The 62667-nt window shown below is 40.9% G+C and overlaps 2 protein-coding genes across 2 annotated transcripts in view; one reads left to right on the forward strand and one right to left on the reverse strand.

The window, feature by feature from the left end:
• The window catches only part of LOC116524009 (rho GTPase-activating protein 44-like), a 114192-nt gene extending 88732 nt beyond the window's left edge, over positions 1 to 25460 (forward strand). The window contains exons 14-21 of the mRNA XM_032239106.1: positions 3528 to 3641; positions 4035 to 4126; positions 5021 to 5201; positions 11042 to 11263; positions 15261 to 15704; positions 16762 to 16913; positions 18146 to 18523; positions 23734 to 25460. Of these exons, the coding sequence (XP_032094997.1) occupies positions 3528 to 3641; positions 4035 to 4126; positions 5021 to 5201; positions 11042 to 11263; positions 15261 to 15704; positions 16762 to 16913; positions 18146 to 18523; positions 23734 to 23873 (1723 nt within the window). The 3' untranslated portion in view covers positions 23874 to 25460. The remainder of the gene's footprint in view (positions 1 to 3527; positions 3642 to 4034; positions 4127 to 5020; positions 5202 to 11041; positions 11264 to 15260; positions 15705 to 16761; positions 16914 to 18145; positions 18524 to 23733) is intronic.
• A 4070-nt stretch (positions 25461 to 29530) lies between these two features.
• Positions 29531 to 58446, reverse strand: LOC116503229 (testis-expressed protein 47-like). The gene is made up of 7 exons (XM_032209488.1): positions 58291 to 58446; positions 50168 to 50240; positions 49362 to 49468; positions 38133 to 38194; positions 37032 to 37236; positions 34986 to 35142; positions 29531 to 29619 (listed from the first exon to the last, which is right to left on the reverse strand). The coding sequence occupies exons 1-7, from the start codon at positions 58444 to 58446 to the stop codon at positions 29531 to 29533; spliced, it is 849 nt and encodes a 282-aa protein (XP_032065379.1).
• Between the last annotated feature and the right edge of the window lie 4221 nt (positions 58447 to 62667).

A 62667-nucleotide genomic window follows, 5' to 3' on the forward strand; every position in this document is an offset into this window, starting at 1 on the left:
TTTGTGCTTTGGAGACTTTAGGGAAGCCTCTGGAGGTTGAAAAATGGCCTCAAAAGAAGCTGACAGGGCAACACCTCATATGCAAATGGCTCTGTGTGCCACCTGTGGCACACGTGCCATAGGTTCGCCATCACGGGTATAGGTAGTCCTCGCCTCACTGTAGGAATTTCTGTCCTAAATCATGCTACTTGTAAGTTGAGTTACCTTCATGACCAACCCAATTTTATGAACATTTTTGCAGCAGTTGTTAAGTGAATGCCACAATTGTAAAGTCAATGCATTCCTATGGACATTTTTTGCCAAAAGTTAGGCAAAAAAGCCACTTTCTGGGGGAGCGGGGGGAAAGGCATCATAAGTCATAGATTGCTGCAACCAGCCAGTTATCAAGCACCCAAAATGTGGTCATGTAACCACGGGAAAATGCTACTGTTTAACTTTTGGAACCAAGTCGTAAGTACCCTTACAGAGTTCCACTGTAACTTTGAATGGTCACTAAGCAAGGACTATCTGTATCACATCTCATCTCTATACAGCAGATAACCAGAATACAAACTTTAGCAGCAAAGGACAAAATGAAATATATGTGAAGGCGAAACAGTTAAAAAAATAATGCTGTATTTTGCCATGATTCATATTAATAATCAATGAAACACAAAATACGCTATAGTGAAATCTCTCTCCCAGCTTGTCAGATACAAAATAAGTCCAAATGAAATAACAGATATAACATAGTCACCTGATCATAAGAAATTTGTGCCAGCTTTTGAACAATCGGTTCTGCTTCAACTGTTTTTAAAGTTTAGCAAGAACTTTGGTAAGTTGCCACAAGACTATTTCAAGATAGTTGTCCATATCCTGTGCTAAGCTTTGGGAAGAGTGCCAACCAGAAGCAAGAGAGAAAGATAAGGCCCTCATATGGTAATACTGTCCTATGTAACAAACCTTCACATGATTCCTCAAGACTACACGAAAAAAAAAGTGAGCCACTCAGAGGTGGAATTCAGCAGGTTCTGAGCAGTTCTGGAGAACCGGTAGCGGAAATTTTGAGTAGTTCAGAGAACCGGTAAATACTACCTCTGACTTGTCTCGCCCCCATCTATTCTCTGCCTCCTGAGTCCCAGCTGATCAGGAGGAAATGGAGATTTTACGGTATCCTTCCCCTGCCATGCCCACCAAGCCACGCCCACAGAACCAGTAGCAAAAATTTTTGAATCCCACCACTGGAGCCACTCCAATACCCTAAATTGCTTTTCTAGGAAGAGCAGGAGCATATAGTAGAAAATTTGAGGACATTAGATCAAATTAGATCAAGGTTGTGAACAGCATTTTCAGCTGCTAATTCATTTACAATTATTTTACTTCTATATGAAGGGGATAATTCCCTCAGCTAAACAAGCCAGCCTCTGCACCTGAATCATCATCAAGAATAGCTTTAATACATAAGATGCTCCCACTCAATAAGAGGAAGTGCTCTAGTATTAACCCAGTTGCTGAAGAATTCACATTGCTGCCAGAGGCCATGACCCTGCAGTCTGGAGAAATAGGAGAACTGTCCTCATGGCCTAGCCTTCAAGAAAGCCCAACTACCAGCATTAAGGAGAAAAAGTAAACTTCAGTTTACAAGATTGCTTTAGCATCTCAAAATAACCCACTCCTAGTGGAAACACAACCCATTCTTCACTTATTAGCATGATCCTTCCCTTGAGATATCATCTAGATGATGGCGAACCTACGGCACGTGTGCCACAGATGGCACACAGAGCCATTTGTTAGGGCACATGAGGCATTGCCCTGTCAGCTCCAGCGCACATCCTCCAGAGGCTTCCTGTTCCCAAACTTCCAGGTTGCACGTAGGGCCATTTTTCACCCGGAGGTCCTCCGAGGGTGCAGGGAGGGCTGTTTTCTCCCTCCCAGGCTTTTAGTAAGCCTCTGGAGCTTGGGGAGGTTGAAAAATGATCCATCGTATGCCAAAGCGGGGGGGAGGGGAGGGGTCATGCGCATAGCATTATGGGTGTGGGCACGCCCATGCACGACCCCCTGCGCTTCCCCCACTTTTGGCACACAATGGGGAAAAGGTTACCCTTAACTGACCCAGAGCCTCATTTTAATTAAATAGCTGTTAGGTAGGAGTCTGAACCGGTGTAGGAACAACGTGCATGCTATCAGAAAATGTTAACCTTTTTATTCAAAAGCAGGGATAAACAGGATCTGAATTAGGTCTGGGCCACCTTTTGATTTGAGTTCTCCCTTTTTTTTCAAGAAGACACAAGATAGAAGGATAACAAATGTATCAATTCCTTCTTGTTGATCCAATGGTCAGCAGCCATTTTATTCTGCTGCAATCTGAAGAATCTTGTGGAGTTCATTTTGCATTTAACCCAACTACAATAGGAAACATTGTGAATGTGGAAAGTTGATATGATGTGTTATAGAGAAGGACATTATTGAACCCAAATAAGTAGGCTTCCAGGTGGATAGATCAACAATTTGATCACTGCCTGGGATTATAAATCTTTGCTGAAAAATACATCCAACAATCACATTTAAAGTTATAGTCAACGTTTGTTGATTTTCAAACAGTATTTGACTCAGTAAGAAGCACACAAAGGCAGTTTTGTGTAACTTAATAGATGCCTCCTTCTTTTGGTACATAAGAATGTGAGAAGATGGGGTAAAATCTGGTAAAATCTATTTACTCCCTCAACATCCCTGCCCTAAAATTAGCAGAAAGAAAAATCCAATTATGTGGATGATGCAGTCATAACTGAAAATTTTGACATCCTTTTGTAAAAGTGAATATCTGATCATAAATTGTGGAGGGGGGGGAAAGCATTTTAAAGTTTCCTCACAATAAATGAAGCCACAAATGTACATTTAATAATTATGCAATCTAACAAGTTAATCAATATAAGTACTAGGGGTTGTTTTCCAAAGCAATAGAAAAGTAAAAGGTTCAAATCCATGCTGCTTTGAATCCCTGGGAGAGTGCCATTATTTGGTTCACCTTTACTACATGAACAGATTCTGTCACCTTTCCTTAGAGCCATAATGGGTGCTCCCAAGTGCCTCTTCAACATAATTGCCAAGGGTTGAAACTCGGAACTGATCCAGAATACTAACAATTTGGATCAAGGTTATTTGAAATCCCGATAGGCTACTTCAAATATTGTTGATGGATAAAGATATAAATTTCTAGGAATTTTACTTTTCCTAAGGATGGAAGGTTCAGACCCATGTCAGATTTTCATCATTTCCGCTTTTAAATGGTTCTCAGTTCAAGATGGTGTCATTTGCTTCATTGTTCCCTCTTGCAGAAGGGGGTATTCCAGGATAGAGAAGCATCTTGGCCCCTTTTCTGAAAATGGATGTGATATTTGAGTTCCCCAGTCCTTTTTTATCTCATGTACTTAGCTAAAGCATTTGGTTGATGGCATTTTAGCAGATTAACCAGACTGAGTCAATGGGTTTGTACCCTGGCACCTATATTTTTTCACTTTAATTTTTAACTTGATTTCCTCTCACTACAGGTACCTGATCAAATTCCTCGCAAACTTAACCGAGTACCAAGAGGCAAACAAAATGACACCAAGCAACATAGCCATTGTGCTTGGGCCAAATCTCCTCTGGCCTCAGACAGAAGGGTAAGAGGTTGAAGTCTAGGGCTTTGCTGTTTTAAAATTCTATGTATTATAAAACTTAAGCATGTAAACTCTGAGACAACATTTTATTTGCTATACTTTGCAGATGTTGGTTTTAACAGGAATACTTTGATCAAATTGTTGCGTCTTATTGATTTCATATGTCTAAAATTGTTTTTAGAGAATGGGACATGGCACAAGGCAAAGAGCACTGTAGAAGCAGGATACAAAGCAAGCTAATTTGAAATTAGAAGCAGCAGATCTTCAAGTTTTTCTAGTCTTTTTAGTTCTGTCATTTAGTTCAGTCACTGTGCTGCTCAAAAGAAAAGAGATCTCACTCAAAAGATCTCACTATTCTCATGACTTTGTCCTTGTGGATCTCTTCTTTCATTTCAGAAACATCACAGAGATGATGGCAACAGTCTCTCTACAGATAGTTGCAATTATTGAACCCCTTATCCAGCATGCTGATTGGTTCTTTCCTGGAGGTAGGAAACTTTTCTTCCATCTACTCATTTTGGATGCCTCTGTCAAGCAGAGCCAGACCATACCGGGGATAGTAGTGAGAGTTAGATATCACTTCTATTACTTGTGCAGCTCTTTCTCAATTACTACCTATTGTTCTTTCCTAGATGACTAGTACTTCTCTAACAATTAGTCAGGTCATGGTGTCTAAGGCGGTAACTTGAAAATAAGAATTGTGATACCAGTTGCTGGATCTCCAAGATAACGTTTTATGCCTTTTCTTTATGTTTACTTTTTGAAAAGTACTATCACCTGATAAGTGCCATAAGAATTTGCTAGTTTGCCTTCTTGTATGTGGTGATGTGTGTGTATGTGTGTGTGTGTGAGGGGGTCTATGACAATTCACCACAACCTACTTGCCATGGCCAACTCACCAAAACCAACTCACTGCAGGACAACTTGCCACAGCCATCTCGCCACAGAACAATTCACTGCAGGACAAGAGTTACATTAATAACAAAGAAACAGTGGAATAGAGTCGTTAAAGAAAGGATGCAAAAAAAAAAAGGCACAGAATGAAATGTGAATGGCAAAAATTAAAATAACTACTATTTATTTAAAATAATTAAATAGAATTGCTAAATTGTCCTGCAACAAGTTGATCTCTGGTGAGATGGCCGTGGTGAGTTATCCTGCGCCAAGTTGGCCATGGTGAGTTGGCTGCGGCAAGTTGACTGGTGAGTTGGCCACAGTGAATTTGCCGCAACGAGTTAGCTATGGCAAGTTATCCCACTCCCATTGTGTGAGACTCTTTCCTACTGGGATGAGGTTCTACTCTGAGATGGAAGCTAGTCCATGCTAGGCCTTTGTTTGCAACACATGCAGTGCATGACTATTTTACTGTCTCTCCAAATTAGACATTGAATTCAACTTGACCGGGAACTATGGAAGCCCTGTGCATGTGAACCACAATGCAAACTACAATTCTATGCCGTCACCTGATATGGACCATGCCGACCACAAGCACTCTGATCAGACCCGACGACCACTCAGTGTGGCCACGGACAACATGATGCTTGAGTTCTACAAGAAGGATGGGTAGGGACCCTTTTGCTTTGTTGTGAAAGGAGTATGGGGGCAATCTGGGGTGCAAGCTAGAAGAAGTTATGTTGGCTTGGAGTGCTACTTCCTAGGTGAAATAATGGCTATGTTTTCAAGGAGAATAGGTGCCTCATCACATTGTCATAACATTTCCTCCTGCTCTTAAGTGCCTCTTCCATCCCCAGGCATGAGACTTGTGGACTGTTGAAAGGAAATATACTATTTTGCCTGCCTGGCTGCCTAACTGCCTGCCTGGCCTCTGCTACTGGTATTTGTTCTATTGGACAAGTGAGGGGAGAAAGATTAGTTTTGGTAAGTTGGCAGAAGCCAGGGCAGTGATCTATGAGGCCAAGGATTATGTGCCAATTATGCTTACTTTAACATATTAGAAAGTCATCCTGAGTTGGCCAACTCTTATCTCTATCCTAGTAGGGGATTGCGGGAAGTTGTGCTAGGACACAGATGTCAAACTTGATGCATCATGTGACATATCATGATGTATTATTACCTTTTTTTGCCTTGGCAGAGCCAGGGTGGGCATGGCCTGTGCATGATGCATCCAGCCTCTGGGACACCAGTTTGACACCTCTGCTAGGAAATTCCCAAAGCAATCTCCTCCATGATTGATAGTTTACCATCATCTACTCCCCTTCTTCTGTTACCATCAAGATTAATTAGGAATAAAAAAAACTAGCACAGGCATTGAGGAAGAAAAAAACCTGGTCGCTGTGATCCTTATAAGATCCTGTTTTCATCATTTCCTTGTACTATGACAATTTAGCCAAGGATGCTTAATTCTTATCATGTGTTTCCTACTGCCATAAGAAATGCAACAGTAGATCAAATGTCTTTGGCCTGAGCTTCTATACTCTGGGTTCAGAAATTATGATATGGTTTGGTTCTATTAGATCATGATAGCATTAACTTAATGTAATCATGTTTTAGCTTGGCATGTGAACGCACCATAGTGCTGGGAGGCAGCAATAGTTCTGGAGTCTTGTGCTAGCCAAGCTTGTTAGCAAGAGTGGAAAGGTTTTTTGCTTCCCTGTGCATCAACTATCCAGTTTAACCTATGGCTATTGTTGAATCTTCATTGTCCAACAGTGACATGCATTTGTCTCTTATTTGCACAAAGATCAACGAATACCCTGTTTCCCTGAAAATAAGATCTCCCTGGATAATAAGCCCAATTGGGCTTTTGAGCGCATGGGTTAAAATATGCCATCCCGCAAAAATAAGCCCTCCCAAAAAATATTGCAACACAGCAGCAGCCATGCTCGTCACTTCCTGCACCTCAAAAATAATAAATAATAATAAGACCTCCCTGAAAATAAGGCCAGGTGTTTATTTCAGGAGTCAAAAGAAAATAAGACCCTGTCCTATTTTCAAGGAAAGATGGTACTAGCAAACATTTCCACATTCTAGGACATTGGTGACTGGCTTCACTCTTAAAACAAAACAATTTATTATTTTTATTTGTTGCCTTAGAATGTGGCAGCACCTGGATGATTTTGTCTGGACTCAGAAACTAAGCAAGATGGCCTTTGTTACTACTGTTACTGCTACTACTGATAGTGAACAATTACATTAAGTAATATCCAGCAAATGCCAAGACTATAGGCAAAGCTAAGATTAAAAAAAAAATCTCAGAAGGCAGTAATGGCAAACCACATTAATCCTACTACAGGAGTAGAACAGCTTGAATAATGTAGTCATATTATATACCATACCATACCATAATAGATATACAATATCACTCATTCTTTCTAAAGAATCTCAGAACTGTGCACAAATGGTCACATATATCTATTTACAAAGGAATGATCACTACTGAGTAGTATTTATCTAAGATCTCAGGGTCCAGGAAGGTCATCTTCAAAAAAATTTGTACCAGCCTCTTTTGGTGAGCATCTCTCCATTGCATAATCATTAACTATTCCTATTCAGTTAACCCTTACTTGCTTGCCCTTATTAAGAAAGATGGCATAATTCTTATATCCATCTTGTCTACTTCTCAAATCACATTCATTCATTCATTCATTCATTCATTCATTCATTCATTCATTCATTCTTTTTATCAGTGACTCTTGTGACTCTCAGTCTTGTGACTCTCAGTGGCCACAATAAAAACAACAGGATCAAAACAATGCACAGTCCAATAACAAAACTTTTTAATAACTTAAGTAACAAAATAACAAAAAACAAAATCAAAGTAGAAGAAACACACAGAGGCAAAGGTGATCTTAACGTGTAAAGGCTTTCTGAAAAAGTTTTGAATTTTTAAAATAATTTTCTAAAACTGCCATGCCACCGATATCTCTAAAATATGGAATAACAAAGAGCCCCTTCCTATATAATCTAACTGAGCTGAGCTGAATCTGATAGCAGGAAGTAATTGTAAGTAATTGAAATTGATCTCCCAACTCTGTGGATCTCCAGAATGATCTCCGTTTGGATAAACTAGACCAGCATGCGCATGCACACCAGCCACCTGGTCTTCCGGTTTCTGGGTTGCATGTGAAGACCAGCTGGCATGCGTACCGGAAACCAGAAGATCATCTTCCTGGCATGCATAGGTGCACCTGGCAGCTGCTCTTCCAGTTTCAGGCCCGTGTGCATGAAGACCAGCTGGCCAGCGCACATGCACATGCCAGAACCCAGAAGAGCAACTGGTGACGGCTTCTGTGCCCAGAGAGATGGCTCTGCTATAGGTTCACCATCACAGAACTAGACTCTCTAATTTGAAGTAAATCTGTGTTGCTTAGCCCTCAAAATGCTTTGCCAACTCAGTAAGTAGGCCATTGAACATGATGTTTAGTTTGACTCCAGATATTTCTTAATAACTAACCAAGAATCATGTTAAGTGATTCACTGAGGTTGTGGAAAATAAGCACAACATTAACCCTCTTCACTGCCATCATCTCTTTCACTTAATAGTGGAAACTGTGCTTCATCTAGATAGCATCGCATTCACTGAGCCGAGGTGGCGCAGTGGTTAAATGCAGCACTGCAGGCTACTTCAGCTGACTGCAGTTCTGCAGTTCGGCTGTTCAAATCTCACTGGCTCAGGGTTGACTCAGCCTTCCATCCTTCCGAGGTGGGTAAAATGAGGACCCGGATTGTTGTTGGGGGCAATATGCTGACTCTGTAAACTGCTTAGAGAGGGCTGAAAGCCCTATGAAGCGGTATATAAGTTTAACTGCTATTGCTATTGCACTGCCAGATTTGAGCCACTAGCGCACCAGCTATGTATTAGCTCACATTACCATGTGAAACATTGTCAGACAGTGACTCTGTGAGCAGTCTTCCACATCTCTTGCCCTTTGAAAGCTAGGCCTGAGCCTTAATAACTTCTTCTGTGACATAAGTTGTTTTCAAGGAATCATCAAGAGAAGAATGTGTTATCTGTATGTTATCAATTACATTTACACATCACATTGAATAATAAAATAGTCAAATAGCAAGCATGGATAGCTAATGTCCCACATATGAGCTCTTTCCATCATTAGCCAAAAATGTCCAGGCCAGTTTATCATCAACAAACTAACCTATCCCAAGTCTTGGACACATTATTTGGCCTGCAGTGACTAAAAGGTTTGGATAATACATAATCTGTTTCGTAATAGGGATTCCCTAAAGCAGAGATGGGGGACTTTCCTTTTTAAATGAAGAGTCACAAATCTCTGAGAGAAATCCTTTGAGAACCAGAGACAAAGTTAGGAGGAATTTATATCCTTTGAAGCACATGGAACTCTCTTTCTGTGCTCTCCTCCTTTTCGGGCCAGTTCATCTGATGAGAGGCTGTACGCAGACGCTCCAGGTCAAAATTTGTCAACCTCGGAGCCATATAAGATTATATTTGGGGCATCTGTGAAATTTGCATCAAACAGTTGAGGTTTGTCATGCATTGTTCTTATCCTGCTTCTAGCTATCGGATGTTGTTTTTATATATTAAGCCAAAGTTTCAGTACATAAAACTAGTCAAGCATTGGCAAAAATACAAATATATGTTTTTAACTTTTTCATGACCTAATTCCCTGTCACAGAGCTATATTCTATCCTTGGCTATACAAATATGGGAGAAATTATATTCAAAGCATTTCCCAGATGCCCCAAGAGGATTGTGATGGGGAGGAGCCCAAACAAGCAGCAATGAAGAGAGTACAAATTAGCTTGAGAGAGAGAGAGAGATGATGGGCTGATTCTTAAAGCTTTCCATGTGCGCTAATAGCTTTCAGTTCCCAGTATTGTCCTTACATCAGACATGAAACATTAGCTGCCAAGAACAAAACTTAACTCCTTTGATCCAGAGAGAAGAACCACAGAGGAATTGCGACACATCCCCATTTCATTCATGTATTCATCCACCCTATATATCCTTTGGCTCCCTAACCCCACAAGATCCGTAGCAATCCTTGTAATTTGCTTCATTCTGCTTCTCCTAATCATCTCGTCACATTCTGAGGGGGATTGGTAGGTGGGAGCTCATTGTTTTCCCAGAATCCTTCCATTTTCTCTGGTTCTTCTTTTCATTAAACACCCTGCTTCCTCTGTAGTAAGATGCCACAGCTGGAGGGACTTGATTCCCAGGTTTTTCTCAAACTGTCCTCTTACCCTCGCTGGCTTCTCCCCTTCCCCCCCCCCCCCAATAGATAGCCACTGCTGGTGCAGGAGGAGAGCCATTTGGCCTTAGTTTGTGTTACACTAATGTCTGTGTGTTTTTGTCCATGCAGCCTTAGGAAAATCCAAAGGTACAGTATTTTCTGGGTAGCTCTTGGACCATTCCTTTTTTCCAGTATTCAAACCCAGCCTGTTCAGAGCACCCACGGCCTTGGCAGACAGAGCCCTCTTTTGCCCAACTGAGGGTCATGGCAAGGCAGCAAAAAAGCCAGCATCTCTTTCCCTGCAGTCGGAATGGAGCAAGTGTTTGGACATACAGAGCTACTTTACTTAGAGGCAAAGGCTCCATAAGATCATACAATAGAGGCCTTTCACATCCCTGCTGTCTAGGATATGTAAAGTGTTGATGGGGACTGCACCCAGGGCCTTCATGCCGCAAAGCATGTGCTCCAGTCACTGAGCCTTGGCCCATTCAGTTTCCTTCAATGCCATTAATTTCCACTGCAAAGGACCTCTTCCTTTCTCCTTGGAATGTACAGGCAGCTGCACATTATAAAAATAAAAATGTTTCTCCAAAGTTTACTTTTGGGTCAGAATTTCATTCTCAGGGTTGCGGCTTTTCTTCATTCACAGGGTCCTTGCTGTTACTCTGGAAAACCCTCTGTAGCTGTAAAATGTTGTTATCCTTAAAAGATCATTGCTTTTGAAGTTTCTCTTGCAAGCGATTGCAAGGGTTTCCCTGCATTTTAACCTAACCAAACAATGCCCTGAAAACAAAAACAAATTTTAAAAAAGTGGCATCACGTTTTTTTGGCGTAAAGAATATTTATGTATAGTGCATGGCCAAACTGCTCCTTTCTCTCTAATCAAGAGATTGGGGGTAGCCAACACCAGGACATTTTGAGGCCTCAGAAGGGAGTTTCGTAGAAAGACATGCCTTTAAAAAAAAACATTTTCTTTAACACTGAGGGATCACTTAGTGGAATTTCAAAACAATGGGTTTCTCCCTGGCTAAATGATGTCTGCGTTCCATGTTTTCAGCTCCCTCTCATCCTGTCTGTACACCACACTGCACAGAAAGGGAGTCTGTTCAGGATTACAGGCCTAGATGCACCCAGATGGATTCCTCTTCTTTCTACTGGTGTGTGTGTCTGTGTGTGTGTTATACTTTACTGCTTTCAAGATGGTAAGGGTGTATCTCTGTGTTCCCCCACTAGCATGGGCGTCCGGGTGATGGACACCTCTTGGGTGGCTCGCAGAGGCCCCTCCATAGTTCGTAAGGCATCCTCCACCCCTCCTGCCATGCAGCCCCCTGCTCCGCCTTGTGAACTTGCTGCTACTCCTCAGTCACCAATTCCTGAGCAATCTCTTGACATTTCAGCTACTCCCTCCCCTACTCCAACTAGCTTCGGGTTCCCACCAGGGGTTGAGCGAGCAAGGTAAGTACTGGAAGCAACACCCATTGCTACCACCATGGTGTTCTGTGGTCCATGAGCACATCTACCTCTCCCATGCCTGCATTGACCTTCTTTTGTTATGCTTCAGCTTTCACTTTGTATGTGAGCAGGTGGGGGTGGGGGAGGAAAGAGAGCGAGAGAGGGCATTCAGGTACAAAAGAACAGTACCTTCTTGAACACGCAACAGTACATGCACGAGAGCAAAAACTTTAATTCTCCAAAGAGAGTAGATGGCAAGGGCAATTGGCACCAATCATGTAAAACAGAAGTTTTTTTCTATACCTTCCCCTCTCAAATTAATTGGCAATTACAAGGAATCGACAGGCCCTATTCTTTCCTTCTCCACCTTGGTTAATACATTAATATCATATAATAGTATCTTATTCATTTTTTTTTCTGTTTTACTACTAATCTTTTTGGATTCCATCACGACTTTCCCTTTATCAAAGCAATATTTGGGTCCTCAATTATCCTTGAACCGTTGAAGGGCTTTCTATGAACTTCAGTGTATTCAGTGCAGGACAGCAGAGCAAAATTAAACTAGATGAGATGCCATTTTAATGCTGTACTCCACTTACTTACTTACTTTTTAAAAAAAAAAATCTATCTCTGGATGTTAAATCAGTAATTTGAAATACAAGTTATTTTGTGGTATAGGATCAGTTTTGTAACAAGAATGCCACGTGAAACGTCTTATATTTGCCATTGTGATATACTGAGAGAGTAAAATTTCCTGTCAGAATCTTGCATACGATACTGGACTATATTTCCGGTCATAGATGAGTTCCTTACCTGAAAGTGTGGAATTAGACTTTTAATGTCCTGCATGTCACTATGGACATTAGAACCAGGGATTAGGGAGCACATTGGGATGAACCCGCTAAAAATAATAGTGATGAAACACTAAAACAGGCAGCCTCAAGCCACAGGAAGAGTCTTGCATGACCTTTGAATTGAATTCCTTGATGAGTAAAATTTCTGCATATGGGGAAAAAGAGGCACCTTTATCATTCCATTTGATGTCCATTTTTTGATTATTATTTTTTTCCACAGTTGCCATTAATTTGCCATTGCATTTTTGGAAGGTTTGTTCTTTCTGATAAGGCATCATTTCTAGCACTTAGATCCTTTTGCCCAATCTGATTTTTGTTCTTATGCAGTCACATGAGATGAAATTATCATGGTCATGTGCTATCCTGCGCCCCATCTCTCTCTTGCATCTGTTCTATATAGGTAGCATCTGCTACTTACTTTGGCCTTTTTACTAATAACAGATTGAATGTACTCAATGTCTAAAGAAAATCAATCAATAGCTCAGTCCTAGGTTGCATTAACAGAGGGATAGAATCAGGATCACATGAAGTGCTAATAGCACTTTATAATGTCTTGGTAAGATCACACTTGGAATACGGCATCCAGTTTCGGCTGCCACGATATTAAAAATATACTGAGATTAGAAAGAGTGCAGAGAAGAGCAACAAAGATGATTAGAGGACTAGAGGCTAAAACGTATGAAGAATGGCTGCTGGAACTGGGTATGTCTAATTTAATGAAAAGAAAGATTAGGGGAGACATAATAGCAGTGTCCCAGTATCTCAGGGGTTGCCCTGAAGAAGAGGAAGTCAACCTATTCTCCAGAACACTTAAAGGCAGGATAAGGTAATGAAAACTAATCAAGGAGCAGACTAACCTAGGAGAAATTTCCTGACCAGTGGAATAATTAATCAGTGGAATGATTTGCCTCCAGAAGTTGTGGGTGCTTAAAAACTGGAGGTTTTTAAGAGATTGGACAACCATTTGTCTGAAATGGTATAGGGCTTCCTATTTGAGAAGGAGAACAGCACTCCATAACCTTACCAACTTTACAGACCAACGTGGGGAGAGAGGATGGTTCTGTGTGAGTGGTGGGTGAGTGTGCACATGTTCCATTGCACACGCGGGCACGCGCCTGCCGCTCACACAAATGGAGCTGCATGCATGCGCATGCTCCCCTGCCATTTCAGCAGCCCAGTTCTGAAAGGGCCCTTCCCAGGGATTGGGGACCACTGGGCTAGAAGATCTCCAAGGTCCCTTCCAACTCATCCTGTTATTCTATTATTCATTAGGCATGATTGATATCCCACAGCATATTTGTTACAATGCATGAAAATAAATGTTTTCCAACTTGGATTAATATCTCCAGTTTATCTCATATTAGTTGTAGTCAGTTCCTTCTGCTTATTCTTTTTGATTGTTAGGAACTCTGAACTGGCAAAGAATAGGCAAATGCTTGCAGTTATTATGCTAACCAAGCTAGGGAGGAACAGATCTCTCCCTTGTGAGAGATCATTGGGACAAAGAGGACTTCACACAGTTTTTAGGCCTACAGGCATGCTGACTTTTGATCCAATCTAATGAAACATGTTGTGCCATGTAACAAAATTCTATAGTAGATTCCGTTTTGGTTTTTCTGGAAATAGTGGCCACACCAATAATTCCCCTTCAGAAGTGTGTAGGTGCACTCTTGATGCTCTTGTGGGCTTGGGCAGGGGCAGTGTTTTGTAGCTCCAAAGTGTAGAAACCTGATGATTTCACAATTGCAATTCCCACCAAAACTTTCTCTGCCTTGTGGGCACCTTATTTTCTAACTCTGAAATGCTAGTGTCACTGCAATCTTTGGCTGTAAATGATACCCTTTATTAGAATGAATGGAGACAGTCTCAAGAGATTAAAAATGAAGAAAAGGACTTTTCCTCTCTGCATTCGACAGCCCTGTTGCTGATTTGCAGGGAAAGAAATTAAGAGGGGTCACAGTTCCAACTATTGACTTAATGACATGCAGCTTCATTATAATTCATTCCACACTTTCGTTACTTCCCTGGTGCAAAGTGTCAAATCTCCCTCACCTGCAAACGTTTGCCTACATTATGCAAATCTTAGTACTCGCTTAGCTTTGCATTTTAGTATGCTGGCCGCTGAAATCTTTTATGTTTTCTTCTGTAGTTTTCCTGACCTCAGTTTGTTTATTTTGTCAATATTCTTATTTCTGGTTTTAATTTCACAGTTATAATTTCACAGCATATTTTATTCTTCTGCACCACTGTCTTATGCCTTGATTGATTTGTCTGTTGGAATTTAATCAGCTGGTTCAAATCAGGACCTGCCAGTTTCTAAGTAAATAAAATCTGAATTGGAGACAGATGTGCATTTCCTTGAATTTCCCCCAGAAAAAAAAGCCTTCTGGGATGTATGTTAAAGTATGAATCTTTCATATCTGATGCACAAAGGATGACAATTCCTTATAAAATCCATCACCACCAATTTGCACTTAAATCTTTTAGGTTTTTTTTCTGTTTGCAGTACACATTCAGGCAGTTGCATATTAGTGTATTAGGCTCCATAAAGAAATGGTTTTATTTCCCTTTCTTCTTAAGGAAAACGCTCTCCCACCCCACCTCTCTCTCTCCCTCTCTCCCTCTCTCCCTCTCTCTCTCTCTCTCTCTCTCTCTCTCTTCATATTTATACCACCCAGCTCCCAAGACATTGATATATTACAAAAATACATTACAGAAACTAATATATTAATACTAAAAGAATGAATATGTCCTGTCAAGAAAGTTAAAAGATAACTCAAATCAAATTGTTCTTCCCCTGCCCCTACAGATTAAAGCCATGCAGATCATCTGCAAACTTAGGGTGTTTGCTCCACCTAACTGTTTAGAAACAGGTACTGTCTTGGGATCAGGTGCTGGCAAAGGAAAAGCTGTGCTGGCCGCCTCTTGGTTTCCGGCGCATGCCATATATTTGCAAGCAGAAGTAAAAACCAGGCCAGGGGAACATCTGGACTTTGCCAGCCCCCTTGACTCTTTTGGTTGCTCTTCTGCCACCCTCATGCTTTGGGGCTGTGATTGGAACTCCAGTTCAGTGCTTCCTTGTACAAATGCTCTCTGCTCTTTTTTTTTTCCTTTTTGTTTTGTTTTTTTGTTTTGGACCTTTGCAGCACGGATGGTGTGTCGTCTAATTGGTCGGATTCCTGTTACATCTATCCATCCCCCGAAGACGACAAGTCTCCCTTGTACCCCCACTACTCTTCCTTCTACCCTTACCCCCTCAGGACCAGCCCATGCACGAGGCCTGAGCCTCCCTTGCCGCCATACCATTGGGCAGGGAACAACCCAACACTTCCTCCCCCTTGTTCTCCCTCCTGTTCTTCTTCCCCCTCCTTTCAGTCATTTGACATTAATTTCCTACATCTCCCTAAGCAGATTTCCCTCACAGAACTGCATGGTCCTGAGACTAACCTTTCCTTTGTCACCACAAAAACCGCTTTCACCTTATCCAAACCTAATCCTCCTGGCACTCTTCCGTATAGCTCCAGCATGTCAGTTTCTTCCCCCTGGGTCAGCTGCACCTGTGCCAGAGACAGAGGAGCCGGGCTCACTAGGTAAATAATTGTTTATTTGACACTGGCAGGGCATGGTGGCTTCTGGAAGGGTGACCGCCACCTGCTAATCCTTTGGGGATACCAGAGAATGGAGTTTAGAACCCAACTGTCCTCAGGAAAACAGAAAAGGCATTTCTTTGGACCCCACCCTGCTGGTGGCCTTCTCAAAGTTCAAGAGTATTTTGGTTGCTTTGGTTGATAGACAATAGATACCAAACTCTAAATGACAGTTCAAAAAACTGGTTTAGTGGTTTGTCTTCTTTCTCTAGGGAGCTTGAGAAAAGAAGTTCTGCAAGGAGACTAGAGATACTCCAGGAGAATTTTTGTCATCTTCCCAAAATAATAGTTTCTAAGAATTTGTGGAGAAACCGCAATAGCAATTCCATTCTTTCTTTGGAATGCAGCAAAATCCTTTATCCAGTGTGGTTGTGAACTGGTCCGTAGGCAACAGTGCCCAAAGCAGCAGTTTCTTTGGAACTAGCCAGCCCATCGCCATATGGCATTATGAGAGACCCCAGGCAACAAAAAGCAGTTTTTGAGTCCTCCTACTAAGATTCTACTTAGTGGATTTGTGTCTACCAGCCTCAGTCTTACTGAGCTAAATTGTTGCTCACTTGGGACACATTGGCTAACCTTGACAGATGAATGGCTCATGGGGATGTTACGTCACCTTGGATATCTTCCCAAATCCAAGACACAAAAAAGTATCTTAATTTATAAAACACTCCTTCCTCTCCCCATCCTAAGGACAGACTGAATGTCAGAATAAGCTGAAAACAGCTTCCCTCCATTTTTGTTTTGTCTCATTGCTGTGTACAGAATGATTGAGAGGGCTGTGGCTTCATTCATGCTCTCCTCATGCTTAAACTGCTTTGAAGGTGGATGTGCAAGATTGTCTGGTCCTTTAGACATAAACATGCTTTGCTTTGCAAATATCATTGGTTTATCTTATCAGAGAGCACCCTGGGACTCTTCCAGGAAAATTAAGGGAACTGAGATGTGTGCATCTCCTGGCATATATAGCTTACTACTTCTTGATCTTTTATTTTGCTTTTAGCACTCTGAAAACCAAGGAACTCTCACTAGTGTCTGGGCAGAAAGGAAGCCCAGCTTGCAGCCACACAACACCAGGTGGTGGGACTGCACAACAGCCCCCAGGTCCTACAGCGCAGCTATCCACAGAACAAAGTCCACACACCTTGCGGAAAGGTACGCATTTTATATTTGAGATCTAATTTATCTGGAAGATAGAGAACTGCTGAAAGCAAAAGTATTCTCCTCTATCCACCATAGATAGAGCAGAGGTGCTCAATTTCTGTATGGCCAACTTTGAATGATGTGCCAGGAGATGCCTGTCACAAATAGGAAAGGGAGTACTAAATTTGATTAAATATGATTATCTTGCAATTTAATGAATTAAATAGTATTAATATAACTGTCCCAAATATTAATTGTTTAGTGTTAATTGTAGTAGTGGATTTAGGGGCTGCATACACAGATTTGGGGAGCTTCAAATTGTCCATATGGATAATAGACTCACATATGGGGGTTACTAAATTCAAGAGTTTTTGGAAGTTGAATTTGACTTACGTATAAAAGACCTCAATCCAAGGTACCTACCCCCTATTTTCTCAGTCCCAGTTTCTCTTCATTGGTATGCAAGGTATCTGGTACTTAGGTCTGAGCAGAAGCCAAGTGCAAGGGAATAATCCAAGTGTTTGCAAAATACTGCATTTTTAAAGAGGTCCTTTAAAAATCAGCACTTTAGATTTATCCTCTTTTTCTTTTTAACACAAGGTCAGATCATGTTGCTGAAATAAGATCAGGAATTTGGTTAACTCACAACTGGTTTATTTTGATAATAACTACAAATAATAACCAGTTCTCTTGAACATATAATAGGTGGTTTATTGTAAAAAGGGGGTTCTTCTTCCCAACTTTAGAAGCAAAGGAAAAATGTATTCCATGGAAATTAATAACAAATAGTTTTAACTAGTATTCATAGTTACATTTACGTAATAATATTCAGCATGCTTTCTGATTGTTATCAAATTTCCAAAAATCCCTGTACCAGAAAAGGAACTGGTTAAAACTGAGAACTGTTTAAAACAAGGAGACAGCAAACAAACTGCAAAACATTTAGTAGCTTGAATTTGGTGTTACATGGTTACGAGGGAGGCTGTAAAGAATAACCTGTGTCTAGGATACCATCTCTGAAATATGTGGTTTTACTGGCCCATATGTGGTTCTACTGGATAAACCATTAGGGCCATGTTTTACATTAGACTTTTTTCAAATTCATCTGCTAGCTATGATTAGGATTTGTTCACTCTATTCAGAAACTGGTAGTAGGAAGCCCAGCTGAGTTCCAATGAACAGTGATCCTCATTTCTCTCTGTCTTTCTCTCTCTCTCTCTCTCTCCTTCTCTCATTATCTGCAGTTTCAAAGAAGCTGACCCCACTCCCCGCCAAGGGTCCTTATGGCCAGTCTGGTGGTATGTCTGATCCATCGACAGGGCAGCCATCTCCGGCCAGCCTTTCTCCCACTCCACCCAGCACTCCATCGCCCTATGGACTGAGTTACCCACCAGGCTACTCCTTGAGTTCAGGCCCTCTCTCCCCAGCGGCAGCTCCTTCCCTATCTTCTCCTCCTTCCCTAACAAGCACTTTAACCAAATCTCGGCCCACCCCCAAGCCACGACAGAGGCCTACACTGCCACCTCCACAGCCTCCCACATCCAGTGCATCTGGCTCCAGTCCACAGTCCACAGAGCACACCATACTAGATGACATGTCTCCTGGAGAGAGCATGTCCACAGGTAACCAGATAGTGAAAGTGGGACATCAGCTTGTGGTTTGGAAAACAGCTGGGATTACTAGCAGAGATCAGGTGGCACAGGGGAGCTTGTGAGGGTTCTGGTTTTTCTTCCTTTTGAGTATGGAAGACAGAGTTAGTGATGAACCCTGTACAAAGATGGGAACAGCCCAAGTGAAGCAGAGGTCTTATAGGGGCCACTGAAGTCGTTAAGCCTGAAGTCGCATTTTGCAGGACTTCTATCCTTTGTTTTTCTGGTTTTCCCATAGTTTTGATTTCAAAACCAAGAATGCTCATTTTATTTAACCTTATTTTAGTTTAAATGAACTAGAGAAAAGAAAGAAGTCTATTCCTATAGACTTCTATAGGTAGGCATGTTTTATAAATACTACTCAATCAGAAAGTCTGAGTATTGTATACAGCAAGTATTGTATATAGAACAAAACAGCCAAAGAGTAAGATAAAGAGCCGAGGTGGTGCAGTGGTTAGAGTGCAATACTGCAGGCTACTTCTGCTGATTGTCTGCTGACTGCAATTTGGCAGTTCAAATCTCACCAGGCTCAAGGTTAACACAGCCTTCCATCCTTCCGAGGGCAGTGAAATGAGGACCCAGATTGTTGGGGAAATATGCTGACTCTGACCCCTTAGAGAGGGCTGTAAAGCACCATGAAGCAGTATATACAGTAAGTCTAAGTGCTATTGCTATCATAGTAAGGAGGGAAAGAGGGATACTTTCTGGCGCTATGACCTAAGAAGCTGCTTGATTTTTGATGATGATGACTTGAGGGCATAGTATAGATATGAAAGCAGGATTGATTCTTGCTTTCTCCAGAGATAATATTTCCAGCATGCACTGCTGTCTTTAGCAAATTGCTGCATAATAGCATGTATTCTATGATAGTAGTGCACCCCTGGATGTGCCATGTTGCAATCACATATGGTGCAAATTTCTCTTTCGCATAGCTGTGCCAAGTGAAGTAAGTCCTGTTCTAGGTTTTTAACATTTTTCTTTCCACCTTCTGAAGATCTCAAGGAACATGGCCAGGGTTTAATGTGCCTTGGGGGTGAGTTAAACAGTGAAGTTATGGTTCAAACATACAAGGTTTCTCTGGCGAATGTTGACAATTTGACCCAGAAGTCCTTTGGTGGCAAAAGGCAACTTGCCTATTTGACCACATTCTTCCTGTCCACCCCACCCCAGAGCCATTGATTCATAAGTGCCAATGTTTTGTATGTCAGTATGTTTTGTAAACAGTAAATAACACAGCTGTTTTGACAGCAGGGTGAACATTTTCTTTAGAAGAAATCACTTGGCTTGGCTAGTACTATGAATTGGAACGCTTAATAGAAAATATCCTATTTAGAACAGTTTTCTGCAACCTTGCAGGTTTTCCAGGAGCTGAATTCCTTCCTAAACATGGGCATTTCAGAAAGAATTAGAACTGTTCCACTATTTTCATGTCTGATGCTTGGATGAGCACTAGTTTCCTTTCAATTGGGCTGAAGTTTCTAATCTTGGATTTGCAAAGGCGGGGGGAGGGGATGTAGACTTAGGCACAAATACTTCTCGCTGACAAGAGAGAGCCAAGGGAATTGGCAAAAAGATGGGAGATATAAAGACTTTCTAAACCTCTATAAACAGTTTTTAATCTCTATTTTATTTTATTTTGGGAGGAACTAGCTGGTTCGTAGTATGCTGAAGTCTTGAGCTAATCTTTTTAATGATATGAATATTAGAAACTGGAATGGTATGAATATTAGGCAGCTCCCATCCTGCCATCTCCTAAGGACTAAATGGCCAGTCTTCAGACAGATCACTATTTCATGCACTGAAAGGACAATGAGAAGAGACCAGGTCTCACCAGCTTTCTATTTAGGGATGGGTAGATAGGTGTATTGTTGTTTAGACTTTCCGTTGTGTTTTACTTTTGTCTTGTTGCTGCTGTTTCTCTTCTGTTCCTATTTCCCAATCCTATTATTGTGTCCTTGCAGCTGTTTGAAACACGTGGTGCAATATTGGATAGGTGTGAGGGGACTGCTTGGGGTAAGCTGGAGTCCCACCATCTTCCCTGAACCTTTGTCCTTCTGCTACTACCACCTACTGCCCTTGCCCTGCCCTGTGACTATGCCTTGTCTCAGAGTAACCTATCACCATCTCACTGGCCTTGCATGGGACCCACTGATCCAGAACAGCATGGCTGCTCCAGCCTGGACCCCATTCCAAGCTTCCTGATAATGCTATTATTAGTAAACTTGGAGGGTGCTTCTCTAAATCACTGGCCTTCACATGCGGCAGCCTTTTGAAACACAGACAGTTAAATTCATTCAACTAATTCCTTTCCACGCCAGAGAATTCACTTGCTCCTAACCTTGCTGGTCCTTTCTTACCAATGTTAACTCTCTCCCTCTGCCATTCCATGTGTTCTTTCCAAAGGGATGTCATGATATTACCATTTAACTAATACTAGTGGCACTCGCTGTTATGGATGAAGCCAAAAGAACCACATCTGGGGCACTCTAAGAGCACAGGAAGGTTCAGATAAGGTGTGTAGCCAATTCACATAAATGATGGAATCTTCTCTGACCATCCAAGAAGAGCAATATTTGCAATGGAATGCTCTTCTACACATCAGATTCACATAAAGTTTTGTGAATCATTCCTTTTTAAGAAGTGTATTTCCCACGAGTATTTGGGAGCAACTTTTTTATTTCTTTGGATGTGTTCATGTGTAAAGTACACTGTGAGGAGTTTGTTTGCTTAAATTATAAGTTTCCTATGCCACTCACAGACTCTTGATAAATGTAAGTTCCCATCTTTCTCACTTGCATTCAATAATGGTTACAATGAATATACAACAATGATATGAAAAGTTGAACATTTATTAAAATAGCTTGGATAAGGTATCTCTCACTTAATAAGGGGGGGGACAATCTGCACCCTCTGCTGTAAGAAATTATGGGACAGAGCAGATGAAAAACGGGACTTAACATAAATACATTGCTTGGTGTACATTTGCCTTTGGATTACTGGTTGCAAAATTACTACATTGTAGTGTAGAACACAAGACTAAGTTAGGATAGGTCTTTCAGAGTAATGCTGAGAATGAAAATTTTGCCTTCAAGCATGGTGTTGTGTGGTTCCAGCCCCATGGTTCCAACTGGGCAGCTGTTTTTGAAATTTGCAGTGAGGACTGCAAGTATCAAAGCAATCTGGGTAACTGTGAAAATATTTTATTTCCCTTCTTTAAATCTCACACTGGCTAGGAAATTCTTGTAGTTGAAATCCATACAGCTTAAGAGTTGTCAAGGATGAGAAACACCGCCCTAGATAGAAAAGGACCTTTCCTCTAGAGGTCCCTCATTTCTTGCCTACATCTCCCAGTTCTTTTAATGAGTTTTGAGGTATTTTCAAACAATTTGAAAATCCCTTTTAAAAGTTGAGGAACTTGATGGTTCTGAACAGATTTTCCTACTCAGATTGACCAACTGAAAATGTCAGGGAGATTTCCCTTTGGTATCCCAAATATCCCCAAAATGCTGATTGTTTGGAAGGTATGAATGAACATAATGTTCTATGGTATCTTGTGGTCTTGTGAGCATTTTGTTGAGTTTTAGAAATAGATTGCAATTTGCAGAGAACATTACTTGTTCAGAACAATCTGCATAGTGTTGTTTGTCTGTAATTAAGTAAATTTATCCTATCGTTCCCCATATCATGTATTCTCCTGGAGATTTTGTCCAACAGTGTCTAATCACTTCTGATCCCACTTTGAATTTCTCTTATGAATCAAATAATATGATTGGAGAAAACTCATGTGGGGTATGCTGTGAACCTGGTTACATCTGGAGTTGAAATTCATATATACTCCCTCTCCTGGATGTGTGTTCCTTTGTTACACTTTTCAGGCCATGCTTTGAAAGTGAGCCACTCTTCCTCTTTATAAGTCATACTGTGATAGTGCTGAAGAGCTGTTCTGCATGTCTCATATGCTATATAAAAGGCTTCCTACTGCCCTCTGTCATACTGACAATTCTTCAATGTTGTTACAACTTAGGGAAGACCTTCACTGGTTGAGTTCTTCACCTGAAGATAGCATCAGGAAGGAGATGAAGTCCCCCATGTGAATTGGAGCCTGATTTCACAAGTTCCAGCTCACATGGAAGTGTGAATCAGTGGTGGGTTTCAGTTTATTTTATTACCGGTTTGCTCATGTGTGCTCGCGCGACGCTTCTGCGCATGCACAGAAGCATCCGGGTGGGTGGGCAGAGTCTCCCACCACCGCCACCACCGGTTCACCCAATCCGGGGTGAACCGGTAGAAACCCACCTCTGGTGTGAATGCATAAAGAAAGGCTTCCCACTGATAGCATATGAATGGTATCATCAGAAAGGGGCTTTTATCATCTAATAGCTTTGCCTCTTTCAAAGTTTATAGTGGCCACCAGGGAGCAGCATGCAGTTTACAGAACTGAATCACTTATTCACTTTTTCAGCAGTAAACTAGAATTTTGGAAGCGTTAACCTCTCTGTTTTTAACAATTTACTCTGGCATTTTGGCTTAATCCATTTCCCTAACTCTCCCAACCCCCCAAAAACTGCCAAATTATTTGTTTTTCATAAGGCATTAATAATAAAGTACAGGAATCCCTTAATAGTGAATGTACACATTTTCCTTACAAGCCAAATCACTTTGGTTGATGACTGGAATATTTATTGTTGAGCAAAGGGGGAGGGAAAAACAAAGATTTCAAATTCTGAGTAAAAGGATTATTGCGGTATTGGCTCCTTTGCAGGCGGTTCTATTTTAAGCCAAGCTGTGATAAGGAGCAAAGGAAACATTTTGATCATGTTGAAATGATCAAAAAAGCAGCTGTATAAGAAGTCCTTGCTACATAAGAGGTTTTAGGACAGGTAATCATCCAGATATTATTTGCCCATCATTTGATTGCCAGGTTGTGTCCACAGATTCACTTAGGAAGGAATGCTTCCAGGGAAGGCATAAGTCTAAAGAATAAAAGCAAAACAGAAGAACAAAGATTATATTATGACATCCCTTTCTCTGGCATTAACAGGCTCTAAGAACTGTACTCATTGTTCTGTTTAGTTAAAGCTCCTACATTATCAGATTAATTAAAATGTATACACGGGGTGGGCAGAAACAGGCGTGGAACAGGATAGTAATTTGTCTCCCTTTCTGTCTGTGCCTGGTTACAGATCTGGCCCATCTTGATATCCCTTCCATCCATGTAGAGGTTGATGCCACACTTCACTTGGATCCTTCGGGTCAAGTCCAGAGACATCCAGTACCAGGAAAAATCAGTTCAGAGGAGGATTCAGAAAGCACGGCCCTATGACACGAAGATCCCTCTTATTCCTTTAGAGTGCTTTCTTGTACATATCGGTGCCCCATGAACATTGCTGAAGGAGGCATATCCAGAGACCTTGTCAAGGGATGTCTCTTCTGGAGTTTCACTTGCCAGCCACTTGTGCAAGACTGGCAGCCCTCTGGGCCTGGTGCTAAGCCTGTCTCTGTGGCAAAGGGCATTGCTGGTGCAATTTCCATTTAATTTTTTTCTCTCTCTCTCTCCTGTTTGTTTAGCCTTATCCAAATTTTGCCTTTTTGATGTGGTGCCTATTTATCTCCTTTATAAGCTTTTCGACCCTTATCTTTAAAAAAAAAAAGTTTAATCTTACCTATCTGGAGATTCATTTCATTCCGGCCTTCAACAAAGAACAAAGAGGTGAGAGGGGGTAGACTGTCTCCCTGGGTGAAAAACATGGAGGGCTGTTGCCACCATCTCTTCTTTCTGCTGTTGCTCCTGCTGCTGCTCCTCTTTCCAGCAGCCAAGTCTCCATTTATCCAGTTCAAGCTGCTTCTCCTTGCAGATCAACCAAGGGACATCCTTCTGTTTCTCCTGAAAGCCCTTTTGTTTGGTTTTCTGGAATCTTCAGAGCTCCTGCACTTCTCATCCCTTTCCCATGACACGTTTGCTGGTACCTGGGCCTATTTTTCATTCCCTCCCTCCCTCCCTCCCTCCCTTCCTTCCTTCCTTGACTTCCTCTGGGCAAAGAGCAACTTACCGACAGTGGAAGAGCAAAGCATTGCTTAATTTGGCTTTGGTCAGAAGGAAAACCATAGTGGTGAGATTGTTTGGGTAATGACCTTCCTATCCATGGTTGTTTGATTAGCAATAAAAGTATATCCTTGTAGTGTGTTTTGGAGGTGGAATCTGGCCATGAGGAGTTTTTCTTCACCAGCACCATGGACTTATTCCTCTCTTCCCCCACAAAGGCAAGGAAAAGAGAGAGAAATTCCCCTAGCAGGACACATTTCTAGGGGGTAGATTGCAGTTCCCCATAGCATTTTAAACAGGATTCAACCGAGCAGAACAGAATTCACAGCTGTGCATGCAAAGACAGATGTTATTAGCTTTTATCCTTTTCAAAGAGTTGAGATATATCTGTCAAGATGGATATATATTTGTACATACAAAGTCTATAAATATATATATAAATATATATATTTGGTTTATTCGGGGCCATTCCACCTGAACTGTTGTACAAATGTACAATGTAAATTGAAATGCTTATAATATGACTCTTCCAGCCCATATGTACGTACATACATAGTCACACTCAGATGAATGGTAAATGTCTCCTGACTCTTCTTTGGCAGCAGTTTTGCAAGTTCATATGCTCTTGCTTTGCTACTAGTTGTGATACGGTGTACCTCATTGGCCAAACTAGGAAAGGCAACAAATCAGGTGCACCCTTTTTTGGTAAAAGAAGGAGTGGTAGAATTTTCATACTCCCCTCCCCCCCCGTTCTGTCACCTGGTGTCCTTGATCCTCAAAAAGGGAGCCATAGAGCCAGTCAAGGCACAAAGCAGGTCCTTTCTGGGAGCCATCTCCTGCTTTCTCCATCTCTGGCCTCACTGCTCCACTCCACTGACTTACGGTGTCATTAAAGTACAGTTAATGACGTTTGTGCTTTCTCTTTTCTCTGTTTTGATTTACTTATTTATTGAGGATGTTGCAATATTAAACTTAGTATTACAAGTCTAATAAATGTTCAGCATGTCAGATATTGAAGCAGCTCTTTAAAGTAGCGAGTAGTATCTCTACCAGCTTTTAGTAGGGGCAGCTGGCTGAGAATTAGAATGATGTGAAACCTGTACAGGTAGTCCTCAGCTTACAACAGTTCATTTGGTGACTGTTCAAAGTTACAACATCACTGAAAAAAGTGACTTATGACCATTTTTCATACATACAGCCATTGCAGCATCCCCGTGATCATGTGATCAAAATTCAGATGCTTGGCAAGTTACTCCTATTTTTTGGATGATTGTAGTGTCCTGGGATCATGTGGTCACCTTTTGCGACCTTCTAACAAGCAACGTCAATGGGGAAGCTAGACTCACTTAACAACTGTGTTACTAACTTAACAATTGCAATAATTCACTTAACGACTGTGGCAAGAAAGTTTACAAAATGAAGCAAAACTCACTTAACAAATGTCTCACTTAGCAACATAAATGTTGGACTTAGTCGTAGGTTGAAGACTACCTGTGTTGTCAACCACTTCAGATCTTGATCCATTTCTTTTATTGTGCAGCAGCAACATCAGCAGAGAATTTGGCCGTAAGTAGAATAATATCCCTGCTAGGTAAATGGAAGACCACTTGTCTGTCTCAGTTGCTACCCTTAAACCCAACACATTATGATGAAGTTGTATCTAATGGTGTCATCCCATTAATAATGGAAATTGGCAGCAGTGCAACATGCAGTCAGATGTTCAGGTTCCAAATCTGCTCATTAACTTTGAAAAAATAATACATGCAAATCGGGGGGGGGGGGGGGTTGGTAATGGCAAGGGGAAGCGACCAAGAAGGAGGCTCTATGGCAGGAGTGTTAAACTCAAGGCCCACAGGCTGGATCCAGCCCACAGGGTGCTTAAATCTGGCCTGTGGGGCCAGCCTGGAAATAGCAAAGGACTGACTTGTGGTGCTTCTGGCAGTCAAAATGCAGTGCAGGGGGCCACGCATGGCCCCTCCGCACCCCATTTTGGCTGGCAAAGTGCTGCAGGAGACCATCCACGTAGTCCCCCCATGCCTGTTTTGACCAGCAAGGTGCTACAGGAGGCATCCATCTCCCACGCCATCGACCCAGCCAGCCCGCAGAAGAGAACTACAATGCTGATCTGGCCCTCAAAGAAATCCAGTTTGACACCTCTGCTCTATGGTGTTTTACAGCATTTATATGCAGTCGATAATAATAGTATCTATATTGCCTGCCCATCCTCTCATATCATATTGCCAATTGCATGGGACACGATGATGATTGTAGTGGTGATGATAAAAAAAGTGCAACTACTTTCATTTAATTGGAAAAGGACAAAAACAGAATATTGGTGGAACTGGTTTTGTAACTGGAATGCTACCAGGAGGAATTTCTTTGTGGGCATAAGCTATTCCCAAGTATATGTTACAGAATCTGGGAAAATATCATTTCCCTGAAAATAAGACCTCCCGGATAATAAGCCTAATTGGGTTTTTGAGCACATGTGCTAAAAATAGGCCCTCCCCAAAATATTGCAACACAGCAGCAGCCCTGAGGTGACCACGTTCGCTGCCTCCTGCACCCCAAAAATTATACCTCCCTGAAAATAAGGCGATTATTTTGGGGGTTGAAAGAAAATAAGACCCTGTCTTATTTTTAGGGAAACGTAGTAGTTAACGAACTAGAAATTTCTTGAAATCCAATGCATCTGTTCATAAGATGCCTTTGCTCCCTTATACAGAGATGCAGGAACTAAGGAAGTTAAATCTTTTGAAATTCTTTGAAAGCTGGACTTCAGAATTTTTTTTCCAAAATCTTAAATCAGCCATGTGTTACTAATCGTCCCAGGCTACTTTCAAAGTGTCCCCCATCTTTTATGAATGCCTGAGAGGCATTCTCAACTGGAGGAATAAAAACTGATAAGATTGCAAGTGAAGCTATATGTCTACATACCAACAGCAATAACCAATAATAATGTTTAAATGATATGTGTAAAATTCAAAATGTTTTCACTTCAGCAAGTGATTCTGTAAGCATTGAGTAAGGGGTAGACATTAACAGTGTTGTGAATCGCTACTATACAGCAAACATTCTAAGTATTATTATGCTCTTCTAAGGTCAGTTGCTCTGGTTGCAGCTGCCATGTAAGTTTGGACATCAACTGTGTCAAAAATGCCTTCTGAATTCTACTACCCCTTAACTTTCACTCCTCCCTATTTACATTTTAATTCAAGTTCTTAACTCTCACTTGAGAAAATGTGTGTCACATTTGCTCATGCACTTGGGCATAATTTTATTATTATATGTTGAGATGCAGACCAGACCACAAGACCCGGCCCAGGCCTAGGCCAGTGATGGCTAACCTTTTTGTTTTTGGGTGCCAAAAAAACCTAGGGAGTGCACGCAGTAGCGTGCCAGCACCCATAATGCAAAGCAACCCCAAGTCTCTAAACTTACGGTTGACCCTTTGGGCCTGTTTTTTGCCCTCCCCAGCCTCCGGAGGCTTTCGTGGAGCCTGGGGAGGGTGAAAACGGCCTCCTCTGCGCCCCCAGAGGTCTTCCAGAAGCTGGAAACAGATTGTTTCCGAACTTCCAGTTGGCCCTTGGGGCTGTTTTTCACCTTCCCCAGGCTCCGGAAGTTTTCCTGAAGTCTGGGGAGAATGAAAACAGCTTCCTCTCGCCCTCCAGAAGACAAAAAATCAGCTGACCGACACTTGCATGTGTGCTGGGGCTTATGGGTTGCATGCCGGCAGATATGGTTATGCATGCCACGGGTTCCCCATCAGGGGCCTAGGCTTTTCTAACAGATTTCACCTGACTCATGAGCTGATGTAAATACAGGTCTTGGATCAAAATTAGTAGAAGTTGTGAGAGAACATTTAAAATTCATCCTGCTAATAGAGAAATTATATTTCTTTCTCTTTAGGAACATGGTAAGCAGCCTGGGACTCAGGTTCACTGCCAGATCCCATCATGGGCTGATGTTCCAATTCCAGAGGAATTCTCCTAACTATCTTAGACCTAAAATCAAAACCCAACACTTAGAATTTATTAGTTCAAAGAGGCCTCTGTGGTTCAATGAGATTGATAGTATGACTCTGACAGGTTGCTGTGTGCTTCCATCTGTTTTGGATCTGAAGGTCAACTGCTACAAGCTGGGTATCTGGAACTGACAGGATTCCAGCACAATTTCTTCAGGAAAGTGTGAGCTGCTATTTTACCTTCTGAACTTTCATCATTTCCTTGTGTCCATTTAAAGGAGTAAATACTGGCTGGTATTTTGTATCACCCAGAAGTTTGACTCGTATGTTAATAGGGATGGGAAGAAGAAATGTAATCCATCTTTCAGTGGTCTCTTATAGAAGATGGGAAGTGGAATTTTCGGGCTACTATCAAAATAAGATTTCTGAAATTGAGATAATGGTGGAGCTTTTATAGTTCCTTGTGGCAATGATTCATCCTTGAGGAATCTATATATTTGATTGTCCCCAAATACAAACATGAAGGTAAACAAGTACAAGTTAGCACTTTCGCCTTATTTCTGTGTTCCAGAAGATATCACTAAGTAGCATTCTTTAATATAATACAATTTTTCAAGCTGGGAAAATAAGAAACAAGGTGTTACTAGGATAAAGCTATATTGATTTTCACAGTTCTGTATAGCATACTAATTGGGGAAAGATGGTTTCCTTTCCTGTGTAGGTTTAAAATTGATAGAAAAAACGATTAGGACTGAAATAATGGGAGGATTTGTCAGAGCCAAAACATATACAGGGCTATGTTTATTTGAATTGAAAGTATCATAGATAGTAATTCTGAAAGAGAGAAGACATATTTTATTTAAAAAAATCAATTATCTCAAAAAATTACAAGTAGTCACATTGATTATCATTCTTCATTATTGGAATTTCAAGTATGCCATCTGACATTTCTATCAATACTACGTTCCAGACGTCACAAAGACTTTTTTTCCTTCAAAACCTCCTTCAAAGCAGCCCAATCAAGATGGAGTTTTAACCGATCTGACAAAGGATACATGCTGTCTGTTTTTGAGGCAAAAGAAACAGAGGGTTAGAAGAAGAATCCTGAACACCATCGAGGATCAGAAAGCATTCTAGTATACAAGCGAATGCTGCCAATGTGGACAAAGTCCCAGCTTCACCCATGTGGCATTTGTCCTTCATAAGGGAGCTTTGTTGCTTAACATCAGCTATGTGTCAGCTTTCGAGCATCAGAGATACATAACACACTTCTTACTAGCATATGTGAAGGCAGCCAACTTTTATGTTAAGATACACAAGAGAGATGATACACAGATTTTTCATTCCCCATGGGAGAATGTATATACATTGATGACATTCACACATTAATATAATGATAAAAGATAACTATGAGGGAAGGATGTATGTTTGAGTATGTCCACATGCACTTGCCTTTATGACCTGGTTCTTGGAAAAAAAATATTGACCAAGTTCAGTCAATCATCTAGTCCCAAAGTTGGGGATTATTGCTCAAATCCTGATGGAGAATGCTTGTTACAGGTAAGTATTTCTTCCTATCACTGTTGTTGAATGCCTTAAAATGTGCCACTCATTCCTTGAACCAAAAGCACTTCCACGCCACTGTTTACCACTTCAGGACTGGCCCAATTGATTTGACACAGAGCCAAGGTGGCGCAGTGGTTAAATGCAGCACTGCAGGCTACTGCTAGATCAGCAGGTCAGCGGTTCAAATCTCACCGGCTCAGGGTTGACTCAGCCTTCCATCCTTCCGAGGTGGGTAAAATGAGGACCCAGATTGTTGGGGGCAATATGCTGACTCTCTGTAAACCGCTTAGAGAGGCCTGAAAGGCCTATGAAGCGGTATATAAGTCTACTGCTATTGCTATTGCTATTGCTATAATTGTGATTCTGACTTCCTAGTGGAAGTAACATTTTCTTATTTATTAGAGTTCTGCAGACATTAAGGATGATTCATTTCCACATTGCCAGGAATTGTTGTCCATGCTGACTACCCAACCATTAACTACTCCCCCACACCCTACACCCCTCACACATAACATAGTTCAACACTATTCCTGGAGTTTGTCTCATTTTGTATCCTTATTCGGAATTAAACTTTCTTTCTTTCCCAGTCTAGCTAATTTAGCAGCATCTAAATAAGGTTACAGCGATTAAGCAAAGTCACTAGTTGACTAACTGTTTCTTTCATAGCTCACAGGGACTTCAGAAAGCAACAGAGTGGTGGACTGCAACCAAGAAGCTCTGGAAAATTTCATTCTTACTATTAACATTTTTTACAATCAACTTCGTCCTCAGTTAAGCTGTTAGTCTATTTTTATTAATATTGTTTGTGTTGTGAAATCTACCTGAAGCCAGATTGCTCCAACCAGTGCTCATCTACAGTACAGTTAACATTCAAACCTGGTACTTCTACTGGTAGTCCTCATTTAGCGACCACAAATGCGACTGGCAATTCGATCTTTAAGTGAAGTGGTCACTAAGTGAAACCATGGATGTGCCTCCAATCTTAGCTTTCCTTTGCTTCAAAGACCTGCTAAGATCATAATTGCAAGGATGAGTTGGAAAGTTACTTTGTCATCACAACCATAACTGAATGGTCACTAAATGAGGCAGTCGGTAAACAAGGACTACCTGTACTGCAACAGCCAGTGATGTTAATGTGGCAAGCACATAAAAGCAATTCTAGTGTCAAGCGGAGATGTTAGTCTAACTAGCAGTTAACATCCTGTGCCTCTTACTCATGCACCGGAAAGGATCATGCTTGTATCACAGACCACAGGGGGTGGGGAGATATTGTCATACTGTACCTTCTTGCAGGTTATGAAGATGTTAAATGGATGCTGGATTATCACTTCGAAACACAAATCCTTTGACCAAAACAAGGACTACATTAATTGGAGAACTAACTTGCTCTGAAGAAAGCCCTTGTTAATGACCGCTCCAATGACATGCCAAAGCCAAATTTTGGTTCACAAGCACACAAGTGGATCACAATCTTATGTCCACAGTGGGCAAAATTTTAATGAACGTCTGAGTCTCGTTTATGCTATGCCAATCCCACACAACCATCATTCTGGATCGCTGCAAGCCCCACATGTTAGCTGCCTTATGTGGGAATGAGGTAAGCTTCCAACCTTGGTTAGAATGGCTCCTGCAAAGGCTGAGATAGCTGTGTGTCCCAAAAGTGGTTTTTCAAAAGGCAACTGGATTTGGGGGGAGGGAGTTTTTTGTTTTGTTTCCTTGAACAAGCTTTTTAGATGAGAAGCAAAACTTCCTCAAGGGGGGGAAAAGTCCATTTGCCTTTTTAAAAACCACCTTTGGGATAACCATGACCTGGATGACTGAGAATCTCCATAGATATGGAGAATGTGTGCACATTCATTAAGCATTTTATTTGTTTCATGCAGCCATAGCGAAGTGTGAGGGAAAGAATCAATCTCCCCACTTTTTCCTGCATTGACTCATGGACTAAACTGCCACTCTGATTTGTGTTGGGCTTCCTTAATGCAGGGCTTAGAATAAAAGGATTCAGTGCCTTGCAGCTTGACAATTTGTTTTTCAGTGTTCAGAATTATAGTCACATACACAATACTATTTCTAGGTTATCCAGCGCCTCAAGAATTCTGTACAGTAGCAGAACCCTAATGTGAGGAAAGTAATTACTGCTATTTGTCAGGAACGTAGACACCGAAAGCATTCCCTTTGTGTATCCTCTGCCTACTATTGCTGTAATACATGATAGAACAAGGGTTTCTAAACTTTTAGGAAGGCCATTACACCTTCCTTTAATGTAATTTTAACCCTCTTTCACAAGTGAACAATGAAAACAATACAATGAAATTTGGGAAAGGTGGTTTTATTGTAACGGTATACAACTTCACCCCTTGCCTGGCCTGCCTGCACTACCCCAAGGAAGGTGGGAACTCGTAGGACAGATATTTAAATCTCAACATAGCTTCTGGCAACAGTGGCTCTATTTTCCCTTCAGAAGGGTAAGTTGATTATCTTTCTATTTTCTTTCTGTCTCTGTCTTATAGAGAGCAATGTTAATCTTTTAATGCTCTTCTAGTTCTCCAACTACACAGAACTCAAGAGAACTTCTAAATCAGAGCTGGATATATATTTTTTCAGATAAATACTATGGGAAGCGAATCAGATTGGGATTATAGCATTATAAAAGGGAAGATTTATTTCCCCTGAGCCATAATTGCCAGATACTACTGGGAGCAATGCAGAGAAACCAGACAAATATGCTTATCGGAAAATGGGTTTTTCCAACACTGGGAAAGATCATCACTTGTTTAAAAGGCTCCTATATTTCATTTAGTCCTAAAACGTAACCAGTCCCAGTCACTCCCCTGGAGCCTACTGGTATGGATGAATTTTAAGGGAACTTTACCTAAATGAATAACCCTCTACAGTAACTTGTATAGGAAAAAAGGCTGACAGCATCCATACAAGCTTTTGTCTCCCAAGTGCTTTTATGAACAAAAAAGCAAAAGTTCTGTTCACGTAATGGCCAAAAGCTGTTTCTTTAAGATTGCATGGCTGGGCAGTTCATGGATCTTGGATACTTCTTTTTTTTATCCCTGTTAGCTTTAATCTAACTGTTCTGAATCCTGTTTAGTCTTTTTGTCCCTTGTCAATATGTTATTCCTACTTTTATCTTTTTGTAACTGCAAGTCTAAATCTTAAATTTGGGGTGGGAAGCCCCAGACACGGGAAGTAATACCTTTGAGTGTTGGTCCAAACCTAACAATTATGGGAATTATCTTGTGGGTTGTGGGGGGGATCTAAAGAGCCACTTGGAGTTCTAGTCACTAAGTTCACATTTATTAGTGCTATTTATATTTAATAGGAGGAATGGGAAGTACTTGCCAAAAAAATGGAAGGGCAATTGTATACAGGTGGAATTCCATGCTTATGGAGCCATTAACTGTATTTTTCCATCTCCAAATCAGAGAAAAACCCACAAAATGTTTGTGTTCCACAATGATTCCAAAAGGGAAAATCAAGGGGGTTGGGTACACAGCATGTAAACAAAGCTGATACCTGGATTACTTTTACTAACTGACAAATCTCAGTCACTCCTTTTAGGTATTAAATCAGGTCTTCCGCACAGAATAGGGGCCAATGTCTTTCTCCAGCCTTTGCAGATCTTTGATCATACATCTAAAGGCTAGGTATCCACAAGACCGAGCCTATGACAAAATTTCTGTAGCAGCAGAGCTTTGCAAAACTGACCGCATCTTTACAAAATTGCCCATAGTGGCTATTCCCTTTCAATCATCTCTTTGATTTAAAAACATACCTTCAGCTTCTGAAATAGTGATTTATAATTCATAGGAATAAAGTTACGCCACTCTGCAGAACCCTATCTAGATGAATATGTAGTATCAGGAACCAGCTGGCTTCCATAATTCATTTTCTAATATTTATTTTAGTGTTTTTACATGGCTTTGCTTATCATTGATTTTGATAATATAGTGGTATTGCCTTGAAAACTATATAGATTTTAAGGTTGTGTTCTAGAACCCCAGAAAGAAAAGAAGAGAGCTAATTAGAATGGCCTATAAACTGACAGGTACCATGCACAAGAGCCCTGTTATTTATCCTAATTAGCCTCAAAGCTTAAAGAAAGTAATGTGACAAGATTCTCTTTTCACTCAGCACTCTATTTTGTTATTTCAAAGGTTTGCAATTTAAGATATTTATGGTTGTAATAATCTTATGCAAGCAAGGGCCATTGAGCACAGTAAATACAATGACATCCTTAGGTTTCTATTATATGTGCCATAAATTCCTTTGAATAAAATTGTCCCAGTTGGGTATCTATCATATTTGTGTAGTTATAAAAATCAGAACGTAAGACATCATAGATTAGTTCAGGTTTTGACAGGATGTGTTTAGTCTTACGCTAATGTTCAAGCTATAGCAGATGCTTATTTGCAATAAAGACGTTTTTTTATTACACTTATGCAGCAGTGAGCTACTACATAAGAGAGAAATATAACTACTAGTTGTTTTTTCAGCTGCTTATCCAAGTAGGTTTGGTAAATCTTTTCATGATCTTTCATTCTGCTTAATATGAAAATCCCCCAGTAGTATGTGGATTGATTTCAGGATATAATACCTTACTGCTGTGGCTTAATTTGGCTCCCAAATTAGGCTGATGACAACTTTATGCAATGATCATCTTAAGCCATATGGTTCACCAGATGATCAACTATAAATCCTCCAGCACCAGCCAGCGTAGGCAGTAATGAGTTGGAATATGTTGTTCTGTAGTATTATAATCCTCTGTTTCCTCAACCTGGCTTTAAAGTCACACAGTGAAAAATTACCATAGGCCTTCCTCCTACCTTCAGGTTCAGTTTACCACATACCTGAGTCCATCTGGATATTCAGAGGAGATTCAAATAAATGCAGGAACTGAGCTGGTTTCAATAACTCTTGACACTCCAGGAGGAAACCAATGGTGTCTTGGGAAACAATGAACTCTGGGACTTTTTCCAAAAAATGGTCTGGTAAGTTCTTAGGGCTCTGAAGGTGAGAGAAGAAGAAGCGGCTCATCAGGTAATTTTCCACAGCCCAGCAAGTGCAAATAAACACAGTGGCAAACCCCGTTGTGGAAAACGCTGTGGCTTGCTAGCTAATACAATGGAAAAGCAACAAAGGCATCTGTGACTCCTCTTCTTCCTTTGAAAGGTGAAACTGGGCAGGAATAGGAGCATCAATCAAATAATTGTAGCAGTTGTAGATGCTGTGATAGTGCCACTCTGTCAAGGGATAGAGGGATTGTCTGCCCCAAATCTAGATGCTTCCTTCCCATAAGAATCATCAGGACAGTGAATAGCCGTGCTCCTAGATAGCAGTGCTGCCAGCTGAAATACTTTTTAAACTGTTAAGGAAAAGATGTGGAGAAGAAAAGAAAAAAAGAACCCTTCTACTATACTTTAGTTGAAAATCTCCACCAGAAAGAAATAATGGCTATCATTCATGGAGTGGGATGGGGGAAGTAAAAAGTGAGTCTCTGTCTATCACACCCACAGTAAAAAGTGCTACAGGCACCTCTGTAATCTGCTGCCTTCAATAAATTGAAATTGCAAGTCCTCAAGTTCCCAGGTGATGCAATCATGGGCCATTCTGGTTTGGAATTCTTAGACTGTTTATGCCAGAATATCTGGGCCAGAGCAGAAAAGGGTATTTCCCAGGCAACTGTGGGAAACAAATGAGGCTCCTGAGCCTTCACAAGCCAGAGATCTGCCTCCAGTGCCTTTCCTGCTTAATTCTGCCCAGGACAAAGACCAAAAGGTGAGGGGGGTGTTAGGGACCACTTTACAACTTTTTAGTTGTCCCAAACATCAGGGAACACCTTTCCACACGCCACATCTCCCCAGCCATGTCTTACTGCTGGAGACTCTTGGAGGAAAAGTCGCTAGATACATAGGCTGCCATGGCTGCAGACTTTGCATCTCCCTTCCCACGTCCATAAAGTTAGGCCCCTATCCTCTTCCCCCATGTTGTACTAAGCCAGGTATTTGCATGATTTTATTGCATGCTTCTGAGAGTAGATTTTTCATTTCATTTTTTTTTCATTTATACTTTATTTGTATGCCGCCCTTTTCCCTGAGGGGACTCAGGGCGGCTCACAGTTGAAGGGGGGGGGGGAAGACAGACAAGTTACAAACATAGAGTCATACACCGTTAAAAACACAACAGTCACACCATTCGAGTGGGGTTACAAGTCGTTAGCCCCAGGCCTGTTGGAACAGCCAGCTTTTAAGGGCTATGCGGAAGGTCTGGAGGGTGGTGAGGGACCACCACATAAAATGAGGGGCCCAAGGGGGAAAAAGCCTTTTCTGTGGTGGATCCTTCCTTTTGGAATATCATTCTCCTGAGGTAAGATTGCTCTCCATCTTGGTACATTTCTGCAAAGCCCTGAAAACATGGTTTTTGTCAGTGGGCCTGGGAATCCAGGGCGATATGGAACTGATCAAGTGGCTAGTGTGATTGTGTGGTTGTTGACACTGCTGGGAGGATGGGGTAGGATGCTTATGGGTTCTTACATTGTGAAATTTTAACATTGGAAGATGCCCGGAGTCACCATGCGTGAGTTGGGCAGCCATGTCAATTTGTTTTATAAATAGCATTTTCCTCCCTGGAACTCTCTTGCTAGGCACAACTTCCATCTTGCCCCCAACCCCCAATTAGCAAGACCAATAACGGACCTCAATTTTATTGCCTTTAGTGGAGAAGACTGGTTAATGCATAAGTCTTTAGATGTATGAGAAGTGGGTCTCACTGGGTGAACAATCTGTGACGGTTGTGTTACTAGCACTGTTTCAAGCCTTGGGTGGTAACCATAGACATAGAAGAGGCTTAAGGAGTTTTCAAGGTCATTCCGGAAACAGCTGGAGAAGAAGTTATACCTTGGGATACCTTAGCAGATGTTTGCCCAATTTCAAGAGTGTAGCGAGGCATTCAGAAATGGTAGCCTCCACCGGCTCCTCATGAAAAGTCTCATAGTTCAGGTATCTCTCCGGTAGATTCAACACTTTATAACTCCACTGTGGGAAGAGTCGAGCAGGAAGATTGTGGGACATAACCAGGATCTTGGCATCCAGGACTAGCACTCTGAAATAGATCCACCACCACCACCCCAAAAAAAGTGGATCAGGACAAAATTGTTAAGTAGCAGTGTGAGAGGACAAGCACTTCCTTATGCTTGGAGAAGATAAAGTAGTCAAATTTCTTCTTTGGAGCAGAAGGCAATTAAGTTGCCACATTCTAGGCAGAAACATACAGTGGAATCCAAAGATTTACACACAGAGAATATGAACAATACCTTAAGAGACAGAATTCCTTCTTTCCACTAGAAATTAAGGCATTTCTTAAGCTTCAAGAGGGAAATAATGCAAAAATGTATTCTCAGATGTAATAATATAAACCTTGAGGGAAATCAGGGTTTTCCTGTAAGAATCTGGCACCCTGAATGTTGGGTAGCATGTTGACAAATATGTGGATGTCATTTAACCAAATATTCCATATTCAGGCACCAGATGTTATCCATGACAACAGGGAAAATGGTTCCATTTGGTGACAGAAAAGCTCTATTAAGGCATAACAGTTTATTCACACTAGTCATCATAAGAGCGTATCATTTGTTATGTCAGTGGCCCATCTTCTTTCAGAACCAGGCCTCTGGCGCATATGGAGTTTTACGTCTGGCCAGAATTACCGTTTATAAATTAATCTCACTTTTCTGTCAAATAAGTAACATAAATGGTCCTCTAATGCCTTCATACATTTGTGAGTTAATTAGCTGGACCACAAATGAGCAAGAACTTTTGGAAAACCAAAAGAACAGGTCCTTCAATTATTGTCAGCCAAACTTTTTCAGCACTAAAAACCTGGATCCAGGATCCCACAAGCGCAAAATGCGTTTTAGGGGGTCAAAGCAAATCTTTTCATTAGAATTATGAGGTGGCGGGGGGGGGGAGCCCTGAGCTTTAAGAGAATTAATGGCTTACCTCTTCTGCTCTTCAATGTCCCTCAGATCCCTTAGGACAGAGTAGAGCACATCACTGGATGACTAAAAGAAAAAAAAGTCATGCTAAAAATCACATTAGTAGTAACTCATGCCACTGAAGAAGAACATCCATCTCGGATCATTTATTGCACAGGAAAAGGTTGTCAAACTATTAGGACATCTGCACATTTTCTCCCCTGGACATGATCTGCTGACTTTATGTTACCACAATTTATGGCAGGAAACCAAGCAAGAATCTCCTTGCCAACCAATAATATGGAAATGAAGAGCACCTTTTTCTCCTCATGTCCTCTGTTCAGCAGCATAGCCTTATAATGAAATATTGTCCAGCTGCTTTCACAACAGTAGTCAATCAACGTTTTGTGTTGTGACCTTGTAAATTGTCTGCTGCTTAGTTTCCTTCATCCGTTGACAGATGAGACAGCCAAGTTCTACCTTATTTATTTCCTGATTCCAGCAATCAGCTTTAATCCAGCCTCTTCAAATCTACAATCATTGTAATTTATAGATCACATGCCATGTCATACTTTTTTATGATGAAATTTGGCACATGCCTGATTGATTCTATACTGCCATTAGCATATGTTCTTGGAAAAAAATAAAAAAAATATTTGTTGGAAAAAATATTGTGATTAAAAGACCGATCTTTCTGATGCTGGAAAAGCCCTAAGTTTTTTTTCTTTCCTTTTTAAATATAGGTTTGGGATGTAATTTTTGTCACAGATGCCAAGAATTGTGTTCACCTCCCCCCTTCCCTCCCCCCACCCCGACCCCGTTCTGACTGTCCTTGTCCTCCTCTGCTGGTTCAGATATCTAGTAACCCTACTAAATCATTACTACATAATGGTTTTCTCCCTTCTTGAGCATCCATCAAGAAAAAATGAACTATCCCACTTCTTGTGAGTTTTTTGCAGCTTTTACTTCTAAAATGTAGTACAGATCCACAGCTGGTGTAACATAAGCACAAAGATTACATTAAAGCAATTTAATGTAATCTCAAGGGGGAAAAAATCCTCCAGGGACCTGCAAGGACGTTTGCTCCAAATTAAAGTCTTCCCTCTCTGTAGCAATCCTACAGATATAGCTTGCACGTTGAAAGAACAAAGTTCATATTGAACCAATTCAGTTTCCTCACGGCAATTGTCTTTGAATAAAATCCCATGAATATTTTCCTTCAACTCTGTCTGGCTCCCTCCTTTTGAGCCAGATCTTCTTTGGCTCCTCTGTCTTTGACTCTCCATAGCAATGATTCAAGCAAATCCACTGGGCAACTAGATCAGTGTTTCTCAACCTTGGGAACTTGAAGATGTCTGGACTTCAACTCCCAGAATTCCCCAGCCAGCATTCGCTGGCTGGGGAATTCTGGGAGTTGAAGTCCAGACATCTTCAAGTTCCCAAGGTTGAGAAACACTGAACTAGATAATGATTGCTCCCACCCTCAGCTAAGTAATTATATAAATTGAATAACTAAATTAAAATAATAAAATAAAATAATAAAATCTTCTCAGAGGAGAAACTTCCAATCTTTTTCTTTCTCTGCCGCTACTATTCAGAATCCACTGCACAAACACACATGCTGCAGCCACCTGGCTATTGAATAGTTTTAGAAAATAGGATCTCCCTGCGCCTTCTCCCTTTTATCTCTTGTGCATGATAGTCTTTCTGCCAGCAGAGGGAGCTACTCCCTTTTGTTCCTTGCCATATTTATGAAGCGGAAAGCTTTTACAATACATTACTTGCTTCTGAAGCGAGTTTATTTTATTTCCGTTCTGTCCCGCTTGTCCATACAATGTGACCACCCCATTTAGGGCAAGTTAAAGTATGATCAGACATTCACAGTTCTTGCAGGAAGAACAATCCAGGCTTTGGTTTTTATATTTCCTACAACCTGAAAATTAACTTTTTAACCACTCCTAACTTGCTCCAGTCAACTGCAATAATTATATTGCGTCCATAATAACAGGTGCAAAAAAAAATATTTTCTTCCTTCCTATTTTGTTGTTATTTTCACATAGCAAAATACAGTAGAATTTCCTTTCTTAATCATAGTTCTGGGTTCAATGTTTGATAGTTTTATATTGCTCATAATCTATATAAATAAAAGCCAAATACCACTCACTCATCACAAAATCTCCAGAACAGTAAAGCCTACAAACTTGAAATTTGGCACATATGTTCCTCTTGGCTTCTAGGTGCTCACTAAAAAAGGTTTTTTTCAAATGACCATCAGATCATTAGTATTTCTTATACAGTAATTAATATGCTCCGATACTAAGGAGTTCTACTCCCTCTCCTCACTTGAAAAGAACTTTGTTCCAACTGCCAGTTGTCTTATATTAACATGCTCTGATGCTAAGGAGCTACATATTCTACTCCCTCTCCCCTTCTGAAAAGAACTCTGTTCCAACTGTCAGTTGCCTTACATTCAGTTACCTCAGTTCAAACTGGCAGACGTTCCACTCCTTCACTCAGGAGCGATCTGGGGCTCCTTACAGTACTAAATGTCGGTACCGCACCAAAATGTCTACGCCTTCCACCTATGGAACTGCTTCCTGACTCAAGGCGGTGGGAGCAATATTCCCTTATGTGTTTCAATCACTGACCGTCACTAAGCGAACTCTGTTCCAACTGCCAGTTGCCTCACATTCCATTACATCAGTTCAAACTGGCAGATGTTCCACTCCTTTACTTAGGAGCGGTCTGGGGCTCCTTACAGTAGTAAATGTTGGTACCCTACCAAAATGTCTATGCCTTACACCTATGGAACTGCTTCTGAACTCAAGACAGTGGGAGCGATATTCCAGAGGTGGTATTCAGCAGGTTCTGACCAGTTCTGGAGAACCAGAAATTTTGATTAGTTCAGAGAACCAGTAAATACCACCTCTGACTGGCCTTGCCCACATCTATTCTCTGCAGGGGGGGGGGTTCAACCGGTTCGCGGCGGTCCCGGCGAACAGGTTGGTCGACGAACCTGGAAGTAAGTAACTTCCGGGAACGGCGAAGGGCCCACCCACCTGCCCGCGTTCCTTACCCGGTTTTGACGAGTTCTGCACTTCCACGCATGCGCAGGATGCATACAGCGCCTGCGCGATCCTCCAGGAGCAGCTGGAGCATCGCACAGACGCTAGTACGCATGCGTGCGCTGCGCGCGTGCACGAGGATGCCGCCGGCCCCGTTCCAACCGAACCGGTTGGAACGGGGCGAGAAACCCACCCCTGATTCTCTGCCTCCTGAGTCCCAGCTGATCAGGAAGGAATGAGGATTTTGCAGTAACCTTCCCCTGGAGTCGGAAGGGAATGGATATTTTACAGTATCCTTTTCCTGCCATATCCACCAAGCCACGTACACAGAACCGGTAGTAAAAAAATGTGAATCCCGCCATTATGATACTCCCTTATGTGTTTCAACCACTGAGCCAATAGATTGTGAATTGAATTTCTCCTGCATAGCCTGATCACATAGTTTCATCATGAAGCACGGATATCCACTAGTGGCTTATATTGATGAGAGAGACTTAGGGTTAAAAAACCATCTCCGTGATCAAGTTCCTTTATTCAAAAATGAAGATGCGTTCAGACACTAATGAGATAAGCTTTTCAAATGAATTAATATCAGAAATGAATGTTAATTAAAATCAGAAATATGCCAGATTCTTTCTGTTCTCATGTAGCGCAACAACAGTATTATAAACAAGTCCAAAAACATGACTTGTTAAAAGATCCAAACTGAGTCTGCCATTGTAAAGAAATCACAGCAATAAAATCAGTTTCTGCTCAGATTTTGAAGTTTGTAAGAAGACCCAGAGACGAAATATGGAAATGTAGTTCAAATAATTTTTAGCTAGGAAATTAAATATAATATATTAGCTATGGTATATGTTTTATCGATGTTAGATTGTCCACAAACATTCTTGAGGTTAGAAGACAGGTTATTCAGCAAAGTTTCCAAAATCCAACAGTTTCCCAATAGTGGGAAAAGGGAAAGGGAAAAAAAAGCATGAAATAACCATGAAGAAATAATGTAACTTATTTTCATAGAGTGAGTGTGTATTCAGTATCTATTACAGAGACATTTTTTTCTCAGATTCATTTGTCATAAGGGCATCTATTTGTTTCTAACACATCATCTTTCTTTTAGGTTAGGAAAAGTAATCAATATGGAATCCTCAACAAAATGATCTCTAACCACCCTGCAAAATTAGAAAATGCTTCTTACATACAGAGTAAAGCTAAGACATGACCTGACTGCAGATTTGCTAAATGGAGTGTCTGTTTTCTAATGCACTTTAGACAAATGGGTATATTTTCATCTAAACAATTTGTATGTACAGTATTTAAGCAGCTAATCTGTTCAGACCATTAATGGTACCTCAAAGCTGGGGATTCAATTGTTTTATAGTCATTTACATGTGTACAACACTCTATGTCTAAAGTCTAGTTAAAACATTCAGCATTCAATCCTATCAGTTGTCAACAAGAGCTGATATAAATTCTTTGCAGAATTGATAGACACTGGTAAACAGACAATTTTTAACTCAGTTTGTAAAACTGTCTCTGACTTTTTTCATTAGCTTCCAGTTATACAGATAATGTTACAATGGCAATTTGGACAGAATTTCCACCACTAAGCAATGTGGTCATAATGCAGCATGTCACATGGCTGCATTGCTTAGTGATAGCAATCTCCACGATCTTTGTGACTTGCCATCATAACCCCAGGACTGCCCAGGTTATTAAGCAGGAAGAACAGGAGTCCCAGGCAAGCAGGTTATGGAATGGGACAACTTGTTGTGGCCAACTAGCGCAACCAACTCACTACAGGACAACTCACCATGACCAATTCATTATAGGACTACTGGCCATGACCAACTCACTATGGGACAACTCACTGTTGGACAATTTAACAATTCGATTTAATTATTTAAAATAAATAAAAAGTTCTTTTAATTTTTGTCATTCACATTTCATTTTGTCCCTCCTTTTTCATCCTTTCTTTAATTATTCTTTTCCACCATTTGTTTGATATTAGTATAACTCTTGTTCCATTAGTTGTCCTGCAATGAGTTGGCCGTGGCAAGTTGGCCATGATGAGTTGGCTGCGGTGAATTGTCATCGACCCACAAGGTGCTACAGAGCACCTGAAAAAGTGGCAGGACTGGGAGCAACTTCTGATCAGTTTCTTCAATGACTTTGTTTATGGGTAGCTGGTTATGTTAGAAATCACAATTGCAACTACAACTCACTGCAACATCATATTTGTGAGATGGGCAGCGAGCACCCATTTCAAATGCATGACTAAGGGGATGCTGTGACAGCTGGAGTTCTGAGGACCAGTCATAAGTCCCAGTCATTCAGCCATAACTTTGAATGGTCCCTGAACAAATGGTTGTAATCTGAGGACTACCTGTGGAATAAAAGCACTGTTCCCAAGATACTCTCTTCATTGCAAATATCACTGATTTTTGCTCTTTTATTTGCCTCCTGTGATTAAGTTGATCATGAAAGCAGACAACGTTTAAACAATATCACTTAATTTACTAAAAAAGAGGTTATTTGGAGAGCAAGTTGTTTGCTACTAAAAGGCATTTTTAAAAGGCCTCATTTACAATCCATCCAATGTGACTTTTCAAATGTTTGAAAATGAGGTAGAAGAGTGAGATATATGTAAATTGTAAGCTGGGACAAAAGCTTCAAAAAATGAAAAAGCAACTGTACAAATAAAAGGCTTTAGCCCAATTCATTCAAAAGAAAATTAGAATCTCACGAGAATATCTGGAGACTTTAAAGCCCAGTCGTCATCAGAGATCAGAAAGTTCAACCAATCGCCTTCAGAACTCTTCTTTAAATTACAGAAAATACATACCAGGTGATCAAATAGCAGCATTCCTCCATATTTCCTCCATATTTCCAGAATATGGAGAGACAAAGAAAGAACATGAACCAGAGACAAACCTTCACCGCTCCAAAAACAGAACCCAGCGGGCTCTTGTAACACAATCTGATATTTAGGAAGAGCAATAGGGTCCATTTGGCATCCATGTCAAAGCAAAGCAGCCCATTTTTGAAAAATTTCAATCTTGCATGGGAACAAATCTCTTTCCAGCCTTTGCCAGTTAAATGAACTATCTCTATCACAAAGAAAGGAATGTAAGCTACTACATTATCTTTCCTTTCACACCTCAAAAATCTGTAAGTGCCAAAAAGAGGGTCATTTTTCTTATTATTATTCCCTGCCTGTTTAAAGATGTCCATCCTTTACTTCAAAAATAGGCATAGTCAAAGTGTGTGGGAAGGGAATTGCCCTTTTGACCTCTGAATCATTAGCAATCTTCACTTATTTTAGGGCTAAATGCAGCTGCCAGGCGAATACATTCCATAGCACTTCAGCAACCTGAGAGACTCTCTTCTGCATCCCAGAAACACGAACCTCTTCTTCAGATTTAAAGACCAACTGAGTTCCTAACAGGAAAAGCGCTCTTTAGGGGTTGAGGCATAAAAACAATACCTGACTTGTAACTCTGGTGTTTACAGTGTTGAAGAAGCTTCTTGGGTGATAAGCGAAACATCTTCAAAGAAAAATCAGAAAATCCAGCTGCCTCTTGAAAAAAAGCATCTTTGGGACAACCATGAACTGGATGACTGAGAATCTCCATAGACATTTAGTGATGCACTCTGGCACATACCATTCATCTGAACCCTGTATCTTGCACACATCATAATAGGGTAGCCATTGCATTTTACATCAGCTGCAACTTGCAGAACTTCTTTCCAAACAAATTAGCTCTGAAGCATATACAGCCATAGGCAAGATGGAATGTAACCGAAACTTAGATAGTGGCTTCAGGGCAATCAAAGCTAGCATTCTAACCAAAATTGTGGAAAAAGCATCCAATAATGGGGTCCAGTGAATTCAATGTGTCAGCTGAGAACCAAGGAATACACCCAGGCAGAAGATTTGTTATTTCAGGGAAAGGATGAATTTTTATTAAAGAGGTTGAACCTTATTCTTCTACAGCCAATTGCCTATTCACCAAGAGAGCCTCCATTTTGCCTGTTTTTAATTTCAGCTTGTTTCCCTTCATCCAGGCCATTAGTGAAGTTAAGCAACCTTCAAGATTAATGTACTTGTTGCACTCTTCTAAGTAAACAAAGAATAATTTGCTCATGACACCCCACTTCCAAGTTCTGAATGGTTCCCCCTGTGCCTTCAGACAAATGCGTGTTGAACAGCATGAGAAACAAGAACTATGTAGGGCAGCTCTGGATCAACAGTTTAAGTATTATATAGATATACACACACATACATCTCAGCACCACCTCAGTACACTAGGAACAACTAAAAAACTGCAAACTGCTACTCTGAAGGTTTCTGGAATTATGGACGGAAGAATTAAAAGAGGGCCAGAAGAGTTAGCATTGCTACATCTAGGTTCTGGGATAGGTCTCTTTATTAAGATAGAGTAGAATTATCAGGGGTGTCAAACTGGCGGTCCACAGGCCAGATGCGTCATGCACAGGCCACACCCAACCAGGCTCCACAAAGGAAAAAAGGTCATGAAACATCAGGTGGCAGCAACGTTACATGACGCCGCGAGTTTGACACCCGTGGAATAATAGTTAAGTAGTTTTGTAGTCCCCTCTCCTCCTAGGTGAAAGCAATTCAGTCCAGATACATAGTATCAATTCAGGGGATTACAACCCCCTGAGATTACAGTCATCTACCTTTCCAGAAATTGAATGAGGCTAACATATACATTTATATTTCCTGGGTCAATCACGTGTTTATCACTACCTTCTATAGCTGTGATGGTGAACCTATGGCACGCGTGCCAAAGTTGGCACACAGAGCCCTCTCTATTGCCCCCCCCCAATAAGGACTATTGATCAGTTCCCATTTGAGATTTAGAAATTTTCATTTGCAACTTAGAAAACACAGTTCACCGACAAATGCACGCTCGACAAATGCGCACCGACAAAACCGCGCCGACGAAACCGCGCCCGCCATCAACAAACAACATAATGAGACGCGAAAACATTATAACCCTAACCCTAACCCTTTATAATGTTGTTTTTGCGTCCCACGATATTGTTTGTTGATGGTGTGCGTGGTTTCGTTGGCGCGGTTTCATCGGTGCGCATTTGTCGGACGCGCATTTGACGGGTCACGAGAAAACACAAGGTGCAAGAAAGTAGGTAATAATCCTCATCTCTCCACACATATTGTCTGCCAACTGAAAACAGTTCAAAATAGTAGATAGTTAATGAATTACATCTCTAGGATTTGTGCAGCACTGAATTATAAATCAAACTCAATCTAGTCAAGTTTCTCTGCAAAGAATGGTTTATGATGAGCCACCCATTGTTCCAGATTCTCACTTCTTCTCACATCTTGATGCCTCACAGTATATAAGAATGTTGGCTGTTCAGTGTGGATACATTGATGTCAGAGAAATAAGCACTCTTTCTATTACCAATGCTCTGAAGTAGGTCTCCAAATGAGCCTTCAATTGGGCTCGCTCTGATCTATCCTGACAATTTCTCCATTTTGTTTCACTGATACCCTGCCTGCTTCGTTACTCTCAGTTTCCACAGTAAACCAAGGGACTAATTGCAAAGAAAGAAATGCTTGGAAGTCACAGTGTAAACGGATCGCCTCCATTATTCCACAAATCAATCAGGGTCTTGAGGGTGAGATCATTTTAACCAGCCCTCTACACCTGTAAAAGTCTGTTATAGCCGCCATTCTAAAACGCACCATGGAATGATGCATAGTAATTGATTTTCTCAAAGATGTTATATTCTCCAAGACCTGCCTAAGGTAGTCCCAGAGAGGCAATCTTCCTTGAAATTACTCCTTGGTCATGATGCAGCCCCATCACAGCTTTGCTCTTAAACACCAGGTCCTGAGATCTAGGGCAGTTTTCAGCAGATGACTTCTGTTGGGAGTAGGCTGTCGGAAATTTAATCTTACAAGGAAGCTGTTTTTCTAGGTAGTAAAGCAGGCACCCAAGCAGACGGGTGGAGGGAATATTTTTCTTTTTCTCATCTAGACTATAACTAGCTGGACTTAATGGGATAAGCAACAACAGCTTTCCCTGGGTTTTTTTTTCCTTTTCTATTTTTGCTTTTAATAAGAAGGTCATTTTTCCTCTGCCTCACCAAATGTTTTCTAGCAACTTGTTCTAGCATACAGGTTTTCATGTTTTAATTAAACAGGAACAATTTCTCTTGGCACTAAACTACAAGAGGTTAGACTCCAGGTAGTGCTGTGTGATAAAATAGCTGTGACTTAGTTTACCCCCCTAAAGATGTAAATAAGAAGAGCGGGATAAATATTTTACATGCTGCGATAATTCCAGGTTTACTTCCACTTGCAGGTAGTGCTCGAATTACAACACTTCATTCAATGGCCATTCAAAGTTACAACGGCACTGGAACAAGTGAGATATGACCATTTTTCACACTTACGACCATTGTAGTATCCCCATGGTCACGTGATCAAAATGCAACCTCTTGGCAACTGACTCATATTTATGACAGTTGCCATATCCTGGGGTGGAGGTGAGTCATCTTTTGCGATTTTCTGATAAGCAAAGTCAATGGTGAAGCCAGATTCACTTTACAATCATATCACTAACTTAAAAACTTAAGTGATTCACTTAACAACTATGGCAGGAAAGGTTGTAAAATGGAGCAAATTTCACTTAACAACCATCTCACCTAGCAACAGCAATTTTGGGCTCAATTATGGTCATAAATTGAGGACTGTATTCAGCAATCCTTTCAGGCAGAAGACACTATTATTGTATCTGATTTTGTGGGTAGAGGTTCTTGTTCTGAAATCTTGAGAAACAGTATATTCAATCTCTGTGCAATGAACATGAACAAGTGTAGGTAAATATGTACTCATTTGTGCAGACCCTGGAAAGCTAGTTGCAAGTCAGTTTTCTCCTACCAGTTTAAGTTCCTTAGGAATAACTAATCTAGGACTGACGGTCTTTAAGGTAGTCCTAACCAAGGGTTCCCAAAGGTGCTTTTCCCAAGGGCAACTGGATTTTTTTTCTTTGAAAACATTTTGCTTCTCACTCAAGAAGCTTCTTGAATGAGAAATGAAACATTATCAAAGAAAAATCCCAAGGAAGTCCAATTACCTTTTGGAAAAAGAATCTTTGGGACAACCATGACTTAGATGATTGAGAATCTCCACAGACATTTAACCAAAGGGTCAAAGTTATGATTGCTAAAACTACTTTTATTATAAGATTACAGTGGCAGAATCTATATATACTTTGTCAGAATATTCATGAACTGGAAAAGTACAAAGCAACAGGTCAGCCATTGGGACCTCACTGGAATAGGACATGGTAACAAGGTCAGCCAATGGAGAGGCATGGCAACTGGGTCAGCCAATGGGAACTATTTGGTGACAGAGAGCCATGCCAGAGGGCTCGGAGCCTGGGTGTGGCTTACCTATGTAACTTTGAATCTGTGCAAAAGGAAACATAAACTAGTCTGGTCTTGTCTGTATTAAGCTCTAAACTCTGAACTGAAACCAATCTCTCCTCTCCCTGTGCTTTGCCTGTAACTACTGCCATGTTGGAGAATCCACTGTTGGTATTGTAAATTTATTCATCTGTTATTATGTATAAAAAGAAGCTAATGAATCCAGCTGAATCAGTTATCTGTGTGTGCTTTCTGGATTTGATTTTTGCAAGAAACCCTGACACACTTCTTCTCTTCCTGCCTTTATTTTCAAGAAAGCTAAATAGGGTCAAGTCTGAGACTCTTTCTCAAATTATATTCTTGCTTTGGACTCAGATTTCTCTTATGTGAGCATTGTCTTCAAGACTGTTCTTTCTATTCTTCAAGGTTTCTCTCACAGTCTATGTGGCATTTATCTGCAGAGGAAAAATGGAAGCAGTTGCTAGTTTCACTTGAAACGTTTCCTATTCATTACTCCAGCTTAGATGTTCTCACTGCAAGAAAGCTCAATGACACCATCTTGAATAAGAATGGCTTCTTGAATAATAGTGGAGATAAAAGGGAGTATTGAAAAAGCTATAAATGGATGCTCAAACTGTTCATGAACGTGAATGGCATTCCCACAAAATTCTCATGTTGGAAACATCGCATTTTTGCTTATTTTACGCATACAGAGATATATAAACAGAGAGAGAGAGAGAGAGAGAGAGAGAGACATGTGAGCTTACCTCTAGTATGTGTATAACGTAGGTAGGGTAGAGAAGCAAGAGGCCGGTGACCCCTACTCCCTGACAATACTGGCGTTGCAAATTCAGAAACAGTTGTTCCCAGTACTCTGAGGAGAAATGAGGCAAGCACAAATTCCTTCACAAAATAATGGGGCTGCTTGGCGATGCTATAACATCACAGGCTTCTGTCCCCTTTATCCACACAAAACTTAGTGTTTACTTTTAAAAACAGCAAGGAGGAGGAGGGTGCAAAAACACAAGCAGCAACAAAAAAAATCAAGAAACATCTCAGAAGTTGCTGCATTTTTAAAGACAGAAGATATCTGATCATCAGCTGATTAATTTAGGTTCCATTTCAATGTGGTGGTTGAGGCTCCAGGCTAAACATTAGGAAAGTGTGAATTCTAGTCCCACCTTAGCCATGAAATCCAGCAAGGTGATCTCCCTCAGCCCAACTTCTCTCACAGGGTTGTTGTGGAGAAAATAGAAGGACGGAAGAGAATTAGGTATGCTTGCTATCCTGACTTATTTATAAAAAATATTAAAGGTGAGATATAACTAAACAAAACAAGGTCTGAGCTAGGAGTCCACATTCTGCAGGGAAAAAAATTGCTCCTGGGGCTATTTGTTGGAAACTTCCTCTGCCCTACACTGCTCTCCACTCATCCAAAGAGTTTGGGTGCATTTTGTGTATTTGAAGGACCTTTCAAGTCAGCTGCTGGCTTTCAGAAGCTCAGGGTGTATTTATTAAACCAACCCATTCCATTCTAAAACTTTCTGATGACGATTTCAAAATTTTTACTTACCGGCCAAATATCTTTTATCAGCCAGGTCTGGTGAGATCTTAGCCAGAAAGATCAGCCTGTGGAGGAGGGATTTCTAAAGGACAGAGAAAAAAGGAACCTGTTTTTTTTTTAAAAAAATATTATTGACAGAATATATCAATCAAATCAAACCGTTATTATAGCCAAAGACCAGCAAAAGGGATATAAAGAATTGAAAAGCATAAAAGATAAATCAGAATTAAAAATGACATATCAAAACATAAGAAATATAAAAACAACAATCCAAATCTGAAAGCAAGGCTAGGAACAATGGATGGGTGTGTAAAGACGCGTGGCAAACTAAATCCATAACGATACAAATCACTCTAAAATAACAAGCTACGTGCTCATTAAAACAGGTTTATAGCGCAAGTTGTTTCTGATGGATTTTAAGCACTGCTGTGCACAACCTGGCAACATTATATGTTATAGGAAGGTTGATGTCTGAAAACAGCAGGGAAGTGTAAAATTGTCCTGTGCACCCTGAATATTTATGCAATAATGGTGTGATGAGACTACTATAAATGTACTACAGACACTAGAGAAGTGCATGTTCTGTTGTTTCTGCTTGTCCAAAGCCACAGGGGCATTGTCTCTCTCTCTCACACACACCTTTCCTATGTTGGCCTTCAAGGACAGCTGAGGAAAGGGCATGACTATGCCAGTGTAAAAGCCCTCAGGTTGGTTAGGAATTTCAAAGCTAGTTAAGTATGCTATTGGGGGAGGCAGAATGTCTGTTGTGCTCAGTGGTGATAAAGGTTGGGGACCTAGTTAAGTCTAATTGAAGTTCTGTGTATGCTACATGCTGTTAATAAGTGCTTTGACTTGATTGTATCCCTTGATGAATAGAAGACCTGGGGAGAAGCCCAAGGATGAAAATTTAGTTATCTTTTTTCATATGGACTGAAAATCATCCCTCACAATTGGTGGGGCAAAGCCTGGGAGGAGGCTAGTCTGAGCCAGTAGTTGAGTTTGGTCATGTCTAGCCCCTATTTCCATGAGGCTTGTCTCTAGTCTCAGAGGAGCATTAGAGATACATTGAAGAGCTGATATTAGAAATTTGGACCTGACTAATTCTAAATCGGTCAGCAAAATTGGCCCAGCTGGGCTGCACAGAGAAATTGTGCTTTGGCTTGACTTTGAATATTGGAGGAGTGCTGCAGGAATGCAGTGGCCACCCTTGTTTTGAGGAATCTAAGGATGGCAGATTAGCTTCTCTGTTTGTTTTTAGCAATGTAGATCCCATGGGGTTTCCTATTGTTGGAAGAAGTCTACTCCCAGATATGTGACTCAGGAGACCTTCTCAGTCATCTGCCCTCTATCTCCCAGGATTTCTTGGGTCTTTTGCCAAATGCCATGATTTTGGTTTTCTGATGATTTCTAGCTGGTCTTCCTTGCAATGTCATGTTAGTGTTCTCAGTGCTCTTTTAATGCCAATAGGAGAGTATTGCTGCATCATCTGCATTGAATAAAACAGAGATGTATCTTCCAGCTAATTCTGGGGAATGAAAGTTTGTGTCAAGGAGATGGGCCACTGACGTTTATATAGAAGTTGAATGGGACTGGGGCTAATATGCAACCTTCCTTAATGCTTTACACCTTCTTCTGTTCCAGGTCCATAGATGAGATGAGGGATGCATCATATTTTGAGTGATGTCCCTCAATGAAGCATACATATTAGATGAATATCAGTCAGTCAGAAAGGCCTCCAGTTTTTCCCACAGCTTAGCTCAAGGTATAAAATCAAGAGATGCTTTGAAATCTAAATCTGGGTTCCTCTTCTGCAAGTATGTTTTCTTGTTCCAGCCATCCTGGAGTTTCCATTATGGGTGTCTTAATGTGCTGATTGGGTTGAGGAGATTGATCAGTCTGTAATTGATGGGATCACCCATTTTCCTTGGTTATAGATAAGGATAATAATTGCAAGCCCTCAATCCTTGGGTACTTGGTGATATTGCTACAGGTAAAGAGTGAGGCTGACAGGAGATCAATATTGTTGTTGTAAGCTGCCCAGAGTTGTTTTTTTTTTAAGATGAGTGGACACACAAATGTTTAAAATAATGAAATGAAAAATAATTATGTCAGCCATGTAGCTTTTCACGCAGGGGAGAATACAATCTTACCCATTTAAACACATTATGGCTGCAAAATGGGGTTGGTAAAATATCTTAACAAATTTTATTGTGAAGCTTTTTTTGGTTTTGCAGCATTAGCTCAAAAAAGGCCAGCCTGAAGTAAAGATCAGGCTGATGCCTCTCATTTCACGTAAAAAAACTGTCCAAAACAGTGTTTCTCAACTTTGGCAATATTAGGAATTGAAGTCCACACAGCTGAAAGTTGTCATGGTTGAGAAACACTGATCCGGAAGATGGGTGGACACACAAATGTTGAAGATAAAATTTTATTTTAAATCATACTTCAGCAATCCAATACAATTTTGAATAATAGGATGGTGCAAAAGGAACGGTAGGTAGAGCCATGTTCAGAAAACATGTTTACTTGGTCAATTAAAGATCTTTAATACAAAGGTTTGATTGCCTTTTGTTTTTTAAGCTTATTGCAACTGTTCAAACCCAGGTCTTTGGGTTTGTTTGTGGTTCAATGTATTCTACATGCCCAGAAAAATGGCTCAATATAGCCAGTGAGTAAAATATGTGTGGAAAATAGCTGACTGTATATATTCAGATATTTTCCCATTGCTTGGCAACTGCCATACTCTGTCAAATGATAGGGATAATTCTTGACAAATTGCATTTTTGAACCTATGACAAGAATAAATGTATTTGTTTTCCTTATCATGTTTTCTAGCTAAAATAAATAAAACAGCAAGAAGCTCATTTGTTTGGAAAGAAGTCTGCTCTGAATGTTTCTCTGATCCTTCATTTGACAAAAGCCCTGCTTTATACCTTGTGATAATTAATGCTCATTTCTTCTCTAAAGAAGATGTAATATGCATATCGTACTTGAGCTCCTTCTCTGAAAGAAAAGAAAATATGTGTTGTGCTAGACATCCTGTCTTCTTATATGTCTAACCATAAAGAAACATTTTAGCTCATTGTTCATGCAGGGGCTGGCTGAAAGGACATGAAGTAGGAAACCCTTTTTCTTATGTTGTCTCCTGCCATTAAAACAGAGCTTGCCAAGATCAAATCCTTTCTACCTTGACAGTATTTGATGTATAGGTATGGGACAGTGGTGGGTTGTTGTTTTTTTACTACCGGTTCGCTCATGCACGCATGCACAGAAGTACCCGGCTGGGTGGGCGGAGCCTCCTGCTGCCACCACCACTACCAGTTCGCTTGATCCGGGCCAAACCAGGAGCAACCCACCTTTGGTACAGGAATTATACTATAAAAAGAGTATGAAATTAAAAACATTTATCAAACATGCCATTTTTTTTAATTTAAAGAATTTCACCAATCCTATCCATGTTTACTAAGGATGTTATGATAGCTTGCTCTCAAATAAGAATAGATAAGATTCTATGTATGTATTATGATCCCTAATACTGAATGACAAAGATGTTGATTCCATTGGTTCAGGGCAAGGATAAGCAACCTTTTCCAACTGATAAGAGATATTTGGAAAGTTGACACACAAAAAGAGGGCTGCAATTGAATATAGCTACCCATTCAAAGAACATTTACAAAAAAAAAACATAAGAGAATTGAAATGGATTTCCTAAAAGCTCCTCTAATGTATATCAGTCCCCTGCTTCCTTTCGTCTTTTGATTTTTCAAGCAAATAAGTGTTTCAAACAAATCTCTAAATTATGAGTATCATCATTTATATTTTGTTATGACAGCCTACTGGCCCCATTTAATGTCTAGAGTTATTTATATAAGTAAACATGATGATAAAGGGAAGTGCATTATGTGTTGGTTTACTTCAAAAACCTCGTTGTTGGTAGGAAGACAGCAACAATATCTTGGCTTGCAAGGTAGTCTCCAAAGCAGAGAACTTAGTTTGCACTGGATCTAAGTATACCTGGGGTAAAACTAGGCTTTGTTGCCCTTGTAGTATACTGAACAAAGTCCATCACGATCCATGGACACTGTCTTTACTACAGTGGTGGATTCCGGATCCCATTGCAACCGGTACAGTTGCAACGGGGCCCGGAATCTTCCACATGAACGTGTGCGGTGTGAATGCACACACACGCAACGCCCACTTGCATCGTACCTTCCAGCGACGCCTCCGCCAGCCTCCATGACACTCCAGCTGCTCGGCAGAGAATCGCACAGGTGCTGTACACACCATGCGCGTGCATGGAAGCACTAAAGGTTTTAAAGGAAAAATAAGGAACTTGGGCGGGCGGGTGGGCCATCTGGAGCACCGTACTGGAACGGTACCCAGTGCTCTGGGCAGGCTCTGGTATGCCCGGGGCATACCGCCTGCAACCCACCACTGCTTTACTATTAGCAGAGCATGTTCCAAGTGGCAGGGGTATTATTAAAGCTACTTATTAAAGGTAGTTAGGTTACTAAAGTCATAAGCAACACAGATCAGTATCTATGGACCCACATGGTGATGGCCATGGCAAATGGAAGGTTGTGACTTGGAATGGAATGGAATAGGTAGCAAAAACAGGAATTCACAATGAAATGAAAGAAAAAAATAGATATGTTGTGTATATGTAATCCAAGAAAGGGGAAAAAACATTCGGTAATAGACGTGAATGGAGATGGTCTGATCCTGAGCAGAGGAGGTGATGAATACATGCAAGGAAGTGAAGATGTAGGTTTAGTTATGAATGAAGGAGTTGATATAAATGTTGGAAAGCATTCTAGATAGTTGTGACAATGTACAAAGTAGGAATTCAAAGGATGTTGATAGTTGCATGCTACATTCTAATAAATAGTAATGGTAGAAGGGCTATGAACAAATATGGAGGAAATTGTGCAACAGTTAATATGGATGTGATACAGTGGGATTCAAAAATTGTTACTACCAGTTCTGTGGGTGTGGCTTGTTGGGCATGGCCTGACTTGGTGAGCATGGCTTGGTGGGTGTGCCAGGGGAAGGATACTCGGGAGGCAGAGAATAGATGGGGGTGGGGCCAGTCAGAGGTGGTATTTACCGGTTCTCTGAACTACTCAAAATTTCTGCTATCGGTTCTCCAGAACTGGTCAGAACCTGCTGAATACCAACTCTGTTGTGATATCAATGTTGGGAAGCTGTTAGGAGCCATGAACGATTGTTTATTATGAATATTAAGAAAATTAGTGAAAGATACAAGGATGAAGATGAGAGATTCTGCATATGGAAAGAAACACTTTTTAATATACTCAGGAAAGTATCTGTTTTTGGGAGGAGTGAACATAGCATAAAATAAATAAATGAAAGTATCTAAATTGGAGGTAGAACAACTGCAAGGAGAGAAAATATGTCTGTGTAGGAAAGTATTAAAAGATAGATTAAACTCTCAATGACACAGGAATGGAAAATGCGAAAAAAGAGAATTTGGAAACTGCTTGGAAGAGACTCAAAAGATGTTATAGAGTGCCAGAGGTGTGTGTGGAGTTAAACTAATGGAAAGCATGACAAATGATATTAGATGGAACAATAAAGTGAAAAAAAAGGTTGTAGATTAGGAAAAAATGCATTAAAATGCTGTAGAAAATCAGACTTAAAGTAAAGTAATGAATGAGAGAGAAAAGAATAGCTGCAATAAGCAAGGAGCAGTTAAGAGTAATAGAGAAAAATTGGAGAACAATTTAGATGGAAATAAACAATTTGGAGATGGCTAAAGAACTAAAAAAGAAGCCTCCAGCAAAGTGAATGGAATTAAAAATAAAATTATCTCAGAGGTGAAACTGAATTGAAGGAATATTAGGAAGACTTTAAATATTTCTGTGGAAGTGATATGATAAGTCAAACAGTGTAAGGGAAATTAATGCTATAAATGGTAGGGTCCAAGAAAAAAATATAATGATGAAAAGGAAGTCATATCTTAGATGAGAGTATTGAAAAACAGTAACACTGCAGGTATAGATGGCGCAACTGGGAAAATAGAATAGGAATGTAGTTTGCTTTTGAATCAGCTGTAGGATCTGGTGAAAGTGTATGTGAAAACTAGATCTATTCTTGTGTCTAATGATTGGAAGACTGTTGTCATCATTTCTCTTTATAAAGGAAAAAATTAGCCAAGAGTGAAATGTGGAAATTTTAGCAGGATGAGTTAAGTGTGCTGGGAAGATATGATCGAAACAGTAGAAAGAGGAAGTGCAGTATGGCTTTATGCCAGGCAGGAAGTGCACAGACTAATGTTTTGCTGCGCAAAAGGTCATTGAGAAATGTGGCAAAGTTTATAGTACATTTGCTGATTTAGAGAAAATCTGTAATAAGGAGAGTACCATAGGCTTGGATTATGGAATACTTTCTTTGACTATAGCACTGAAGAATGGTAGTTGAATGTGGTCAGAGTGATACATGATGAAAGTGAGGTCTGCATGAGAATTATAACCTTTCCTGAGTTGGCTATCATATGTATGGACCATTATATAAGGAATAAGTGTGTTGTATCCTGGTGTGTGGGGTGTGTATGTGAATGTGTTAAACTTTGTAAAACAATGGGAACGTGGATGGGGGAAAAATAAGACATACAATGGCTGTCTGCATTGGCCGGTGAAATCCAGAGTTTTGAACAGATTATTGGCTTCTTTGTCCAGGCTATGGGTTACCATATTTTTTTCTTCTCACATATCCTTTAATTAATACAGCAATAGCTGGAATAATTCCCAAGATCAAAATACTAAAGACTGGAGGAAGCCTTATGTAACAGACTTTGCCCTCCAACTATTTGGCAACTGAAGAAGAGAATGATGCTATCTTAACTGAACATTTATTTTGGTCATTGTGTTGCTGTAAATAAGTGTCTTTATTGAATCAGAATTTAACTGATTATTGGAATCTGAAAACATTTAATAGCAAGCTAAAAACAATGATGCTATTGTTTAGCATCATACTCATTTCAAAATGATGTATTTTCCAGAACATCATGATCACTGAGAAATGTAGTATGGGATTTCTCAGCTTTGGGGATCAGTGGGAATATTGGATCTTTGGAAACAATATTATGGGCATTACCACAATATAATTGCCAGGGTGATTGTAACCAGTTACAAAACACTCCTATAACAGAAGGCAGACAAAGCACTGGGATGCAGTGGCCCATTCCTCAACAGGTAGCTGGATACTCAGGAAAGTGTCACAGATACATATTTACTTCTAAAGATTGTGTTAGGACCCAAGATGTAGTTGCATATGTCTGTGGGTAATGCTTACTCTTCTCTTGGTTATTTTCAGTAAGGGAGTATAAAGACCTAGCAATGGTTTCTATGTTATTCTTTACCTACCAACCTCTGAATAAACAGCTGCAATATGATATATCTCACTTCTGCCCATACACTGTAAAAGATGTCATTAAAACTTGGGATCACCACCTTTTGTGTATCCTGGAAAGCAAAATTGTTGTGCAGACGGGTGAAGAAAGAACTATAATATCCAAGTAGATGGTAGTTCCCTCTGAACCTAACCTCAACCTCATATTCCCAAAGTAGAATGACAGAAGTTGTTATGCAGCTCCATTTTCCATCATGGATTGAGCACTGCATTGTATGACCTTTATATGTTATAAAGAGATGAGGAAAGAGTAACCCTGAACTTGTTGTGGCCCACCAGCTGCCAGCGGAGCTAGTGTGCGTGCGTGCTAAGCCCGTGCATGTGGGAGATGCCAGGCCCCGTTGCACCACACCAGTTGCAACGGGATCTGGAATCCACCACTGTATTGCTACTACATTGTTTATATACTTTTCTCTTTCTTAAATTTCCTTTCATTTTGCATGTTTTACTCCTATTTTCACTAAGTTTAGTTTGCATTAAATTTTGCTATTACAATCAAAATTCTTAATGAAATTGGAGTTACCTTTGATAGCTGCATTCAAAAGCATGCAGATTTAACCCTCATCAGTTCTATATATCCAGGGAAATTTGCAGATGTGTAATCCTTCCTATTTTCCCTCCTCTTCACTGTGAATACGTTGCACAAACTCCTCCTTCTCCATTCCTTGTAAAGCAATAGCATCCTGCCCTAGAATACTTACAGTATCCTCTGGGCCATGAAGGACTCTATCCAGGAGAAGCTGGTTGAGAAAACTGGTCCTCTCCTCTTCGTCTGGTGATTCATCCCGTTTCCCCCACTTTTCAGTGCCTTTCTTGTGCTTTCCCAGAGCTAAAGTGCCTGCATTAAATCTCAACATTGTGACCTGGCTTCTACAAAACCAGATTCTGAAAGGCAACAGCCTATGGCACAATAATGCCACAATTAACCACTGTATTATTTGTGAGGCAGACAGAGTTCTGGGCATACAAAGCAGTGTGTTGTTGAAGTATGGTTTTAGTGGCTTAGAAGCAGTACCAGGCATGCTCAGTTGGCTCTCAGACGGTATTGTCTTTTGGCATTAGCTTAGCTAGATGGGGCAGCTGTTGCTGTGGCAACATTTGACATGTAATACAAACATCCAGCTCTCGTTTTACCAGTTCAAAACAGGTAAGGCGAGAGTTATACTTTCATTGATTTACTTTGCACACTTCTGAACCCCTCCACCTCTCTCAAAATGAGACTCTGGGTGGTGTACAATAAAATGTTAAAATATAAAAGAGTGCGTATAAAAAAAATAAAAAATTTAAGAGGAGGCAAGGGATTAAAATTAGTTAGAAGGTGAAGGGAGGATTTTCAGGTAATCTATTCAGAGATGCAATGTGGACTGTTGGCATAGATCCAACCAAGTTTGGGCTTCTGGTAAGAGTTAATTTAGCAGGCAGGGAGATTTTAAATCCAATGTGCTCAGGGTGACATTTGAGTAGCTGTAAACCATTTTGATGTTGGTTATTCTGAAGTCATGACCACAGGTGGGTTCCGACAGGCACTACTGCAAGATCGCTCATGGGCGTGCTGTGTGCATGTTTGATGCACACTGCGGCATGTACGGTGCAGTAAAAATTGAAGCGAAAAACAAGATGGTGGCACCTATGGTGCCGCCCGAAGAACCGGTTCGGGGCCGTGGCAGGCCTGGGTGACTGCTGGTTCCAACAACTCAGGCTGCCAAACCGCTACCAGTTCGGTTGAACCAGTCCGAACTGGTAGAAACCCACCACTGATCATGACTCTCCAATGAAGTCACGTGCCACATCTTTTTGCCTTCTTTTCTTCCTGGCTAGGGAAAACCCAAGGGAAAAGCTCCTACATGCATCCAAACAGTAAATAGACCTTTTTTCTACTTTTATTCAGCCCCTTAAATTATTTTTATTAAGGATTTGAATTAAGATATGAGGGGAATGAATAGTATCAAATCTGCAGATGATGCAAAACCGATAATATTTTAGAAAAGATGGCCAAAGGTTACAGAGCTTAGAGCAGTGTTTCTCAACCTTGGCAACTTGAAGATGTCAAGTGAATGCTGGCTGGGGAATTCTGGGAGTTGAAGTCCAGACATCTTCAAGTTGCCAAGGTTGAGAAACACTGGCTTAGAGCAAGAGCCTCTAAAGAACAATGTAATTTAACAGTGACCAATGGCATTTCTTCATTTAGCAAACTTATAGACTAGAAATACATGTTAGGGAATAGAACACAAATAATTATTGGCATGCTAGTGGAAGCTAAATATGAGTATGTAATGAAATGGGACTGCAAGGGGGAAAAAAGGCAAAATGCCCTTTTAGGCTGCACTGTCGTTGATAGTTTCAAAATCACAGGAAACAAGACTTCCATGTATTCTGAGTAGATTTGGAACAAGTTTATCTAGCAATGATGTGTTTGCTAACTCCTCTCAGGGTTGTAGCACCACGCATCTCAAAGTGGAAAAGTGGAAAAGGCTCCAGATATCTCCAGTCACAGCTAGGAGTTAGTTGTTCTGACCCAAGCTTCCTTAACAAGCCAAAAAGCGGAGTCTTGGTCCCGGCAAAACCCTTTTATTTACATGACTGTAAATTTCTTTCATTCACAGTCCATAAGGCTTAGCAAAGTCTTTCAGAGGGTTGTTTATCAAATACGAACCTTATCTCGTTTTGCAAGCTGCCAAATAACTAGTTCCAAATGCCGTGCAAGGCATAACTTGGCACCGAGCCTCTTATAGTTACAAACAGAACTCTTCTCTCTTGACACGACCAAATGAACTTATTGTTTCCGGCAAAAGCCCTCTCTCCATTCACTCTTTTATTTCCTATGGGAGGGGCCAATCACCTTCAAGGTGTGGCTTTACTCTTAAGTCGACCCTGCTTTAATTGTTCTTGTCTTCTGGCAGCTCTGTGCATGCACACACTGGGAACAGGCTCCAGCTGTTCCTCTGCCTCGCTGCTGTCTAGCTCCCTCTCTACCTGCGACACAGAGCCCTTGTCTGAGTTTTCCTCAGCCCTCAGGACTGGCCTGTTCGTCCCCAACCTCCTCACTGTTCGACTCTGCTGCCAGCTCCACAGGCCACTGGCGGGCCACAACAGGAGTAGGCAAAAAAAATTATTCCAATAAAACAAAGATGTCCTGTTTCTCAGTTTCACTTGTCCATTTGTTTGGAACCAAGTTACTCTACAGCAGGGATGTGAAACTCGCATCGTCACGGCGGCATCACATGACACATAGGGACTTGTTTCACATTCACTAAACCGGTTTGGCGAGCGTGTGACACATCCAGCCCACGGGCTTGACAGCCCTACTCTAAAGGGATGAGTGTCATTAATGCCAATAAATATGGATGACTCTAGGGCATGTTTCAAATGCTCCCCACCCAGCATCCCTTCTGCGGAATTGAGTTGTAGTCTTTGCGATACTTGTCTTCAGTCCTCTTTGCCAACGTGTATGGATCCCTCCCCGGGGCTTCTCCCTGCATTCTCATACCACCCTTCAGAGTTGTAACATTAACATGTATCTATTTTTAACAAGGGGCTTCTAGGAGTCCTCTCTAGAATACTCCTGGGGAATCTGAATACAGAAGATAAAACACTTGGACAGAACCAAGGACTTCAACTGCCCTTTCAATTTAGGGTATTTGTGCTTGGGTATTCCCATTTACTTCATACAACGTTCTCCAATTAAAAAGAATTATTGGCATTATTGGATGAAAAGAGTGCCCTGAATGAGCCTACTTTAGAGATCCCTTGCCTGTCTTATGCAAAATGATTCTTTGGATAAAGAAAGTTTGGACTTTGAAGCAGTGGTGTAATCCTCTGAAGTCTGCTACCGGTTCGGTGAGTCTGCTACCGAGTGCGTGCTTTGCGCATGCATGCATGTTCACACAGCACTAAGAAAAGAACATGTCAAAGCCTTCCGAGTCTGCAAAGATAAGTAGAACAGCAAGAAAGCAAGAAAACTGGTGATTCTAGCTAATATAAATGGCGCATCACAGCTGATCGTCACCCAACAGATTGTCAGAAATACCGGTTCGCCTGAACCGGTAGCGTTTTTTACTACTGATTCAGGTGAAATGGTACAAACCGGTAGCATTTCACCCCTGCCTTGAAGAGAACTTTCTTTTGTCCTCTGTATTAAGATGAAGCAAGAAAAATGACAAATAGCAATTGGGTAGGATTAAATAAAGTCCAAAGCCTGGTTTTGCTTTTAAATACCATGCCTGAATTCTTCTCTGCATCCAACAGAGAGTCAGGGGCATTTGTAGTTAACTATGTTAAAAGCTTTCTCTGTGCAAAGAACAGCCCTAGCCCCTTTGCCATGCCCAAGTGAACAGAAATTAGTAACTAAAGCTCAGAAGCTGAAACCTTCCACCAAGGACCAAGGGCTCATTGTATGCCTCCGAAATGATGTCTCCCACTCGCCCTGACACAAACCTTTCCATCTTTTCTCAGCCTCTCCAGCTGCATCTCATATACAGAGCTCCTCTCTTCAAAGGTGAAGTCATCACTCTCATAAAAAAAGCTGCTCTCTGCCTTGGAGGACGCCATGGCTTGCTGTGCTCCTGTTGCAGTTGCTAGGCAATGGCTTAACCAAAAAAAAAAAAAGACCCCAAGGAGCTGGAGATTGCTTGCCCCATCCCCCATACCAACACAGCACGGCCTGAAGCAGACAGCTATGTGAGAATAGGCACAGCAAGGGGTCACCAGGTTGCACAGGTAAGTTAATGAGTTCAAATTCATTCCTCCCTCCCTGCTCCCTGCGCCTGGGAAACAGGAGGTGACAGTCTTTTCACAAAGCCTAGATTAATAGCAGTCCTCCAAGAAGAGATGAGACAAGCCTGCAAAGGAATGCAAATGGCATCTAAATCACTCCTTCCCAGCCTGGTGCCTTTCGGATGTACTGGATTTCAATTTTCCAAATTTTATGCTGGTGTTATCCCTGGCTGTGCTGGATGGGATGAACGGAGTTGAGGGCCAACATCTCTAGAGGCACCAGATCAAATAAAGGCACTCTAAATCAAGTGCCCAAATTTTCCAGCCAGCATGACCACTGTGAAGAATAGTGGGAGATGAAGACC

Source organism: Thamnophis elegans, chromosome 2, assembly GCF_009769535.1.
Source record: "Thamnophis elegans isolate rThaEle1 chromosome 2, rThaEle1.pri, whole genome shotgun sequence".
Taxonomy (NCBI): Eukaryota; Metazoa; Chordata; class Lepidosauria; order Squamata; family Colubridae; genus Thamnophis; species Thamnophis elegans.

Excerpts from the sequence above, each read along its gene's own strand:
- LOC116503229 (XM_032209488.1), bottom strand. The coding sequence starts at position 58,446 with ATGTTGAGATTTAATGCAGGCACTTTAGCTCTGGGAAAGCACAAGAAA. Across the intron at positions 50,241-58,290 it reads TTCATGGCCCAGAGGATACT|AAATCCCTCCTCCACAGGCT; the intron begins GTAAGTATTCTA and ends TCTGTCCTTTAG. Across the intron at positions 37,237-38,132 it reads GACATTGAAGAGCAGAAGAG|AGTGCTAGTCCTGGATGCCA; the intron begins GTAAGCCATTAA and ends GATCTATTTCAG.